This window comes from Petaurus breviceps, unplaced genomic scaffold (assembly GCF_028583685.1).
Source record: "Petaurus breviceps papuanus isolate PSGF00001 unplaced genomic scaffold, PetGlider_PUasm1.0 90416, whole genome shotgun sequence".
NCBI lineage: Eukaryota > Metazoa > Chordata > Mammalia > Diprotodontia > Petauridae > Petaurus > Petaurus breviceps.
In genome coordinates, this window is record NW_027187244.1 from 2,640,373 (window position 1) to 2,712,461 (window position 72,089).

A 72,089-nucleotide genomic window follows, 5' to 3' on the forward strand; every position below is an offset into this window, starting at 1 on the left:
ACTTTTGACCTTTTTGTGTTCTATGGTTGAACAAATGAATGTACTTTACTTATGTTTGTAAACTAATCTCCATTTGAGAAGAGGGGTTTTGTGATGGACTAAATGAAGGTACAGCCTAGGGGTGGAGTAGTATTTAGAACAGGGACTTTGTAATTGATTGAATAAATGTAAGGTCCTGGGGTGGGATAGTCCTTGGAGATTATTTAATCACCCTTAGTAAATGCTGTATTTTGAATGATGTCATGTTTTGACCTTCTCTGTTCTTAATTTGTCACTGAATAAAATGGAGAGCACCTATGCTGGTATTTTGAACCTTGGGAAGTTGCCTTTGCTTGGCATTACATTACATACCCCCACCCCAAAATAGCAAGCCTTTTGAATACCCATTCCCCCAATCTATTCTCTCTTATATCCTCCCCTTTTACCACCTAACTTTCTAGTAGGGCAAGATAGATTTATATGCCCCAATAACTGTGTATCTTATTTCCCAATTGTGTGTAAAGAAAAAAAAACATTTATAAATGTTTTTTTTTTAATTTGGAGCTCCAGATTTTTCCCCCCTTCTTCCCTCTTCACCCACCCCCACTAGGAAGATAAGCAATTCAATATAGGCTGTACATGTGTAGTTACCCAAATCATTTCCATAGTAGTTATGTTGTTAAAGACTAAATGTATTTTCTCCCTCCTATCCCTCCCCCCACTTAATCTATTTTCTCCTTTGACCATTTCCCTTTTCAAAAATGTTTGTTTCTAACAACCCTCTCCCTCAATCTGCCCTCTCTTTTATCATCCCCCCTTTTATCCTCTACTCTCCTATTTTCCTGTAGGTTAAGATACCCAATTAAATGTGTATGTTATTCCCTCCTTAAGCCAAATTCAATGAGAATAACATTGTCCCATTCCCTTTCACCTTCCTGCTCTTCCCCTCCATTTTAACAGTTTTCTCTTGTCCCTTTTATATGAGATAATTTACACTAATCTAACTCGCCCTTTCTCCTTTCCCAATAAATTCCTCTCCCAGCTCTTAATTTTATTTTTTAGATATAATCCCTTCATATTCAACTCATCCTGTGCTATCTGTCTATGTATACATAAACATACATATGCCCACACTCACATATATATTTATATACATATACACACTCCTATACATATATATATATATATGTATGTATGTGTACACACTAACACACACAAACATATATACATATATATATATATATATATATATATATATATATATATATATATTCCCTTCGACTATCCTCATACTGAAAAAAAGACTTATGGGTTAAAATGATCATTTTTCCATGTAGGAATGTAAATTGTTCAACTTTAATAAATTCCTTATGATTTCTTTTTTCCTCTTTACCTTCTCCTACTTCTCTTGATTCTTGTATTTGAAAGTCAAATTTTCTGTTTGGCTCTGTTTTTTTAATCAAGAATGCTGGACAGTTCTCTATTTCACTGAATGAACATATTTCTCCCTTTACCATTATACTCAGTTTTGCTTGGTAGGTGATTATTTCTTTTATTCCTTGCTTCTTTGACCTCTGGCATATCATATTCCAAGCCCTTCAATCCCTTGATTTAGAAGGTTTGATGTTATCCTGATAGTGTTTTGGCAATAGTCAAATTGTTTCTCCTTGGCTGCTTGCAGTATTTTTTCGTTGACCTAGGAACCCTTGTATTTGGCTATAGTATTCCTAGGTATTTTCTCTTTGGGATCCTTTTCAATGGGAAATCAGTGAATTCTTTCAATTACTATTTTGTCCTCTGGTTCTAGAATATCAGCAATTTTTCTTGGTAATTTCTTGAAAGATGGTGTCTAGGTTCTGTTTTTGATCATGGCTTTCAGGTAGTCCAATAATTTTAAAATTATCTCTCCTGAATCTATTTTCCATCTCAGTGGTTTTTCCAATGAGATATTTCACATTGCTTTCCATTTTTTCATTTGTTTGGGTCTCTTTTATGGAATTATGATTTCTCATAAAGTTATTAGCTTCCAATTGCTCCAATCTAATTTTAAAAGAGTTATTCTCTTCATTGAGCTTTTGAGATTCTTTTTTCCATCTGGCAAATTCAGATTTTTCACCTTTTAAGTATCATCCCTTCCTATTCAATTGATCCTGTTCCCTCTTTCTATGTATACCTGTGCACACATATACACATGCTCATATATGTATCCATACACCCATATACCCCCTATATAGATATATAGATATATATACATATGTACACACACACACACATATATATATATATACACACACATTTATATTCCCTTAAACTGTTCTCATACTGAGAAAAATTTCATTAGTTACAATTATTGTTTTTCCATGTATGAATGTAGAGAGTTCAACTTTGGTAAGTTCCTTATGATTTCTTTTCCCTGTTTACCTTCTCATACTTCTCTTTCTTCTTGTATCTGGATGTCAAATTTTCTATTGAACACTGTTTGTTTTTCAAGAAAGCTTGAAAGTCCTCTATTTCATTTAATTACCATATTTTTCCCCTGCAACATTATACTCAGTTTTGCTGGGTAGGTGATTCTTGGTTTTATCCCAGCTCACTTGACCTTTGGAATATCATATTCTAAGTCCTATGTTCCCTCAATGCAAAAAGTTACCAGATACTATATTATCCTGATTGTGTTTCCACAGTATTCAAATTGTTTCTTCTTGACTGCTTTCAATATTTTCTTCTTGACCTGGGACCTCTGGAACCTGGCTATAATATTCCTAGGAGTTTTCTTTTTGGGGATCTTTTTCAAGAGGGGTTCAGTGAATTCTTTCAACCTCTATTTTGCCTTCTGGTTCTAAAATATCAGGCAATTTTCCTTGAGAATTTCTTGAAAGATGATTTCTAGGTTCTTTTTTTTTAAAGCAATTGGGGTTAAGCAACTTGCTTAAGGTTACACGGCCAGTTATTTCTGGGTGTGGTGCTAAGTATCCGAGCCCAGATTTGATCTCCAGGTCATCCTGACCCTGGAGCAGGTGCTCTTACTTGCTGAGCCACCTGGCTGCTCCATAGGTTCTTTTATTAATCATGGCTTTCTGTGGGCCAATAATTTTTAAATTATCTCTCTGGAATTTATTTTCCAGGTCAGTGGTTTTTCCAATGAGATATTTCACATTTCCTTTTTTTTTTTTTTAATTTGTTTGGATCTGGTTAGTAATATCTTGATTTCTTGTAAAGTCTCTAGCTTCCATTTGCTCCAATCTAGTTCTGAAGGAATGATTCACTTCAGTTAGCTTTTGAGATTCTTTTTCCATCAGGCAAATTGGGCTTTTTTTAAATGCATTCTCCTCATTGGCTTTTTGGGCCTCTTTTGCCATTTGAGTTAGTCTATTTTTTAAGGTTTTATTTTATTCAGTCAGGTTGTTGACTCTCTTTTCATGGTTTTCTTGAATCATTTTCATTTCTCTTCCCAATTTTTCCTCCCCTTCCCTTATTTGGTTTTCAAAATCCTTCTTAAGCTCCTCTATGGCCTGTTATCAGTTCATATTATTCTTGGAAGCTTTTGGTGTAGGAGTTCTGACTTCATCATCTTCCTGCCATTCCATGTTTTTATTCTTTTTGTCCCCAAAAAAAGGAATCCAAAGTTGGATTGCTGTGCTAGCTTTGCTTCCTTTGCTTGTTCATGTTGCCACTCAATTACTTGATTTTTGAGCTTTTTGCCTGAATAGAACTCTACTTCCAGAGAGGAGAACTTTGTCCCAAATGCTGGGATTTTCACAGCTGCCAGAGGTATTATTTGGGTGCCCTCTCTGAAGCCTCCACTTGTTCTGGCACTTTGTTACACACACCACGACCTATGTCCAAGATAGTGATCCAGACCAAGCAGGTTAAAGCAAGAGTGATTATTCCTCAGAATTGTTGTTTGGTCCCCCTGCAATCTGCAGCCCAGGAGCTCTAAAGCAGCCATGCTGCTTCTCTACCCAGGGGCAGAGCCTGGACAACACTTTCAGTCCCTCTGTTCCCAAAGTCCACACTCATCTTTTACTTTGCCTTTGCCATTTTGGGGTTCATAATTCTGGAAACCACCACAGCTGCTGTTGGTCCACTCTCTGGAAGTCCCTCCCACCACGGCTGATTGTGGCTACCCTGAGGCTAAAACTTTGGGCTCACATAGGGCTGGACTCTGCTTCCAGCATGCTGTGATGGACCCTTCCTCCTGGCCTGCCAGGCTACCTTCAGCAGGAAATTTGTTTCTCTCTCTCACTTTGTGGGTTCTGTAGCTCTAAAGTTTGTTTTGAGTCATATTTTATGAGTATTTGAAGTGATTATAGGGGGAGTTCAGAGTTTTCCTGCTTCTAAGCAGCCATCTTGGCTCTGAACCCTAAATAATTGAGTTAGTCTATTTTTTAAAGATGTTATTTCCTTTAATTTATTTTTGGGTCTCCTTTTGCAGGCTGTTGACTCTTTTTTCATGATTTTCTTACATCATTCTCATTTGTCTTTCCAATTTTTCCTCCACTTCTCTTACTTGATTTTCAAAATCATTCTTGAACTCCTCCATAGCCTGTAATCAGTTCATATTTTTCTTGGAGGCTTTTGATGCAGGAGTTCTGACTTCACTGTCTTCCTCCTGCTCTATGCTTTGATCCTTTTTGTCGACAAAAAAACGATTCTTTGTTCTATTTGTGCTTCTGTTGCTTGCTCATTTTGCCAGCCTAATACTTGACTTTTGAGCTCTTTACCATGGTAGAACTCTGCTTCCAGAATGGAGAGAGCTTCTTCCCAAATAGCTGGGGTTTTTGCAGCTGCCAGAACTATTTGTAGGGCACCCTCTCTACAGCCCCCAGAATCTCTGGCTCATTGGTCACATACCTCAGGACCACCATGCAAGACTGCGATCCAGATCCAAGCAGGTTGATGCAAGAGCAATTACCCTCTGAATGGTTGTTTGGTTCCCCTATGATCTGCAGGCCAGGTGCTCTGGAAGCAGCCATGTGGCAGTGGCTGCAACTGCTGTTCCTCTGCTGCTTCTCACCCTGGGGGAAGGGGCTGGAACATACTCTTCCACCCACCTCTTTTCCAGCAGTGTTCCACACTGACCTTTTCACTCTGTCTTTTGTGTTTTTGGTTTGAGAACTCTGGACACCAAAACAGCTGCTGGTGATTTACTCTCCTGAAGTCTGCTCTGCCTGTGGCTGGCCAGGGCCACTCTCAGGTCAGAACTGTGGCTCATGCCTGCCTTCACTCGGCTCCCAGCTCAGTGCCATAAATCCTTCCTGTCCTTCTGCTGGCCTTGCTTCAGTGGGATATTTGTTTCTTGCTGTCACCTTGTGGGTTTTGTAGCTCTAAAATTTGTTTAGAATATTTTTAAGTGTATTGGAAGTGATTGGAGTAGGAGCTCACACCAAGTTTGTGTTTCTACTCTGTCATCTTGGCTCCACCCTTATTTCTCTTATTTTTAACAATGGATATTATTTTAAGGATACTTTCAACAGTTGTAGCTCAACACTTTAATTACTATTAACCATATTTGAAGGGTTATTACTATGAGGACTCAAATGTGTCAAAGATCATTCAAATTGTAGCAGCAAGCACCCCAGCATCCCCAGGGTGGCTGCCAACACAGGTTCTTAGATCTGCTTTGCTAAAGGAAAGCAACTAAAAATTGGTTAAGAAGCTCAATTTAATCAGTCAAATATATATCGTTTACCTAGTTCAGAGGAAAAAGGCCAGCACCCTGAACTTCAGAGTATACAGACAGAATTGTCAAGACAGAGAAACAGATCAAGTAGACAGGTTTCCAAACTGTCCAACCACTACATCCATACCAAATCAACATCTGGGTTTTTCAAAGCCAGGGGGCTCTCAACAATGGCTTCCCAGAGTCTCATCTGATCAAATCACAGAACACTTCTCAAAGTGAGCCCCAAAACAAAGCCTCAAATCAGGGTTTATATAGCCTTCTCCTGCCTCAGAGAATGTAACAACCTTCTGGAACAACTGGCCAATCAAAAAGTATCTACTGAAAAGCAAGCCTCCCACCCCAGGCTCCAGGTGCACTTTAGCCTAGGGGCCGGAAAGATCTTACAAATTTACATTCCCATTACACAAACCCACTATGAAAAAGGATCAGGTACTTTTAAGCACAAAGGAAAGTGAAAAATGAATAACATTACATCAAGAACATATAAGGTGTACCTTCAAAATGCCTAGTTGTTCCTCAGAAAATAAGAAAAAGATATGTAGAATTCTCTAGAAGAGGAAGTTATTACTGATTCTTTTAGAGAATAGCATAGTTTTTTTAAGTTGGAAGAATAGTAGTAAGATCGATTTTAATAAAGCTGCTAACTATTGCTAATAAGAAAAAACACAATATGAACAAGACAATATAAACAAAAGAGTATGAAATAATGAACAAAGTCACTTTAAAAAATATTCAAGCTTACATTTTCATTTAAAGCTATACCAAAATCACTATGATTAGTCTAAGTAAACCTACATAATCTGGACATTTTTACCAAATTCTAAAATATTTCTTCCTCCTCCTCATCCTACTACTAAGACTACTACTAATAGTACTGCTACTACTACTACTAGTACTGCTACTACTACTACTACTTCTAGTCAGTCATTCTGGGAGATTTTCCCAACTGTTAAAATTATGGACTCTGATAAATATGTTGATTTTATGTGAAATGGAATTTTTTTCCAGGAATTATAAACATTCCCAAATGAAGATAGAATACAGCAACAAAACATTGCACTATGCTATGCACCACAAACATGTTAAAAAAAAATATGCTTCAGTTCCTAAACCTTTCCTGTGTCATTTGCTAGCCTTCATGTATCATCTGCAGCTTCTGCAGAACTCCCCCATAATTTTCCAATTATGTAACCTGCAATATATCAAAACTGTTATAGGGAAAGTCATGCCATGGAAAGGATGTCTATAACTTCTTTTATGAAACAAAATCCTAATATCTAAATCAGGGAAAAATAAAGGAAAGAAAAGAAATGTAAACTAAAATCATTGATGAATTAAAACATGAGTAAAATCCTAGTAAAAAGACTTGATAATATCTGAAACAAATGATTCAATATGATCAAATTAGGGTAACTAGATATTCCAGGAGATTGAACGTCAGACCCAGAGTCAAAAAGACATCCTCCTGAGTTAAAATCTAGCCTTAGACATGTTCTAGATGTGTGACCCTGTGCAGATTACTTAAACCTATTTTCCTCAGTTTCCTCATCTGTAAAATGAGCTGGACAAGGAGATGACAAACCACTCCAACTTCTTAGCCAAAAAATGTCAAATGGATTCATCTCCTGAGTTGGACATAGCTGAAAAACAATGTGATCAAATTAGATTTATACTAGAGATATAAGAATAGTTCAACACAAGAAAAGTTTATAACATAATCATTAGAAACAAATCCACCAAAAACCTCATTATCATAGAAACAAATGAAGAAAAAAATAACCTTTGACAAAGCACAAAACTCAAGCTAACACCTATACCTTACCCCCCAAAAGATTTGGTTAGCAGAGACTTTTCCCTCCTTTTTTCTTGAGACTTGTGATTTCACTTCTATAGGAAACTCAGGGTGAGCAAACTCCCTCCAGCTTCTCTCTTTTACTTACCATTTTAATAACTTGCCTGGAGCAGCAATAATTTAAATAATTTGCTTGGGGTCACACAACTAATATATGTCAGAGGTATCGCTTGAATTTAGCAGTTCCTGAATCAGAGGCTGTTTGTTTCCTCACACTATATTGTAACTGCTCTAGTTTTGCTATATTTAAAGCTTTATTTGGGAGACAAAAAATTTAATATTGAAAAAATATCCTTTTTAACATCAACCATGATAGTTACAGTTCACAAAATGTTATAGTGTGAATTCATCAGTAAGTCACAATCCATATACCAATGAAACCAAATCATCCTTAAGCTCATCATGTATGATATCATGCATGATAATTTATTCTCTCTAGTTTTGCATTTTATAATCACCAAATAAAGACTTGATTACCAAATACAAGTGATGATGGAAAGACAATATTTTGAGGTCATGTGTTGATTCTGATGACCTCAGAAGTCCCTTTCGTCTCTTAAATCTAACTTTGTAATGATTGTCAAGCTGATTTCCTTTCATGGAGCAGACTGGATAAAGAATTCAAGTAATCAAATCAAAGAACATTTATTAAGTGCATACAATATACAATAGCACTTTGCTAGATTTGAGGATACAAGGCAAAATTAATCAATCTCTGCTCTCTATAAGCTCATTATATTTCATTTTGGGAGACAATATGTATCTGTATAGGTAAATGTGAGAATTATAGGCAGAATATAAATAAAAGAAAGTTAAATACAAGATAATAAGAGAGAGTATTAGCATAAAAGTGGGATTAGGAAAAGCCTAGAAATAAGCCACAAAACAATCTTGACTCAATGCGATTTCCCATGAATACAAGAAAATGCTGACAGGGCATAAGTAAAGGAGAAATAATAAGAGCAGGATAAATATGAAAAAAAAGCATAGGATCCCTCCCTATTGGCCAGCTATATAAACACTTCACTTCAAGATATAGGGCTTGAGTAGAAACTGGACAATTTACTTTCAAATCATCTAGAAATCCCAGTATACAGCTTTGTCTCAAAACACAAAGGAAGACAATAAGCACACCCCTCACATGATCTGTCCTATATCTTGCTCAACACTTTGGGATATTACTATTGGATTGGCTAGTGTGCTATGGTTTCAAGCATGTGACCGCTAGACTTCTCCAATAACTTTCTACTTAACTATGAAAGTTTCTTTTAAACCAGTGGCTAAAAGTTCAAATAGGCTTCAAGGCAGGCAAAATGTTGCACATAGAAAGCACAAATATATTCAACAAAATTTAAAATCCATCCACGTTTGAGAAACCTTATTTGAATTTTTCACTTCTGCTAGCTTGTCAGAAATCCGAGGTAATGAGGAAGCTAAGGAAATCAATTCAGCTGTTGACTGCTCTATGAAGTGTGACCCTGCAGGCTAGCATACCTGCTAGATCCCCATTAGGGGTCCAGGATGTGCCTGTAGCATGAAAATGATATCCCCGCTGCTAACTTCATTTGGTTTGTCACAGCATGACCCCTCGTAGCTTAAATTTTCACATCATCCTTAGGATAACCACAGAGTATTTAAATGACACAATTACTTGGCCCTGGTCTTTATAGCCTTTCTTTCTTGGTGTCAAGAAAATTCCCCAGAAAGCTTAAAGAGCCATAAATGATGCATGGACCATCTTCTTTCCTTCATCTCTTTCATGTACCCAAACATGGATGTTATTTACAAAACCTGAATTCCTCAGCTGTCTTCTTACAACACTTTCCAGATCTGCCTTGACCCATGTCCAGCCATGATTTTGGGCTTCATTACTTACACAGAACAGAAAAGTGTGTAGGGAAACCAAAATTCTTCATGAAGAAAATCAGCATATCTTTTATTGATTTCTGCACAAAGATTTTATCATTTTTGTTTCAGTGGGATCTATTTCAAAATGTTTGAATAACATTGGAATAATGGAATTCATTTATATAATTCCTTTAAATATTTATATTTTCAAGTTATTACCTAGATAACTAAGTGAGAGAATAACAAAGTAGAAAATAAATACCATAGAGACTTAATATTTGCAGTTAGCAAGGTAATAAAATTCACTAGAAGACTTTAACATTCAGAATGCTGAAATGAACTCTGTAAAGCTACTACTCCCAGAGTGTTTTCACAGGGTAAGTGGCATGAAGTATTTTTTTAACTCAATACTTAACATATTCTGTTTCATTCATGTGGAAATCTCATTATATTCTGGTTATGTTGACTTTTTAGAATGATATCATTTTTCTCTATGCATAATCCCCAAATAAGTGGGCACACACACACACACACACACTTCTCCATTATAGATTTGCTTTGTAGGCAAGATTGTAAATCCAATAAATAACATGTACACTTATATGAAGATTAGTGTTTAGAGAGTAAAAGTTAGAAGTAAATATGAGTTATTTAACGTGAGGATAGCACTGATAGGGTGAGATAAAACATGACAGTTGAAAATATCTCTTTATATACATACATACATATGCATGTAATATGTATATATATACACACATGTATATAAATATATACACATATATATGCATATGCATACATACCCAGGCACACACACATTTGTTGTTTGTTCTTCGTTCTCATTATTCTTCACAACCTCTATTGACCTACTATCCTGAAGTAATGCATAGGGACGTTTACAAATTTAATACTACAACCTGATGACTTAAACTCAAAACTATTTTCCATAGGATCACAAATTTCATAGATGTAGAGCTAGAAGGGACCCTCAGAGGTCACCATTCCCTCATTTTTTATTGAAGAAATTGAATCCCAATAAGATAAAGTAACTTTTCCCATGTCATGTTCAGAGAGTAATCAATAAAGCTTATTTTGAATGAAGATCCATTAAATCCACATCCAGTCTTCTTTCCACTGAACCTGGCTGCCTCCCTAAAATGAATAATAATAACAACTGTTTATATGTATAGAGAGTTTTTAATTTGACACATTTTTTCCCTCTTACAATGCTATGAGAGAGTTAGGACACAGCATGAAACTACTGGCCCTATTTTCCACTGGTTCTAAGAAATGAAGTGAACTGGTCAAGCTTAAAGAATTTATAACTGCTGGGGTTGATGCTTAGATCCTATTCCCCCTAATTCCATTTACAGGATGATTTCCATTCTCCAAGCTGTAATCTGTATAAAAGACAAATGTAGATTGTTCTTGGGTACCTTAAGGCCAAGGATGGGGTGGAGGTCAGGGAGGTGGTAGCATGTTGGGAAAAGGAAGAATAGGTCAACAATCACCTTGCTCAAGCAGAGCCTCAGAGGCAATTGGTGATACAGTGGCTAGAGTACTGGGGCCTGAACCCAGGAAGATCTGAGTTCAAATTCACCATCAGAGACTTACTAGCTATATAACTCTTGCAAGTCCCTTAGTTTCAGTTTCCTCAACTGTAAAAATAGGGAAAACAATAACATTTGCCTTGCAGGGTTATTGTGAGGACCAAATGAGATCATATTTGTAAAAACCAAGATAAAACAAAACAAAGCAAACATGTTTATCACACTATTTGAAGCATAATTTTTGTTGTCCAGTTGTTTTCACTTGTGTCTGACTTCTTGTGATCCCACTTGGAGTTTTCTTGGCAAAGATACTGGAGTGGTTTGGCATTTTTTCTCTAATATTTTATATTAATATACATTTGGTCATATATAAATTCTTATTCCCTCCTCATCCTTCTACATATATTAGAGATTCTATTAAAAAACAAAAATGGATGTTGCAAATGCTTCATAAAATATTTCCTTCATAATTAAATATTACAAATAAGTTTTTAGCTCTTCTTGTTCTTTAAGAAAATAGAAGTAAATGTAATCTGCATTTCCATAAGAAATGTGACAATTATCATGGGGGAACACAGGGATTCTAGCCTATAGCTTTTGTGTATTTTTTTATTCAACTACTGTTTGTTAAATGTTTTCTCTAACTGATCAGATTATTTTCCAGTGGCCCCCTAGCCAAATGACACATCTGCAAGGTTGTTACCACCAGTACTTTAACCTAGTTTAAAAATTTACCAACAAAACTTATCTCAATTCTTAAAATTCTCATCTAGAATCTGTATTTCGTACTTCCAAAGCTTGTCCTTACCCTTATAGTGATTTCTACAAAACAAGGGAGCAATCAGGCAGAGTAAGAAATTATAAGTTTATACCAAGACAAGCTGCTTGAATTATTTTTACATGAAGTCAATAGATATATTTGAATTGACCAGTCTTTTTTGTCTTAGGAAGGTACCATTAGTGAATGGTAAATTCAAGAGTCTCTATCCCCCACACACCCCAGGGATGTTTTGTTTTGGGTTTTTTTTTTTTATAAATCCTTCAGCCTTTTCTTCTTGTTTTTTGAGGTAAATAATATCAGTCATGCAACATGAAAACATAATGAAGTGAAAAATTACTTCATAATACAGCAAAGTCTTGCCATAGTCATGTCTATTAAGTTCACAAAGTTTTGAAATATTCCTGTAGTACAATTACAGGAATATCTTTTCTTTTGTGTAAAGTAGTCTGGCATAGTAGAAATTGGATTTTTGCCATACGACAGCATTGTGAACTGTGGTACTGCATCTCCCACTTTAGTCCTCAACTTTGTTTTACACATATATACTACTTCACTTGGTGATTTCAGCAGGTTCCATAAATTCAATCAAAATCTCTATGTTGAAAATTATCAGATCTACTTATCCAGCTCTAATGCCTCTGCTGACTTCTACTCTTGCATCTCCACCTATTAAACATTTCCAACTGGATGTCCTACATCCAACTTCAACTCAACATATTTAAAACTGAATTCATCATCTTTCCTCTAAACCCTTTCCTCTTGCAAGCTTTTCTATTAGTATCAATATGTCACCAATCTCTGATCTCCCAGGTTTTCTCAGAAGCCTAGGTATTATTGTCTATTCCTTATTATATCTCGCCCTTTATAACCAATCTTTTGCCAAGGTCTCTTGATTTCAACTTTATTACAACTTTCTAAAATCTGACCTCCTTCTCTTCTCTGATACTGCCACAACCCTGGTACACCCTTCATCTCCTCATCTTTGGACTCTTGCAATAGCCTGATGGTTGGTCTACCTGCCATAAATTTCTCCCTATTTCTGTCCATCATCCAATCAGTCACCAAGGTGAGTAAAGCATAGCTTTGACCATGTCAACCTTCTACTCAAACTCCAATGGCTTCCTCTTACCTCTAGGATCAAACATAAAATCTTCTGTTTGACATTCAAAACCATTTACAACTAACCCCCACTCTACCTTTGAAGTCTTCTTACACCTTATGCCTTCCTTCTCCCACATACTCCTCCACACCCAGTGACACTGGCCTCTTTTGTGATTCCTCAAATAAGACACTTCATCTCCTGACTCTTATCATTATCAGTGGCTGTTTCCCATACCAGGGATGTCTCCCATGTCATCTCTACTTCCTAGGTTCCCTGGTTTCCTTCAAGTCCCATCTAAAATCCTTCCCATTCATGGAAAACTTTCTCCATTGATTTTTTTCCTATTTAACCTTTCTATAGCTTGTTTGAACATAATTTACATTTGTGAGTTTCTTGAGGGCAGGGACAATCCTTTTGCCTTTTTCCATGTCCTTTGCATTTAGAGGCAGTGCCTGACATATAGTAGACACTCGATAAGTATTTGTTTACTGATTCACAGAAACAAAACTCAGCTTGCACTAGAGGAGATCCCAATTTGTTGGGTATCTTTAACATTTACACAGATAAATAAAAAGAAAGTAATACATATATACCAGTCTCTGAAGAACTAAAGTTGGGGGTGGCTTCCAAAGGGAAATGAAGATATTTACATGCCTATCTATCTATCTCACTATTATAGCCCATTGCAAATTTCTTTATTAGTTATAATTCTATGAACCTATTTTCTAAGATTGATGATAGATCAAGAATTATACAATAGAAATCATGAAGTTTATATCATCATATTATGATCAGAGAAGATGGAGGATCAGTCATGTTTCAAAGCAAGGGATTATGGATTAGGACCCTATCAATCAATCAAGAAGCATTTATTAAAACACATACTATGTTCAATTCACTATGTTAGTCACCAAAGATGTAAAGACAAAAAGAAAATCATCCCAGCCCTGAAGGAGCTTACATCCTACAATATGAGAAAGCATGGATACATGCAAGTAAATCAAAATAATTAAATACAAAAACCATAGGTAATTTTTCTTTCTTGAATGAGAGAAGGCATTGGCAGCTGGAAGGATCAGGACAGTCTTTCTAAAGGACTTACATTTTAAATTGTCTTAAAGGAAATAAGGGATGTTTTGGTATCCATAAATTATTAAGAAAACTAAAGATATATCACCAATGTATTGGTTGGACCTCCTCAGTATGATTTCTAGAAAGACATGGACAGGAGTGAATGAGAAGGCCTGGATAAATTTCATTGAGTCCAGCTGGATATCTACATCTACATCCTACATCTTGTCTGGAACTGTATTTTTTTTTTAAGCAATCGAGGTTAAGTAACTTGCTCAAGGCTACACGGACAGTTATTTCTGGGTGTGGTGCGGAGTGTCTGAGCCCGGGATTCGATCTCCAGGTCATCCTGACACTGGAGCCAGTGCTCTTACTCACTGTGCTACCTGGCTGCCCCCAAGGAACTGTTTTTCTTAAGACAAAATGAAGCTAAACAATTCCTAAAAATAAACTTGACCTAGCAAGATCAATTTCTTAAAAATTTAGAGGTTAAGGGGCAGCCAGGTGGCTCAACGAGTAAGAGCACTGGCTCCAGTGTCAGGATGACCTGGGGATCAAATCCGGGCTCAGATACTTAGCACCACACCCAGAAATAACTGGCCGTGTAACTTTGAACAAGTTACTTAACCCCGATTGCTTTAAAAAAAAAAAATTTAGAGGTTCATGCAACTGGGTCTGCTGCTGTCCTAGATCCAAATTTTTTACCTCCCCTCCTTTTGTATAGCTCCTAGTTTCTACTGCTTTTCTTCCAATTTTTTCTTTAATCCTTTAACTATCAGGGAAGCAATTGTGCACATTCACATTAAATTGAAAACTGAGCACTAAGATCATTCATATAAGTATTGGTTCATACAGACTTGGTTAAGCAGATGTTTGAAAACACTTGGACAATTGATTGACATTCACTTTTCCTCCACCAAGACAACCAAAATTTAATTATGTAAAGATTGGCACTAGTGGCTTTTACAAGTCCCTATATTGCTCAGTTAAAAGACACACTGCCTCACCTTTCATTTCACTCACTTTCTTCTTGAAAACCTTTTACCACCATCTCTCCCCTTTGCATAGGACACTGATTTCAATCAGTCTTAAGGAGAAAGATGAGTTGTAAACTTTGCTTTTCCTATTGTTCTCCCTAACCTCAAAATTTCCTAGGGCATTTTATATGAGTCATTTGCTTCTTTGCAGTGACCACTTCCTGAATTTGAATAGTATTTATCTGTGTAGATGCCATTTCATATTTTGTTTTGTTTTTGGTTTGTTTTTCTGACAATACTAGTGATGGCATCATTAGTAATGCTAGTGATGATGCTATATGTCGGTGAGTCAGAAAATATAACAGTTTTTGAAGAATTAAAGTTGAGAGTCACTGAAAGGACAATGAAGTGGCCCATAGTTGGCATTAAAAGTCTGCAACATATTTCAAGATCCTGAATTGAACAAGAGAAGCAACATAAAGAAGACACATAGAACCTACTTTTTATTGCTGCAAAACTAGCTTATGCAACCAGATAACATGTAAATGGAAAATGTTTTCAAAAAATAAATAATATAGGATAGGAAAGATAAAGTTAAATTTTGATTTTCTTAGTCAACATGCTAGATAGGAATACATTTGAATTTGAGACCACTAGTATAAATGATGTCACCAGAAAAAAATATATGGCCAGAAAAAAAAGATGGGGTTCCATCCAGTAGTAAAGAGGGGTAATGGATGGAAAACTTAGGTAATTGCATCAGACAACTTGTGTGATCCTGTACTATGAAAGGTCAAGAGAACTAGAAGAAGCCAAGTAACATTTTGGATGCAATTGCTATGGAATATTCAAGAAAGGAAATGCACAAGAATGTACATAATGGGTTGGTATTATTAGGATATCATCTGTATTATTTGGGGGAATATCAACCCTGGTGAGGTCATAGGTCCATCAATGCACCAAGTGATAGATTATACCCTTTTTCTCTGCCTAGTACAATGAAAAATCCTTGACGGCAAGACTAGCATAGTCCTTGACACATAGTAGCCACTTAATAAACACTTCTTAAATTGATTTGAATTATTCACTTTTCTTGATACTTCAGCCCTCACTTATATCTTTCTCCTTATAATTCTATCACCCTCATAGTCCTTACAAAACAATTTGGTATTTTCTTCTATTCTGTCTTGCATGTTATTTGTTGATACTTGTATTAGTCTTGTCTCTTTAACTAGACTGAGAATACCTCAAGAGTGGGAGCCATGCCTTATGCTTCTGTGTTATAAACCCAGCACAGTACATTACCTTCTGATTAATTCCATAAAGACTTTATGAAATTATTTTTATCCAGGTGTTGTCAGTTACTTTAACTTCTCACAACTCTGCTCTGGCACTCTTAATGAGGGCCTGAGGTCAGATCATATTCACAAGGTGACAGAGAATCTTCAAAGTGACTCCAATCACTCAAAAGAGGAGCTAGTGTGATTCCCTCCACACTCCAAGGATCCTAATAGGGAAAGAAAGATGCTGGCCATCCCCAGACTTCCTACAGAAGAGACCAACAGTGTGTGAAAATTACCTTCCCCTCAGTGATGCAAAAATTTAAAGTGCCCATTATTTTCTTTACAATATTTTCAAATGACTTTGGTATAGTGATTTCAGAAGTAAGGTAAAAATAAAAAAAAAAGAAATCTTCAGAGTGGATGCAAGTTTATTTTTTTAAAAAGAAAGTCATATGCTTATAAGAAAAGAATGCCAAATAATCACTGTTATATTTTAAATAAGGATCAAGATTTTCTCATGAAGGAGTTTTAAATTTTTTTTCTTATTTGAAGGAGGTTTCAAAGCCTACTTAATTTTAGGCTGTCTCAAAAATAGAGACAATTTTCATAATTTTGTTGTTAAAAGTGTAGATGTGTCAGTCTTCTAGGAACCTTAAGGAAGCAATTTTCTCTAAAAGGTTGCATACCCTTTTTTCCCCATTCCATCATATTTCTCATTTAAAAAAATCACCTATTTTCCAACTCTACACAAATATTTTATGTGTTCTATTTTATTTTATTCCACCTTTTGAATATCAGGAAGAAAGACTTATTTTTATTGTTGATGGCATCAAGATACTGATTATGCATGCTTATTTATATACATATATGTGTATGTATATGGTAATATGTGTGTAATTTGAGGCAACTTTGTATAGCAAATGGACTGCTGGCCTCAAAATCAGTAAAATTTGGGCAAGTCACTTAACCTTTGGGCCTATGGAACTCTCTAATTCAGTTTCAGAGAAGGTGCCACTATGTGTGGGTAAAATGTATGTCTCACTAGGGCAGACTTGTACAGTCTGAAAGCAATTTAAAAGTAAAAGGCTTTATGAATGATGTTTGGTAATAGTAGAAAAGGTCTAGAGTGCTCTCTGTCTCTGTCTCTTTTTCACTCTCTCCTCTCTATGTCTCTCTCTGTCTTTCTCTGTCTCTCTATCTCATTCTCCTTTTTTCTCTCTCTCAACATAGATAGATACACACAAATATATGTGTGGGGGTAGAAGATGTGATCTCTCTAGAGTATAAAGCTCTTACTGACTTTAAAAGCAATGTCTTATAGAAGAAATATCCTAGATCACAGAAAAGAATAGGAATATGGTCAATTAAACAACAAAGATTAATAAAAGATCTACCATGTGAAGATCCTTGTTCAGGATAGAGATAGAACTGGTGAAACTTATTTTTTAGCATTAATTGTTGTAAAAACTCAAAACTAAAGTGCAAAAAAATGACTTTAAGAATGTATTTGAATAGAACTTTTTGTTGTTTTAGGTCAGTTGTATCTGACTCTTGTTGACCTCTTTCAGGGTTTTCTTGGCAAAGGTACTAGAATGGTTTGCAATTTCCTTCTCCAGCTCATTTTACATATAAGGAACTGAGGCAAATAGTATTTAGTGAATTGCCCAGAGTCACACAGCTATTACATGTCTGAGGGCATATTTGAACTCAGGAAGATGAGTCTTCCTTACTTCATGCCTCTGTACTACTTAGGTGCCCAAATCAAACTTACCCACTTGGAATAGTTCAATGGAATGGGAATTTGAAATCTTCTCTGCCCCTTAATGGATGTACCAGGGAGTTTGAATACCTCCCCTGCTTTGACAGTAAATTCTGCCCCCTAATAAGTTGAAGGTAATCACCTGGAGCCTATGATGGAGGGAATTTGCTAAAGGACGGAGCAGAGACCACAGGAATCCTCCCTGCTGTGAAGATTAAACTCTGCTCCATAATAAGCTGAATGTAGTCACATGGAGCCTGTGGTGGGAGGAGTTTATTGAAGGGAAGCAGAGCCCACAGGAAGCTGAGAGCCAAAGCCAGAGAGATAGTGAGAGAGAGAGAGAGAGGGGGGCTCAGGCAAGAAGAGAGAGAGATTTGTGAGTAAATATTGATCTTGTATTGGTTTGTGGGAAGGCTGAAGGACACGGTGGCTCTCAGTGTTATCATGGCTTCTGAATATCTTTGTACTATGATGAAATCAGGTTACTGGTTTTGGGATTCAGTTTTCTGGTGTCTAAATAAATTTTTCAGTTCTGTCCTCTACCTAGAAAATCTGGTATATTTTGTGATCAAACATCATGCGACATTTATACTCATGTTCTTTATCATGATCGTGGACACTGTACAAATTTCATTGACACTACAAATAGTGTTGGATTGCAGTATTTAAGACAGATTCACATAGTCCTGCCAAGGACATGGGGTTTACTACTAATTAAAGTCTAATTACTGGTTTAAGAAATCACTGTAGATGGAATTCAGTAGAAGTCTAATTAGTAGGGGCAGCCAGGTAGCACAGCAAGTAAGAGCACTGGCTCCAGTGTTGGGATGACCTGGAAATCGAATCCTGAATCCCGGGCTCAGACACTTAGCACCCACCCAGAAACACCAGGCTGTGTAACCTTGAGCAAGTTACTTAACCCCAATTGCTTAGGGGCAGCCAGGTGGCTCAACGAATAAGAGCACCAGCTCCAGTGTCTGGATGACCTCGATCAAATCCGGGCTCAGATACTCCGCACCACACTCAGAAATAACTGGCGATGTAACCTTGAGCAAATTACTTAACCCCAATTGATTAAAAAAAAACCAAGTCTAATTAGTAGCTTCTAAACAAAACAATTGATTGGATTTTTTGGTTTCTTGTGTAAGAAATTAATGCATGGGGTTGAGGTTAAGAACAGGTGATATGGGTTGAAAGTAAAAAGCTGTCTGCCTGATGCTTGTTAGAATCTATATTGGGAACAAATAATGTCCCAGTAAAACTGAGTATGACAGAGAGTGAGTGACCAAATGGAAATCAGAAGTGACCTTACCCCACTCATGTAACTGCAATTGAAGTCAGTAGCAATTATGAATGTAGGAGGACTAAAGGACTTCATTTATTAAAAGAGATCAGGAGTTCAGTCAAGAATTGATGATGTCTTTGATGTTCTATGATTAGGTCATGAAAATGAATGGGGGCTAAACATGAAAGAATTCAGACTTCAGAGGAATTCAAAGGAAGAGAAACTAAAAAAAGAGGAGCAGGAGTACAGGAAGCCAACTGAAAATGGAGATTGGGACAGGATCTCTATCTGGCAGGCAGGCAAGCACACAGTCCATTGAATTGATCCTTGAAGTAGTCACTTTTTATAATGGAGACAGCAAGTGCTCTGTTGGAGTGATTGTCTTTCATTAGGTAATTTTCAAATGATGCCAAAAATAACCATATAGTTCAGCCTAATTCTGTGGAGAGAAAAAAAATATATATATCATTTTTAATTGAATTCTTCTATCCAGTTCAAGCAAAATATCCCTTTTGGTTGGCCCTAGGTTTATACAGAAAGTGATAGGAAACACATTTTCTTCCACCATCCACCATTGGGAAGATGACATACTTCTATGCAAACAATACTTGATGAGCAAAGATCACTCCTCTGCACTTATTTGAAGCTTCAACTGAAATGATCAGCAGCATGGTAAGTAAGAAGCGTGTCGTGTCAGATTTTAGGAACCATTTATCAAAAGGGATTAGAAGCAGAGGTGGTCAAGATTGGTTCAGGGTCCTGACAATCTGGATCAGAGAGCACTTTTGTGTTTGAAGGATCAAACTGTCCTTGTATCTTAAGAAAGAGATGTATCTTAAAGGTGCAAATACTAGGTTATCTACAAAAAGTCAACAACCATAGGACTAATTTTAGTACTAGTCTTGTCAAAATAACATTGGACCATTTTCAGAAGGCCTGGAATCTAATCCTAACACTGTGTTGGGTCATAAAAAAGAAATTTAACCTTGTTAAACCTGTTTCCCAATCTGGAAAATGAAAGAATTAGAATAAATAAACTTTCAAGTTCTCTCCCTCTTTTTTTTTTCTACTTCAAGTTTCCATGGTAAAATTTGTAGGAGAAGGAACAGGAAAAGAGAAGGCTTTTGTTGAAAAATAAGAAGGAAGTCATGTGTTAGAGAAGTTTAGAATAGCAAAGTAGGACAGAAGTTGGATTTGAGAAAGGAAAATTTATTAACATTTAGGAAAAGTTGAAGAAAAAAACACTGTCAGACCCATACATTCACACATATTCATACAGGCAACTTGGTAACACAGTGTATAGAATGTAGGTCCTGGAGTCAGGAAGTTCTGAGTTCAAATGTGAACTCAAATCCTTACTATTCGTGTGAACCTGGGCAAGTCAGTTAATGTCTGTTTGCCTTGGTTATGTCATCTCTAAAATGGGGATAATAATAATACTTGCCTCAAAAAGTTGCTAGGAGGATCAAATGATGTAGCATTTGTAAAGAGCTTAGCACAATTCCTGGTATATATGAAGTGCTACAGAAATATTAACTATTTATTATTAGTAGTATTAGTATTATACTTCTGGGTTTTAAGGAAACCAGGATTCAGGACAATTAAGCAGGATTGAAAGCATTAATAAGGATTTAGCAGGACCAAAAAAAAGTAAGGAGTGAAACAAGAAGACTTAGACTCTAGAATGCTAGGGACACTATAAATGGCAAGATGAGTCACGTCAACAAGCATCTACTATGTTCTAAACACCATGCAATGCACTGATTCCAAGAAAGTAAAAACTATACTTATCTTCAGGGATCTCACAATCTAATGGGGGAGAAAAAATGCCAGTAACTGCACAAACAAGATACGGAATACATGCCAAAGGAAGGAAAATGAAACAATTAGAGGATTAAGCAAATGGATATAGTATATTATGTTTAATCCTCCTTTTAGTGAGCAGGATGAATTGGTGAAACAAAAAGATTCCTGTAAGGTTGAAAGGGAGCACCTCACAAAGCACACCAAGATAAGTTTCAATGATCTATATATAAAAGGTCATATAAGAAAATTAAAGAAGTAAGCAAAAAAAATTCCTTGTGACTAAAGGAAGAATCAATGACTAAACTAAGATCACACAAAACAAAGCAGATATTTTTAATTATGTGAAATTTTTCAAAAACAATTTTTCAAATATGCCTTAATCTTATACAAAGTGATGCAAATTAAAATGAAAGAAGAGCCAGGAGATCACTGTTGACAGTAATAGTAATGTTGTAATAATGACCGAATATGAAAGACTTGGCTACTCTGACCATTCCAATGATACAAGACAATTACAAAGGAGTCATGATGAAAAATGTTATCCTCCTCCAGAGAAGCTATATGATGCAGGAGATCAAGTTCCAGGTCTGAAGTCAAGAAGAATCATCTCCCTAACTATAGATCTGGCCTCAGATACTACACTATGTGTGACCCTGAGCAAGTCACTTAACCCTGTTTGTCCCAGTTTCCTCATCTGTAAAATGATCTGGAGAAGAAAATGGCAAACCACTCCAATATCTTTGCCAAGAAAATCCTAAATAGGGTCACCAAGAATCAGACAGACTGAAACAAATGAACAACAACAAAAAGACACCCATCAGAGAAAACTGATGTTTTCTGGGTGCAAACTGAATTCTGGGTGCAAACTGAAGTATAATTTTCTTACTTTGTTTTTCTTCCTTTTTTCATTATGGTTAATATGAAAATGTTTTGCATCATTTCACATGTATAATTGATATCTTGCATTCTCAGTGGGTGGAGGAGGTGGTCAGAGGGAGAGGGACTACTTAGAACTCAAAATTTACAAAGAATTTTAAAAATAAATAAATAATATTCTAAAAAAAGGGATTGTGCAGTAAAATTTTGAAATTTGTTACATTTAAATTTTGACAGCACTGTCATTCCAGCAGCACAGAAACTTTGAAAAAAGAAAAATTACTTAAACTACCAAGCTACCAGATGGCATCCTTCCTCCTTCATCCATCAACACCCCCTACATTGCCCCACCTTTTCTATAACAGATGATCTCTTTGAAGATCTGGCTCTACCCTTCTTCTTAGTGGGAATTTGCAAAAGGGAATTTGCAAACTTTATGTTAGTTCACGTTGGTCAGAGGAATGGTTACATCCCCAAAAGTTGCTAGGAATAATATCTTCCCCCAGGTAAGCTGAAGGTGTATTTAATTTTTGCTATCTTTCCTCAGAAACTCAAACTTCTACTTGTGGCTTGGGGGTTCCTAATTCTCAAGTTGCTATCATTGCATTACAGAAAGAGAAACTGGGGCTAGACTATAGACTCATTTTTAACCTAGTCAACCTGTATCAGGGGACCCTATACAGCTCATAAAATTATTTGTTTTCTTTATTACAAATACCCCTTTGTGGTACAATATATTGAGAACTGGACCTGAGTCAGGAAGACCTGAGTTCAAATCCAGCCTCAGACACTTGTTACTTAAGTGATTCTGGTCGGGTAATTTAACTTCTGTCTGCTTCAGTTTCCTCAAGTATAAAAATGGGTATAGTAATAGTATCTGCCTCCCAGGATTGTTGTAAAATCCAAAGACAAAATAATTATAAAGTACATTGTGCAATACCTGGCACATGCTAATAATTGTTATTATTATTATTTCTGTCAAAAATATGTCTGCTGAAATTCAGCAGGTACATTTCTTCTTGTTGTGAAAATCCTTGACAGTTATATGGCACAGCAGATAGAAGACAAAATTTGATGTCAGGAATACAAATGTACATCAAACTTTAAAGTACAACATAAATGTTGGCTATTAGTATTATTACCTAATATTATTATCCTGAGGAATTCTATATCAAATAGCTCAGCCCTTTATATGAGATTATTCTAAACAATTATGAATACTTTCATCTCCTTCTTACACTAATGTTCTTGGGATTCAACTTAATACATTAAATCTTGATGACCCAAAACAAGGAGTTATTTTTTATGAGGAGTATAGAATTTTGAGCAGAAAGGAAACCTAAAGATCACTACCAAACTTCTCTTGTTTGTCCTTAGTTTTTGAAGAGGAGCAATGACATCACAGGTGATGTCTCAATCTGTGCATGAATTGGATTTAAGTAAGGCAGAGTTGCACAAAGTCATCAGTGTTACTCTCCCTTCCTGAGTCATCTAAGTCTAGTTGCAGGAGAAAAGTCAAGATGACTGGCAAGAGCTGCTTCACCTGCTTTCATGACCATTGGAACAAATTGTTTTCATTCACTCATTCCCCTGGGGAAAGTCTTCACATGCTTGGGGTAGACACTTCATAAGTCACTGACAGATTTGAGGTCTGTCAGTTACCCTTAATACGGTTTGGCTAATCTGCCAAGACAATTTGCCAGGTATGGCCCCTGTGCATGATACAGCTTCTGGGAGCCACAGGTGAGAGTTAGTTGAATCAGGTGGACACCAAAAGTTAATTTGAATTCCTGAAAAGGACTCAGTCAGCCTTCACACCAGAGGTGCTAGTCCTCCTGAAAATCCCGTACAACTCTCTGAACTCTTAATTTTACACTTCAGAAAATTGAATCCTGCATAGGGGAAATTATTTGCTCAAGGTCACATAAAAAATAATGAATAGAAGTAGAATTTAAAACCAGCTTTAGTGAGCCTAAAAGTCATATATTTTCCACTAAATCATGCTGCCTATGATAGTAGGAGTTGAGTGAAGAGAGAGACAACTGAGTAGGCAGAGGAAGTTTCATGAAGAAAATAGTTATTAAACTAGGTCCTATGAATGGTTAGGATTTGAATAGTTAGAAAGAATAGTTATCCAGTTTATGATAATGTCTTGATTATAGAGCCCAAATCCAGTCTCAGACACTAGCTGTGTAACCCTAGGCAAGTCACTTAACCTCTGTTTGCCTTAATTAGTTTAATCCAGGAAAGAGCAAACCACTCCAGAATCCTTACCAAGAAAACCCCATGGACAGTATGTTCCATGGGTTCATGAATAGGCACACGTCACTGAACAAAAATTGAAGTCACATTGTTGTGATTGGCAGGTATGTGTTATAGAGCTGTTTGGAAAGAATTCATAGACTCAGGCAATTTCCAAACCAAAAGCATTTATTGAGAGTTACACTATCAGAAAGAGGGATAAGTTCTTCAGAGAACTAGCAGCTAGCAAAGCAAGAGAAAAATTTATTATAAAGCAAAAGATTTTTTATATAAAAGCAATTATATAACAGAATATATAAATATGCATATAGAATATATTAATATTAAAATATGAGTGGCCTGCTAATATGAGAAGTGGTCCTCATTTTGGTGGAACTGCACATGTGACTACCCAGAATGCATTCAGAAAAGCCCACTGGGTGGTATTAATGTATGACAGTGATTTTATCATAAACCTCTCTGTCATAAGTTCACCTAAAGGACAATTTATGCTATTACTACACAGGTGCTTAATTAGGGAGCATAACTTTCCACTCTTTGTGATCAAACATTCTGCTGAGCATCTTGTAGGTGTTGCTTTCTTATTGGATGGCTATTGTGGTCCTAAGTCTAGATGAGTAATGTGGTTAAGAGTGTGGGAACATCTGTGTTTCCAGTGAGACAATGAGGCATATTAGGAAGTTAAGATATTGGGCCTGGGGGCAGTGACTAGCTAGGGTCAGTAGCTAGGATAATATTAACATGAACAAAATGTTTTAGAAAAATGTTATGTGCATAATGGTTTGAAATTAGGAAGTTAGTAGCCTAGGTATAAAGGATGAGAACCTGAATCAGGATAAGGATCATTGAAATGTTGAGTCAGGTGTGAATCCAAGAATCATTTCAAAGTAAGAATCAACATAATTTATTACATGTTTGAATGTGAGCAGTGAAGGAGAATGTTTAAAATATCACTCAAGAGTTAGAAGCCTGGGGAAGATAATGGAAGTTGAAGGGGGTAGGTGATCAATTTAAGGGGTAAAAGAAATTCCACTTTGGATATGTTGAGTTTGAGGTGACTATGGAACATTCACATGATGATTTCAAATAGAGTTAGAGATTGAAGCCCAGAGCTTGTGAGAGATAAGGAGAATTGTGATCAATAGAGGAGTGACAACATAAAGAAAAAGGAAGCCATGAATGTGGATGAGATCTTTATGTGAGTGACTATAATGGAAGTTATGAGGGAAAGGGGGAGAGGAAAGGAAAGAGAATAAAGTCTAAGAGAATGAGTGAAGTTAGAGATTGAGAGGAAGAAATGAAATAAGGGACATAAAGATGTATAAGGAGAAGGGGAAGACCAACATAATACAAGAAAAGAAAAGAAAAAAGGGAAGGAAAGGGAAGGGAAGGAGTTTCAACAACTCTCATGTCTCATGGTACAAAGAAGACAAGGTAGGAAAGAAGGAAAGGAGCATTTATTAGGCACCTGTCTGGCAGGGTGCTGAGCACTTTAAAAATAATATCTTATTTGATCTTCCCAACCACCCTGGGAGTTAGATGCTATTATTCTCGTTTCACAGTTGAAGACCACCAAGCCAGAAAGATCTTAAGTGACTTGACTGGTGTCACACAGTTAGTAGCTAAGATCTGATCTGAAGACAGGATTTCTTGTCTCTAATCCTAGTACTTCATCACCTAGGTTCCTCTATGTCAGATGGAACTTTAGAAAAGGATATTGTTTTACCAAGAAGGTAATTAATGATGTTGGAAAGAAAAGTTACAGAACAGGAAAGAGGAGGACCATAGAAAAGACAGATCAAAGAGATTTAATGAGGGAACATGAATTGTAGAACATGAGCTCATTGTGGAGAAGGGCTTTTTTCTTGGCATTATATCCTCAGTACAGAGTGCAGTATCTGGGTCTTAATAAATGCTTATTATAATATTATTGTTACAATAATTGACATAATAATATTAATCACTTATAATAAGTGATTAATAAATGCTTATTAACAAATTATAGGAACTAATGCGGAGCCCATATTTCAGGACTAAAATTCAACAATCAGAATTTATTAAGCCAAAATTCCATGCTCTTCCAGAGGGACATAAGGAGCAATCAAGTTTTACTTTATTTTATTTTGTTTGGGAGTAGTATATCTAAGGATATTTGCCAGCAAAATAAAATTTACCTATGGAAAAGGAAGATAGAAGATATATTAACAGAGAGGAGGAGTGATGGGCACACAGTTATGGAAGACAGGAAAAAGGACAGGTCCCCATGCTCTGGTGTTCATCAAAGAAGTCATGGTGGAGAAAGTGAAGGCCATTTTTGCAGGAATTTTTTCTAACAACCATGCTGGTAGTGCCAGAGTTAGGCTATGTTAGTTTCCCAAGAGGAAAAGATTTAAATCTTTTTCTCATCTTCCTGGATTTTCCATGCTGCCACATAAAATCATTGAAGGCTGCTGCAGTCAGCACCACTTCACTCAGTTGCAATAATTAAATGTAAAAGGGTGGGTGCTTGTCACATTTCACAATCCAGAAAAGCCTCCATTATAATGAAGAGGTGTCATGTGGACCACTAATGTATAGTACGGTCATTTGCAAATTACTTTCTAAGACTTAATGGATTCGAATTGATTGGGAAAATATAAATCTCCATGATTTTTTAAGGACAATTACAACTTTTCAGTAATAGCTACTTATTTTCTATAGGAACAGGTCATGTGCTCTTCCACTTGAAGCACTCTCTCCCTGGAATTTACAAAGGGGGTCAAAATACAGGATGGTGGTTGGGCAGATGTGCCATGTCTCAGAACTGGCCAGGGATCCCCCTGTAAGAATATGCCTCACAGGTTATCTCACAAGCGAGCTAGGCAAATAGACCAAGGGCAGTCAGGGAGCCTTTTTGGTGCACCAATTCTAACTCCCCCTCTCACTATGCTGATAGCTTTTGATTTTGAAGTTCATTATCTAGGGCATGGCCAGGGCGACTCGTATATTTTTCTAGGCACTTTGAGCAGTTCCTGATGTATAATCGGTTCTTAATTAAAGCAGGCTGTTGATGACTTGTATGTATTAATCCCTCACCCTTGGAACAGGGGTGGCAAATAAAACTACTTCAATAGCTCCAAGCATGGGCTCTGCTTTGAGAAGGTCCTGCTACATCAAGGCTTCAGGGTATCTTGGAAAGGAAGTTGGCTTTGGAATTAGAAGACAGGTATTTGAATCCAAATGATGCTATTTAGGACTAATATGATTATAGGCAAGGCATATCCTCTTTGTGAGCCTTCATTTCCTCATATATGAAATTCTGCCCTTGGATTCAATGATTCTGTGTGTCTTTATCACTTTAAATTCTTACCACTTTATCTCCACTTCCACTGAATAAGTGTTGGTTACAACACTCTCCTAGTTGTTTTAAGCTGGACTTTGGGATTATCTGTATCATAGAAATACTTAATGTGGAACAAGACTGGTTTACTTTGGGACTGATTACCCAGTTTGTGGATGATAGATTTGAAGGTGCCTCAAACCCCTTGTTTGGGTCTCTGGAGTCAAAGGATTTAAAGCTAAAAATGACTTGGAGATGACCTCTTTCTCCCCCTTTACCCATTTTAAACCTGATTCTTGGCTATCCTTTAGCACAATCACAAGGGAATTAAGAGGAAAACCCACAGACTCACAGGGCTTCAAATCTGTATTGGATCTCAGAGGTGATCTAATCCAACTTGTCATTTTACAAATGAGTAAATAGAGTCCCAGTATAAGTGAGTTGACAAAAGTCATGTATTAGTAGAAATCCCCCAAACTCTCAATCTAGTGATCCTTCCACTGAAGTATGTAGGACTCCTATTAGAATATTTTGTTTCTTTCCAGGAACTCAAGTAAAAGTCAAATGGTCAAGGGGTTAAAGTGTAGCTCAAAGGAGGATTGAAAATTCACTGTATATTTACCATCCCAGCTTCCCCTTAGCAGAGATAAAATTAATATACTGATCTGTAGTATTCCTCAGTTGTCCTGTTAAAGTTATCTACATAAATTTTAGTAATTTATTTCACTTCTTTAGGTCTCAGTTTCCTCAACTGGCAATTGGAGATAATTATAATTGTTCTATTTCTTCAAAAGGAAACATACTGCCTAAACACCAAGCACTCTGGTTCAAGAAATTCATTGAATCATAGATTCAGAGCTGGGATGCAGCCCAAATGTTATCAAATCCAACCTCACCCTTCCCAATTTTAAAAATGAAGAAACTAAGACCCACCCAGAGAAGTTATTATCTAAGGGTCATCTTACCACTAGGTGTCTGAGGCAGGATTTGAACTCTGGACTTCCTTACTCTCAATTCCAGTGTTCTACACAATATGAAATTCTGATCTGAGAACATCTAAAATATTTTTAAAGCCTCTACTTGTTTGTTTAAAGAAATATTAAACTCAGTTTTCACTTCATGGAGGAGGCAGACCTGGTGTTCTTGGCTCATAGTCTATTGCTTGAATATGGTGTTCTTTGCTCTGGGCCATCCTCAGAGTATAACAGCCAAAAACTAAGGGAGGGGTTGCAATCAGGATTTTTCACCTTGGGCAATTGGAATAAAGCACAGCCTAAGTTGGGTAGAGAAGCAGAGACTTTGAATGACTTTTGCAAGGTCACATTTTTCAGCCTTTTGCTACTTCCCAAAAGTTTAGAATGAGTAAAACTATGTCATCTAGTAGCATCATATTTTACCTAACTATTCCTGCTCACCAGGTGCTAAATTTTGCTATTGTTTTTTGTTTTCATTTCTTTTGTTTTACTGCAGAAGAAATTGAAATGCTCTCAGTGTCTTCTTAATTTTGCCCCTTCGGGCAAAGCCCTGATATGACTGCAGAAGGGAGAGTACAAAAGAAATATTGAGAGTAGGGCAGGGGGATCTAGATACTACAAAAGATCCCAGAAGCTTATTCTGGATGTCCGACTTATCTCAATATGTTTAAAACTTCATAAAACTTTTCTCTGGGCCAGAGATTAATGCAACCTTTCAGGCAGCCTTAATCCTTCAAATTCCATTGCTTCTGAGTCTGACTCAGGAATGGAAAATGAGCAGGCATGAAGAAGTAAGCAGCATTTTGCTCAAATTTCCAGCTGACTGAAGTCCCAATTTGAGACAGAATAATTTTTTCATAATTAAATTAGAAGCAAACCCCACCATCTATGAAACCTATTCAGAGGCTGTCATTTTAATTCACATACCATCTTTTTTGATAAGGACTTGTTTCTTTTCTCCAACCAGTCCCATTTATATTCTGCCCTCTAATGAAGATTGATTTTGTGTGAGCTGCAGCAATTACTCCTAAAACAAGTAAAGGCAAAATAAATAGTTCATGTTCTTCCAGAAATCTCCCTATCATTTAATTTCCAGGATGATGAGGTATCCCCTACACTAAAGCCCTTTCAGTGATGACAGACTCATGAAGCGACCATGATGAGCCTTTGGTTTATCACAGAAAGAAAGACTTTGATCCATGGAGCCATTGAAGCAAAACAGCTTGAGAGAATGGGACTTGGTTTGATGCCTTAAAATATAGCAGAACTCTTCAGTCATTCAGAGAAGATTTTTATTGATTTAATTTGAAAAATTACAATAGTCCTTTATACTAGGCTTAAGGAAGTAGTTTGTTTTTCTAACTGGAAATACACAGGGCTTGGGATAGAACTGATTTCTATAAGTTTGTTTTGTTTTAACATTCTATTCTACTTTTAGTTAAAAATTAATGTGGTAAGCCAAAAGTATTTAACATAAAGCAATTTGTAGAAAGTGGTAGGAAATAACTTGGCCAACACCAATAAGCCAGAATATTGGATGATAGCTGTCTCATCTAGCTATATAGGAAGAGCTGGAAGGCAAAGTCATATCATCAGCAACTGAAGATAAACAAAAGGGAATATGCAGAACTGGACAAAGTGATAGAAATTTTACAGATGAAAGATTTTTGGCATCTTTTGAATGGGAACATTAAAAAGCATACATATTCCTCAGCACCAGATGGTACTTTTACTATATAAAATAGACTATGTATTAAAGTACAGAATACATTATAAATACATGTAAAAAAACAGAAATAATATACTCATACTTTTCAAAGGTGTTTGGATTGTTTAATCTTGAAAATATTTTGGGGGGCATTAAGACTCCAAGGATTTTCATGTGAAATAACAATAAATATAAGCATCTAGGTGGAGTAGTAGTTAGAATGCTGAACTTGGAACTGAGAAAACCTGAGTTCAAATCCTGCCCCAGACTACTAACTGTGTGACTCTGAGAAAGTTATTTAATTTTTCTCAGTCTTAGTATCTTCATGCATAAAATGAACATAATAATAGCTCCTATTTCTCAGGGTTGTTATGAAGATCAAATAATATACATAAAGTACTTTGAAAATAGTGGTGTTTTATATAAATACTAGCTATTAGGGTCATTAACATAATAATAAGCTATTAATAATAGTAGATTATTAATGTCCTTAACAGCTAGCATTTATAGCTTTATATTATCTCATTTTATTTGGAAGAGAGATTGAAAAATACAGCAGTATTAGGAGCAGTGGGTGAAAGACATAGAGAGGTATATTTGAGGTCAATGTTCAGGAAGAGCTTCCTTTCAATTGGAGCTATCAAAATTTAGAATAGGTTATCTCTCAGAGACTACTAAGTCTCTCCATCACTAGAGATTACTAAGCAGAGGCTTACTTTAATCAAACAAACACAAAAAGAATTCTCAATGATGTTACAGAGGGGATAACTGCTCAGGTCTATGTTAGAGGAAATGACTTCTGGGGTCCCTTCCAATCTATGGTCTACTTCAGTTCATGGCATGGCAGTTATAAAGGAAGTTGTAAGGATCTCCGTTAGCTAACTAGTAGCTTTGCTGTACTCTTCCTCATTACCAGAAGTATGGCAACTGATTGAGGAATTAATTTGGCCACAGTAACTCAAAAGACTATTAATTTATTTGAGATTTCAACCTATATATGCAGAAATATCCACACAAATAAAATAATGAGTCATTGCATTATATTCTTCTCAGGACATATGCCCAAATACTAGGAATGCAGGTTAAATTCAGGATGAAATACCAGAAACAGAAACAAATATAACAACACACATTGAGCTACAATATATATTAACAAATAAAAACTTGCTAAGCCAAGTAGGACAAAGACCCGAAACCAAAGGAGAACTTACTCACAATCATAAAGAAACTCACGGGAATCATCAAAGATGGGTTACTGCTGAACATAATGCGGAGGAAATAAATAGTATCCAGAATATTTAACACACATATCTTACTGAAAATGAGTATGATAAACCAATGTTCCCAGACCCAAACAACAGATGGCCATGGTCAATGGATGGGATATAATCTGACTGCAAGGAAATAGGGCCCTGGGAATGACAACCTGTGGTTATGGCAATATAGGCTGATCTATCAAAGTCAAGTACTTTTGAGCAGTCACATTGTTATGGTAGACTTACTCTCCCAGCACCTTATAGCTGGGGACATAATTCATTAACAATAAACACCCTCCATCTCTGACACTGACAACCTTTGTGACCTTAGCCAATACACTTCAGTTTCCTCTTCTGTAAAACGGGAGGATTGCAGTGGCTATTCTCTTATGATTTCCTTCATGTCTATTGATCTATTTCTGTGAAAATCACATTACACTATATTTTCCAAAGTCAGGTCCAAATAAAATATAGTTATGTGTTCATACTTTCACTTTCATACATTCACACTTCTTCAAGGTGGTGGTGAGGGGAGGGAGGTGGGAGCGTGTGTGTGTGTGTGTGTGTGTGTGTGTGTGTGTGAGAAAGAGATGATACTGTTCAACAAACTCTGTGCCACTCTCAGATATATCATTTTCAAATAATCTCCCAAGGAATAATGGCTTGAGTTAGAGCAAAACTCCATAAGGAGTAATAGGCTTTTGCACAGACTAATCCTTCTCTAGTTATCTTGAATAAGCACAACATCAACCAAAAGCAGGGGAAAAAATTGAGGAGAAAGACATTATTTACACAACCATTAAGATATTATTCCTTATTCTCACATTCTCTATTTTAGCCAGAACAGAAAAAATCTCATTCGTTCAAAATACAAATAGCCCAGCTATTTGTATATTCCTTGTTGAATATCTTAATAGGAATAAAGAATTCTGTTACTCTTGGCAGGAATGCTAGATTTTTACCACTGCATTTCCTCTTACTTCATAATATACTGAAACTCCTTTACCATTATTCATAAAAAAATTTTAGAGTTTTCACTACCTTGCAAACAAACTGTTTCCACTATATGACACTGCTCTGGTATAGAGATGAGAATACTATATGTAGACTCAGAAGAGCTGGCTTCTAATCCCAGCTCTGAACAGTCCTCTCTCACTTAAATCAAATTCACCTGCATGTGATGTTATCACCCCTCCCCCCCCTGATGTCATAATCCTCTTCAAGAACAAAGGACAAATGTTAGCAGCAGTACTTAATGGCCTTGGGCAAGTGATTCTCTTTTTGTGCTTGCCTTTCCAACTGCAAAATGAGAGCATTTAAGTAGATGATTCTAAAGTCCTTTCTGCTCTAATTCTTAATTCTGCCTCAGTCCCAATCCTCCACTATGGTTCAGGCTTCTGATTCTAGAGATAATATTCAACATCAAAATCATGCCATCTCTTTGGTTCATCACTGAAATTTATAAATAACAACAGTATAAAATTAGAATTTTTTATGCCTTAGTAGATGTGTCCTAGGGCATAGCCTGAAGCACACTGACATTCAGTGATTTGTTTAGGGACATACATCTCCCCAAATTTTCAAGAATAGAAGATTACAGATTAAGAAAAAGCTACCAATTTTAGTATATCAATGATATTTTATGGTACCTTGAGTAGCACAGTAATAGAGATTCTCAGGACTAGTTGCTATGCATCATTTTCAATAAATTCTGATTCAAAATTTAAGGTCCCACAGTGTGTAAGGCATTTTTATAGATACTGTTTATAAAAAGGCAAAAACAAAAGAGCTTTGCTCTAAAAAAATCTCGATTTCTATTCAGTTGATAAGGTACTCCAATACTGCAGTGAAATCTATGATTTCTTCAAGATAAATACTGATATCAGTAATATAGATCACAGCCTACACATCCTAGGTTCTGGGATTCTATGTTCTCTGTTCTATGTGACACTGATGGGGTACCTGGGGTCTAGGTCGGACCAACTTGTGGAGCCAGTCTGTGAAGTTGTGATTTGTCCTTTCCCGACCTTGAGATCTGCCCCTTCCCCCTATCCCACATTCCACCTAGGCAACACTCTTCGACCCCTTTTGTTCTTACTTAATCTCTTGATTAAGTAATCAAGACCAGGCCTGGCCCACACCCTCCTTTATCCTTGCCTTTTATCTCCTTAAGGACCTGGCTCAAATCTTATCTAAACTATCTATTCACATGCTCCTCTTGGTCAGCTCTGACCTTTGTCTATGCATTGAGGCCCCTCCTGTCAGGTCAGTCCTGACAATGGCAGCCCTACCCTTTAAAAGTAAAAGCATTTACCCCTCTCACCCGCAGGTCCCCTAAAGGACTCTTGCCCGCTTCTCATGGAAGTGTAACAATAAACTTCTACAACTCTCACTCCAATTAAGCCTGAGATCTTGAATTCTTTCCAGACAATATTGCAGGTTTTCTGGTCTTGGATAAGATCAGAATATCTGCTGGACCTATTGGGATCCCCTCCCCCATCAGCACCATGGATCGCTCAAAGCCTAAGATTTCAAAAGTTCCTTTTTTCCTAAAAATAAAAAAATAAAATAAAAACTCAATGCCCTCAGGGAAAAAAAGCAGCTAAGGAAGATAAAAATAGATAAAAGTACAAATCAAAAAATCTAAAAAAAAACAACAGTTAAAAAGGAGGTTCACTGGGGTCTCAGGAACTAGGCATCAAACTCTTAAACTTTTTCTTATACTTTTGTTGTTCTAAGGTCCCAAAGATTACAAATCAATCCACCTGAGGCAAAGTTAACCCTAACTTCCCCATGCCTGCACTGCAACCTCCTTGCTTTCAATGATTCTGTTCAGTGTTGTAGGAGTGTGGGAAGTTATTTCACTCCTCTTCAATTCTATTAGTATCCTGTCCCACACCACAACCCAACTTGCCTATTTTGCATGATTCTTGTCCATGTCTACCCACAAATTTACCATAAGGGATTCAGATTCACTCAGTGTTCTGGGAACCTTCTTCAAGTTCTCTTTAAATTGTGTGGATGAGTGAAATATATAGGCTGTCAATCTATCATTCTCCCTATTATTTATCCTTTTTTTCTTAACATATATTCTTTGATGACATCTTTTATACCACTCTGTGTATTTCCCCATTTGATATTTGCATCCTATGAAGCAACCCATTGTTTTGGGGGTAAAATGTAGCAATAAGTAAATACCAGACAAGTTGAGGAAAGAATAAGTATTAACATCTGGGAAACACCCACACTTTGGCATTAATAGATACATAATTATTGAGCAAAAGAAACTGAGAATGAATGATCATATAACTAGTGGAAGAAAGGAGAGAGATCTGTGTCACAATGGAAGAGTAGTCAATGGTAAAAAAAAAAAAAAAACAAAAGAATTAGGATTGGTATGAAACCCTAAGTGTGGGGGGGAGCTAGGTGGCAATCAGTGGAGTGTCAGGACTGGAATCATGAAGGCTTGATTTAAAATCTGACCCCTTAACCTTAATAGCCCTGTGACTTGTAAAGAGAGTTAAAGAAGCAATGGCAAAGCACTCCAGTAGCTTTGCCAAGGGACCCTAAAATGGGGTTGTGAAGCAACAGACATGACTGAAAAAGAACAAAACAATAAAACAAAGTCATCAGAATGATCAATTAATAAATAATTATTAATTTTTAAGAGAATATGAATAGAATGGAAGAGCCAGGTTGTAGGAGGATGAGATATGAATTTGGTGTATAGGTACCATGTAAATGACATTAGAAGTTTTGAAATGAAAAAGAGTAAAGCTTTACCCCACAGAACCAAGGATTATCAGAGTCCTACAACCTATATTAAAGGCTTGGAGTACTTGACCATGATTGTAGGTTTAAGAGTGGAATAGCAAATATGAAGACATTGAAGATGAGAAAGGTAAAAGTAGAGACAGTGAAGCTGACCTCCATGACACCAATAATTTAGATAAAAAGTGCCCCCCTTCCTCATGTACTCAAGCAGAAAAGGAGAAAATGGGTAAAGAGATAGAAGGTTTTGAGTTATGGGTTAGAGAAGATAATAATTTCATTATGCATTATCAATAAAATAGAAAGTAAGGTTATCATCTGAGAGATAGCAGGATGGAGTTGTGTTGAGATCTTGATGAGGAGGTTTGAAATAGCTACTCTGTCACTTGCATGACAGAAAAATGAGGGAGGTAATAAAAATAAGTATTATTTCTCTCATTTGTTAGATTTTTAAGGTTTTCAAACCCCTTTAATTGTTATCTCATCTGATAACACCTACTATGAAGTAGGTACTATTATTATCCACGTTTTAAAGATGAAGAAACTGAGACTGAGAGAAGTTGTTTTTTCTCACAGTCACACACAGGTAGTAAGTGTTTAAAGCAGGATTTGAACTCGTATCTTCCTGAGTCCATATCAAGAAATCAATCTACTTCACTCTCTAGTTCTCTCCAGTAAAATGATTACCATGACACATTAACAACCCATTTGATATTAGATGATGTAACTGTATACTAAACCCAGCTGGCATGGTTTTCTGTCTTCCTTTAGCAACATTCAGTAGTTAAGTGGAGAAGGTTTTATAGTAAGGGTGAAAAAGATTGATGATTTTCAGGGCATATTCAGAAAGGAAAAAAGGGGAGGATAGAATTCAAACAGGATGAAGAGGAGTGTATTATTGAACTAGTTAACACTTAGGCAATAAATATCTAATAAGTGCTTACTATATACCAGGTATTGTGCTAAATGCTAATAATACAAGTAGAAAGATAGTATCTGCCCTCTAGGAGCTTACACTCTAATGCGAGAAGACAACACAGAAAGAATGAAAAGGGGCAATGGGGAGAAAAATCTACCCAGCTCTAGAACATGGCTGAGGAAGCTCAAAGGGCAGCCTGGAGAAGAATAAAATATGAGTGGTCTGGGTGCATTTCTTAAATGGAATTTCTGTGAGGAGCCATCCAATCAGAAGGAGAAACCAAAAAGGGAGACTATACTTCTGATGTGTGAATTTCAGAATTAAAATGAGCTTCCTGGATGAAGAACTGGGACACAATAGAAGTCTAGAACACACCTTGGAGGAGCATGAGATCTTTAACTACAAGGTTAAAACAAGGACAAAAAGAACCTGTGAGGTAATAAGTTGTAACCATGGACATCATTGCCACTTTGCCATTTCCTTTCACACCACTACATATAAATAACATTATGGGAGTGTTTTTTTGTTTTTTTGGTTTTTTTACCATCTCAACTGAGAAATTAGTCATAGAATTTGAATCTAAAGGAGACTTTAGATAACATTAGACCCAGATCTTTTCCTGTATGGATGAAGAAAATGAGGTGCAAAATGACAACTAACTAGTTCAGTGTCACACGTGTAGAATCAAAGTTTTAAATTAAGAATTTCTGACTCCCAAGGTCACTGCTCTTGCAACTAAATCATATTATCACTGACCCTTTTACATCAGTCTTGTTTTTAAATCTATAGCCTATTCCTTTTTAACAACAATGATAAAGAGATGCATACCATAGTATAGTAAAGAGTTCTGGGAGACTAGAGGCTTTGGGTTTGACTTAATCAAATCAACAAACATTTGTTAAGCAACTACTACATACCTGGTGCCATACTAAGTTGGTGTGGATACATAATGAGGCAAACACACACACACACACAGCAATCCCTTTTTTCAAAGCACTCATAGTCTAAGAGGGAGAGACAACATGGAAAGAATTATTCACAAACAACATACATATGGTGTAAAGTGGAAGTAATCATCAGAGGGCACTGGAAGAGGCTTCTTAGAGAAGTTGGATTTTAGCTAGGGCTTGAAAAAAAACAGGGAATCCAGGGGACAGAGATAAGGAGAGAGAATTTTTTTTCAGTCATGAAAAACATCTAGAGAAAATGTCCAGAGCTGAGAGATTGAATGTCTTTTATTGTATGAGGATTTAGCAAGGAGGCCAGTATCAGAGAGCAGAATGTATGCAACTGGGTAACGTAAAACATTTAGTGCATGACTTGTAGTAAGTGTGTCCTTAAGTATAGCACTGATTCTTTCTCCTCCTTTGTAAAAAAGTATTGTCTTAAAGATGTGTTGTGACACCTACATGATATCATGGATGTGAGAAAATTTTGTGAGTATCAAGCCCTAAATATACGTTTTCAAAAAAACATCTGTAATATTATTAGAGTAGGGATATCCTTCATTGATGAAGAGGAAAAATTTTCTGTACTTTTCTATACCTTTGTAGAGGATCTTTTAATGAGTTGTACTTGGCTAAAATAGTTCCCTTCTGATCACCAAGAGAATTAATGAGACCCATCCAATCAAGCTAGGTTGCTGTTTCACGGAAAACATATATAATATGTCCCCTGAATTCACAATGGAAACCTTATTTTAGTGTAGTGGAACTGGATAAAGCTTGTTATATTGGAAGAAGTACCTCTAATGGCCCTAAGAGGAATTACAGTAGGACTTTATTGGAGGAAGCAATTATCAATATAATGAAGAATATTATTAATAGAGAGAAACATTCTAAAGAGTCAAATTTGTTAATAATCCACTTACATATTTCAAACCCAGTCACATCTGAAGTTAGGAAGCTTACCAAAGAGAGTGGCATGTGACCTGCAATGAGCTGAGTGGTGGGAAAGAGCAAAGGTTCCTCAAGGCATATCTTGGAATCACAGAATTTTAGAGTTGGACAGGAATTCATAGCGACCATGTACAATTAATACCACTCTCCCCTCCAAAAAAAATACAAAAAGAATACCCACCACAACTAATCTACAAAATGGTCAGTCACTAATCCTTTATTTATGACATTTAATGAGAAGAAACACGGTTGTCTCCAAAGGTACCAATTTATTTTTAAGGGTTTTTTGTTTCTGTTTTTTGGTTTTCTTGCTTTTTACCTGTACTTAGTAAGCAAGAAAGCACAATGTCTGGAATATAGTAAATTCTTAATAAATGCTTGTTAATGTGATTTTTTCTTAATTTCAGATGTGCCTCAATACTCTCCCACATTACAAATACTTAAATAAAGCATTAATACTCCCCCAACACACACACACACATGCCTCTTTAATTCATTATAAACACCCTTATATTCTGTAATATACCTTCATATAGCATGGACCTTTGTAATAGTAATGGCATTTAAAGATTCCCCTGTATTGGCTTGGTTTTTGGTTTGATTGTGTTAAAACCCAGAGCTTGTTAATCCCACCTGTGGGATGGACTTGTTGACTCGAAAATAGAGTGCTGAACTGGGAGGAACTGGTGAAGTAGATTTGGAGAGACACAAGAGAGAGGCAGAAGAACTTTTTGGAAGCAGCACTTGTGGAGGCAGAGAGAGACTGAGAGGATTGCTGAGGGCCACTTTGAATTGCCCTGGACTTTTGAGACCTGTGCCCGGAGCTGCCAAGGACTGAGGAGACATGGCTGGTTTTTTGTCTTTTTTTTTTTTTTGCTGGTACTTTGTCTGTCTGTTTTGATGTTGTTTTGCCAGATTTGTCCACTGGTGAAAGACAGTCCTGTTGTTGAAGAAGTCCTGGAACCTGGCTGCTGGTTAAGAGCACCTGAGACTGCCCTGCAGACAGAGAGTGAATACTGTCCACTGGTGAAGGACAGTGCTGTTGTTGCAGGGGTCTGGGGACCTTTCTGTTGGTTCAGAAGCCCTGAAGAAGGATTTTCTTGTTGTATGTTTACAGAAATCCTGGGAGAGGGTTTTGCTAATGTTTTCAGGGGTCCCAGGACTGTTCTGCAGACAGAGAATGAATTAATGAAGAGACTGGCAATGTATCTTGTGTCCTTGCTAAGCTTTGTCTCCCCAGGAACTAAGATTGCTGAGAACTTGCCTCATGTCAAGATGAAGAAAAGACCTCCATTTGGGTATTAAGTGCTGTGCTTAAACTTGATGTAACTCTGGGGTAGATTCAATTGTGATCCAGGGGTGGGGAACTTTTGACCTTTTTGTGTTCAATGGTTGAACAAATGAATGTACTTTACTTATGATTGGAAACTAATCTCCATTTGAGAAGAGGGGCTTTGTGATGGACTAAATGAAGGTACAGCCTAGGGGTGGAGTAGTATTTAGAACAGGGACTTTGTAATTGATTGAATGAATGTAAGGTCCTGGGGTGGGGTAGTACTTGGAGATTATTTAATCACCCTTAGTAAATGCTGTATTTTGAATCATGTCATATTTTGATCTTCTCTGTTCTTTGTCACTGAATAAAATGGAGAGCACCTATGCTGGTATTTTGAACCTTGGGAAGTTGCCTTTCCTTGGCATTACATTACAACCTTTCAAAAGCCTGGTTCTCTTTTTAGACTCTCTTTAGCTTATCTATGCCCTTCTTAAATTATGCTGGCTAGAACTAAATATCATACTCTAGATATAGTTTGGCCAGGGCAGAGTCAGAAGGACAATCATCTCTTTATTCATAGAATCAATACCTCTCATAATATACTCCAAATCCCATTAGATTCCTTTTTGGCTGTCATATCATACTGTTGACTCATATTGAGCTTGTAGTCTAATGAAACACCCAGATCTTTCTCCGACAAACTTTTCTCTATCCATCCATGTCTCCACTAACTTACAATCATGAAGTTGATTTATTGAACACAAAACGTAGGGCTTTACATTTATCCCAATTAAATGTAATCATTTTAGATTTAGCTCAGTGGTCTAGTATAGTCCTTCTAGAATTTTTATTGATGCTGATTATCATCATGATATTTACTATCACTTCTCTAGCACTTTTTCAATTAACATCTCCTTTTATCCTCACAATAACCCTGTAAGTAGATGCTATTATTATTCCAATTTTACAGAAGAGAAAACTGAGACAAGAAAAGATTAAGTAACTGAGGCAGGACACACAAATAGTAAGTGTCTGAGGCAGAATTTGAACTGTCTTCCTGAATCCAAGTCTATCCCTCTATCCAACTAGCTGACCAACTAATGGGTGAATTTTCCCTCTCAACTTTATCACAATCAGAAAAACTGAGCTACTTCAATCCAATTCAACATTTATTACAAATTTATTGTTTGCAACACATTGCAAAACATTTGTAAATAGGGATATTTGCAATATCTGCCCTAAATTATAGTGTTGGGTAAAGGCTTTGAAATTCTCAATATAGAAATATTAGCTGTTATTATTATCACATGTATTCTCCCAGATGAACCTCTCAGTTGTCTTTTTCACTTTTGTGTTCCCTGAAATCCAGGGTTAAACAGTAAAAGCAGGAAGAGAGTTATACTAAAGTTATGAATTGTACTCACAAGTGATTTCACACATACATACACAAATGCATACATTTGTACTTGAATCATGAACCATTTGTACACAGGTTATCTGCTGGCTCAACTGACACCAAAGGGAATCTCAAATAATTTGATTGAGGAAAGCAGTGAGCAAAGTGCTGCATGAGAACCTTTCCAAAAGTGGAGGTTCCTGGGGAGAGATGTGTGCTGATCATGAGGTCATTTGTGAGGGTTTTGGGGGACAAAGGCTCAGATTTTTTCATTCTTTTATCTAGTACATAATAATAACTAAATAATTCCTTTTCCAATGAATTCTGGGAGGAATGAATTTGAATGTGAGTATGGTAAGATCTTCTTTGCCTTAAGAGTGGTAGACAGATTGTGAATGAACACCTCAGGCCACTTTTTAGCAGCAGTTGGCAGCTCCTCCATTTGTTTCTCTTGTCTTCTGACTTCAATCATTATGACATTTAAGTACCTACTTTCTGCAACGTAGGAGGGGATTGAGGGGAAGGGATGAGGATGTAAGCTGAGTACAATTTCTAAAATGTTAACCCTGAACAATATCTGCCTTAGGGTAAAAAAAAAAAGGTCAAGGTTCACTTAGGGATCAATTTCTTGGTGGAAAACTCCCTCCAAAATACACACATACTCTACTTTCTCACACCACAGGTCCAGGTTTAAACAGTTCTTAGTCCTTTTGTGATGGAACACACCTTAATCCTATTCTCTTTGGATAGGGGACATTTTGTCTTCTACTTGGATCCTAACCAAAGTCTTATGTTCCAAGTCCATGTTGCAAAGAAAGAAATGGGTCAAACTCCATGAGAAGTGTTTCTTTTCCCTAGCACCTGCTCATTTGGGGCACAGGTTCCATTTTCCTTTCCATGGTTCCAATCAGTGACAACCATGTCAAGTCCTTGCACTAGCTCTAAAAATACTTCTAGTGAAGAAATCAGCCTATATTTACTAAGTTAGTATAGGAAATGAAGTGCTTCCATATTAGAACAAAGGTTCATAGATTTAGATATAGATGGGACTTTGTGAATGCCTAATTCAACTCCCTTATTTTAAAAATAAAGGAAACCAAGTCCTAGAGCATTTAATGGACTTGCCCATTCTTATACAGAAAAAATAAAGGGCAAAACTTGGCTTTGTACCCAGGGCAACAACTCCAAATCTGACATTCTACCTCCCTCATCACCTAATACTGATAGTAACTTTGTAAGGTAGGCAGTGATCATTATCCCCATAAAACAGATGAGGAAATGAATCGGAGAGGCTAAATTGTTTGCCTGTGATCAAACAGCCTGCAGCTGAACTGGTTCTCAAAGTTAAGCCGTCTAATGCCAACTTCTGATTGGCACACTAGGCTGCTCCTCAGTATGGTGAAAGGGTATGTAAAGAACAGGGGTTGAATGAAATTCTGGGTAGTTTTCTTTTCTAATATTGTAGAATGTGAGCTAACATCTGGCAGGGGGTCCAAAAACAGCAACAGTGAAGAGAGCTCTTGTGCTTCATATTAGGCTTTTAGGTCCTTAAAAAGCACTTTACAGCACTGACAATGCACTGGTAATAATTCATCCTCTTATTTATGCTAATAATAACAATAATAATTATAACTCACCTTTCTATGGTGATTTGTAGTTACAAAACACTATGAATATATGATTTCACTTGAACCTCACAATGCCTTCTTGCAGAAGGCAAAGTTGACTTTTATTCCCATTATATAGATGAGGATTTCGAGTTTTAGTGAGAAATAGGCTCAGACTTCTGACTTTTGGTCTACAAGTCCAGTGTTTGCACTGAATCACTCTTTTATTCCATACCTTAGTATCAGGTTTTAGATTTCAAATCAGGAATGAAAAGAGACAGTGTCTATAAAAGGGTGGGAATATATGAATTGAAGTAACTAACTCCTCTACCTACTCCAATGTCTTTCCTTGAGACATATTGTACTTTTATCTCAAAACCCCAGGGGTTAAGGGGTTAAGATGTGTGTGTGTACATAGGTAGATAGATAGATAGATAGATAGATAGATAGATAGATAGATAGATAGATAGATATAGATACACATATTGATAGAGCTAGATATGAATATGTATGTATATTTGCATTATGTATGTATATGTGTGCATGCACACACATGTGTAAAATATCTATATGTATGTGTGTATATATGTATATATACATATACATGTGTGTACATATATGTGGAGAGGGTGAGAGAGAAAGAGGGCAAGAGAGAGAGAGAGAGAGAGAGAGAGAGAGAGAGAGAGAGAGAGAGAGAGAGAGAGAGAGAGAGCAAAAGCTGATTTTAAAATACTTGGTAAAGGGGCTGCTGTTTCCAACCCAAAGCTGCTCCTGGTTACAGCTTCCTATAATCCATATGTTTAGCCAAGTGTCAATCTTTATGATGAGCTGAAACCCAGACTTCAGGATGGATGGAAAAATAATAATAAAAAAGTTACTAAAATAACACATGGCTTAACAGCAGATCACTCTACCAAGCTCTGGGTGTCCTGAATAGAAGGAATTCTTGTCTTTGTCAGATACTTTATTTGCTGAAAAGAACTCCTGACTGTGGCTTCCATTCAGCATATGACACATGGACTACAGTACACTTATTTAAAACAATTTTAGCACAATAAAGGCGGTAATTATATAACAATGCCCATAATGTCGATGACAGACTGCTAATTTTCTGCAAGCAGAAGTTACTTATTTTGGAAGCTCTCCCTTTGATTCTCCTCAGAGGGAGGAAAAAGGAATGTGTTTAGGACCCAGTAAAACAAGAGGCAGCATGTCCCAATTTTCTTAAATCTAACATATAAGAACAGAAGCATATTGCTTTAAAAATATTCTGCCTATGCATATAATTAGAATTCAATAACAAATAGTTGTAAGAAACAGAAAGTTTCTATTTAGTCCTAGCTACCTTATAGGTATGTATGGAGAATGAATTATATTTTAAAAAAATTTTTTTAAGATTACATAACATGATTTTTTGTTACTTTGAAGAGTTTTTTGAGCACTTTATAATTCAGTACAATGTGAATGTGAATATAGGAATTTGTTGTTCCTAACTGATTATAACTGACATTTTATATAGCACCTTATAGTTTACATTATCTCATTTTTCCCACTGAAAACAATACCGAGTAAAGTAGCACAAGTATTATATGCACTTTACAAATGAGGAAACAGAGAAACAGAGATGTGAAGAAACCTTTCCAAGGTCACCTATACATACCTAAGTAACAGAAGTCAGTGTTACTACAATCAATACAGTCCTAACTGGTCCCTATGTTGTGGTTGTAAGATTTATTATATTGATGAGAGAAAAGAAATAACCACTTATTAAGCACCTAATATGTAGTAGGCAGTATGCTAAATACATTATAAATATTTCATTTGATCTTCACAGTAACCCAGTGAAGTTGGTGCTATTATCTCTATTTTACAGTTGAGGAAACTGAAGTTAATGACTTATCCAGGTTCACATAACAAGTAAGTGTCTGAAGGTAGATTTGAACCCAGGTCTTCCTGACCTCAGGTTCAGCATGCTAGCCACTGCCCCAGCTAGCTGCCTCCAGAGAGTCAGACAAGAGCTGCTCTGTGTGACAAAACAATGCGACTCTGGGGAGTCTAGTTATCTGATTGCTGCCCCTGTGTGCTTGTATGTTCATTCTCCACGCATGTATGGGTCACAGAATAACATTTTTGTATGTGAGGATGGGCTGATAGTTGCCTGAATTCTTAGGTACAGAAAACAGTGAATGGTTTTATATAACAAAGTGATGACTATTTCTCTGACAATATCTTTTAAACTCTTCCTTGTTATCTGAATTTTACCTGTTCTGGAGATTATCGGATTTTGATATGCAAGATTCTCAATTTGGCTTCTATTACTCCAAATCCAACATTCATCCCTCTGCCACACTGCTTCCAATTATATGGGTACGTATGCATCTATAGGTATACATGGATATATATATGGATATATACATATGTGTATAAAAGCATGTGTATGTATGTATATATGCACACACATATGCATGTATGTATATCATAGTGGTTAATTCATAATGCCTTGTCAATGCTCTCTCTCTTACAGCATGTAGCCCTATTAAAAAATAAATCGCATGACACAGACTCCTACTAATCTTAGAGCTCTGATATCCCTTCCCTCTAATCTATTAAGGAGACCACTGCCAAGTCCATCTATCTAGACACTACTTTCATTCTTTCATTTCTTCACTCAAAAACCTTTAGTGGGGATGGCTAGGTGGCACAGTGAACAGAACATCGACTTTGGAGTCAGGAGGATCTGAGTTCAAATCCGGTCTCAGACACTTAACATGTATTAACCATGTGACCTTGGCCAAGTCACTTAACTTCAATTGCCCTAACTCCCTCCAAAAAATGCAAAAAAAAAAAAAAAGGAAGAAAGAAAAAAAGAAAAACCCTTTGGTGGATTCCTTTTTATTTATTGCATTTGACTTGTTTTCTACCTTTGTCCTCTTTCGGGACTCAACCTAACTTTGCATAATCTCTCTCTGGCACCCACTTTTTGCTTTCTCATGGTTGGTCTTTAATAATCAATAAAAGGTTTGTGCATATTCCCATTTCCATGTTTTCTTACCTATTGTTAAATTCATGGATTTTAGATGCTATAGATAGATTATATTTAGAGATCTCAAACACAAACATTGTCTCCTCTTTGCCCAAATCAAATGTTATTTCCTCCAAGAAGAAATTCATATTTTTTTTTTGGTCATTAGTGAATTTTCCCAGGAGAAGGGGGATATAAAATAGCTTTGTGCGTCTTTTGTGTATTTATTACACAATTCACATTATATTGTTATTAATGTTGGTATCTTATACTACACACTAAGGTCCAAAAGAACAAAGTTCATATTTTATCTGAACTTTACAGCATACCAGCACTTAACACTACTGTGTTCAAACCAAATAAATGCTCAATGCATTTGTGTTGACTGAATAAATGAACTTAGTCCCTCTATAACAAAAGCTCTTGAACCTTTTTGCATCTTACAGGCTTTTGGAAGTCAGCTGAAGATTATGAACTTTATGTTCATTATGGTTTTTTTAACGCATTAAATAAAATCTACAAGGTAACAATGGAAACCAATTATATTGGAATAGAGTTTTCAACTTTTTTCTTTATTTTTTGTTTAGCATTTTATTTGCCTCAATTACAAGTAAAATAATTTTTTGCATTCATTTTAAAAATTTTGAGCTCCAAATCCTCTCCTTTCCTTCCTGCCCAAGCCCCTCATTGCAAAGGCAACCAATTCAATATAGTTTATACCTTTGTAGTCTTCCAAAAAATATTACCATTTTAGTCATGTTGTAAAAGAGAACATAAACCAAAAAACAGAAACTGAAACAAATGAAGCAAGTAAAAGAAAGTATACTTCAATCTGTATTCAGACACCATCAATTCTTTCTCCAGGAATAGATAACATTTTTCTGCATAAGCCTTCAGAGTTGTCTTGGATCATTGTATTGCTGAAAATAGATGTCATTCATAAATGATCATCTTACAATATTGCTATTACTTTGTACACAGTACATGTCACTTTGCAGCAGCTCATGTAAGTCTTTCCAGGGTTTGCTGAGAGCATTTTGCTCGTAATTTCTTATAGCATGATAATATTCCACCACAATCATATAATAGTTAGTTCAACCATTCCCCAATTGATGTGTATCCCCTTAACTTCCAATTCTTTGCCACAGAAAAGTTTCTATAAAAATTTTATGCATATAGGTCCTTTTCATTTTTCAAAAATCTCTTTTGGTATAGAACTAGATGTGATATTGCTAGGTCAAAGCATGTACATCATTTTATAGCCTTTTGGCCATAGATTCAAATTGCTATATAAAATAGTTTAATCAGATTATAAGTCCTGTAGCAGCAAGCACCCCAGTGTCCCCAGGTTGGCTTCCAAAACAGGTTCTTAGATCTGCTTTTCTAAAGGAACATAACTCAAAATGGGTTAACAATCTTGCTTTAATCAATCAAACAAATCATTTACCTAGTTCAGGGGGAAAAGGTCCGCACCCTGAACTTCAGAGTATACAGACAGAAACATTTTAAGCTGACAGGCCTCCAACTATCCAACCATTACATCCATATCAAATCACAGTTACCAGAGAGGGAAGCATCAACATCTGGGTTTTTCAAAGCCAGGATCTCGACAATAGCTGCCCAGAGTCCTGTCTGGTGAAGTCACAAAACACTTCTCAAAGTGAGCCCCAAAACAAAGTCTCACATCAGGGTTTACATAGCCTTTTCCTGGCTCAGAGAATGTAACAACCCTCTTGACACTGCCCAATCACAATGTATCTCTTGAAAAACAAGGCACCCACCATAGCCTGCAGGTGTACTTAAGCCTAGGGGCAGGGAAGATCTTAAAAATTTATATTCATATAACATTTGGCCCCATGATCTTTATGCCCACAGCACAGGTAATTTACATTTGAATTAGCATTAACATCTCTTAAGTCACATTTGCAAGATACTTAACTAAAGTTACCAAAGTGGCCACAGGGCTTTAAACAAACACAAAACACATTCAGGTGCATCTCTTCAATCCAAAACAAAAATGTCCAAATAAAGTTTTCTTGGGGGGAACAGGGTGTCCTTCCCCTCTCACTGCTCCAGCGCCTGCTTGCAAGTCCTGAGGGGTGGTAAAAAAAACAGCAGGGTGGGGTCATTGGGGGTCCATGGCCCTTCACCCCACCCACCATAGACACAAGTCCATCCTCCCCTTGGGTCCCAAACGGTGGGATGCAGCAAGAAAACACATTCAGTGCCCCTGCTTTGCCTCACAGTCCTTATCTTGTCCTGTGGCTGAATTCTGAACTCCTGGGTTCCTTCTCCTCACACAGTAGGCAGCTGATCCTGGCATCTCCTCCAGTCCCAATGCAGGCAGCTCACCATTCCTACTCTCAGCTCAGAGAAGTCAGCATACAGGCCATTCTTCTGTCCTGTTCTATGGCTCCACAGAGTCACAACTACCACACCTGGGAAACAAACAATTATCCCAGTCCCCATACTTTCCTTTTACTCTGCAGATCCTGTTTGTGGTGCCATTTGTAGCAGCAAACACACCAGTGTCCCCAGGGTGGCTGCCAACACAGGTTCTTAGATCTGGTTTTCTAAAGAAAAACAACTCAAAATGGGTTAACAATCCTGCTTTAATCAATCAAACAAATCATTTACCTAGTTCAGGGGAAAAAGGTCAGCACCCTGAATTTCTGAGTATACAGACAGAAACATTTCAAGCACACATGCCTCCAACTGTCCAACCATTACATCCATACCAAATCACAGTTACCAGAGAGAGAAGCATCAACATCTGGGTTTTTCAAAGCCAGGGGGGATCGACAATGGCTGCCCAGAGTCTCGCGGCTCAAGTCACACAACACTTCTCAAAGTGAGCCTCCCCAAAAAAGTCTGAAATCAGGTTTTATATAGACTTCTTCTGGCTCAGAGAATGTAACAACCCTCTTGACCCACTGCCCAATCACAAAGTATCTCTTGAAAAACAAGGCGCTCACCACAGCCTGCAGGTGCACTTAAGCCTAGGGGTAGGGAAGATCTTAAAAATTTACATTCCTATAACAACTCCACAAATAATGCATTAATGTCTCATTTTCCCCACATCCCCTCCAACATTTGTAATTTTCATTTTCTGTCCAAAGAGCAATACCAATAGGTATAAGACAGTACACGAGAATTGTTTTAATTTGCATTTCTCTGAGCCATAGTGAGTTAGAACCTTTTTTTCATATGACTATAGATAACTTCAAGTACTTCATCTGAAAACTGTTCAAATCTTTTGATCATTAATCACTTGAAGAGTGGCTCTTTTTTATCAATTTGACTCAGTTCTCTTTTTGTTTGAGAAATAAGGCCTTTATGACAGAAACTTGCTTCTAAATTTTCGGTTATGATTACTAACTATATTTCCCTCTATCATATTTCCCTCTCTGTTTTTCTCTTCTCTCTACTTTCCCTCCTCCAAAATGTTTTGCTTGTTACCACCACCTCCCCCAATCTGCCTTCCCATCTATTATCCCTCATTCTCTTATCCCATCCCTTCCTACATTCCTGTAGAATAAGATAATTTTTAAACACAATGAATATGTTATTCCTTTTTTGAGTAAATTTCAATGACAGTAAGGTTCAGTCATTCCCTCTCACCTTCCCCATCTTCCCCTCCACTATCGAAACTTTTTCTTGGGGCAGCTAGGTGGTGCAGTGAATAGAGCACCGGCCCTGGAGTCAGGAGTACCTGAGATCAAATCTGGCCTCAGACACTTAACACAAAACCTAGGCGTGTGACCTTGGGCAAGTTACTTAACTCCAATTGCCTTCCAAAAAGCAAAAAAAAAATAAAAAAAGAAGTTTTTTCTTGCCACTTTTATGTGAAATAAATTGCCCGATTCTGCCTTGTGACCAATGTGACCAATGCCTTTCCCTTTCTTGCAGTGCATTCCTCTCTTACCTCTTAATTTTATTTTCTTAGATATCATCCTTTTATATTCAGCTCCCATTTCCATCCTCCATCTATATATACTCCTTCTAACTGCCCTAATAATGATAAAGTTCTTATGAGTTACAACTGTTATCTTCACATGGAGGCAGGTAAAGGGTTTAACCTTTAAATTCCCTAATTATTTCTCTTTCTTGATTATCTTTTGATGCTTCTCTTGAGTATTGCATTTCAAAGTCAAATATTCCATTCAGTGCTGGTCTTTTCATCAAGAGTACATGGAAGTCCTGTATTTCACTGAATGTCTATTTTTCTTCCTGAATAATTATATTCCATTTTGCTGGGTAGGTGATTCTTGGTTGTAATCCTAGCTTCTTTGTGCTCCAGAATATTATGTTCCAAGCCCTTGAATCCTTTAATGTAGAAGCTACTAAGTCCTGTATTATCCTGATCCACAATTCTATAATACTGGAGTAGTTTCTTTATGGTTTCTTTCAATATTTTCTCCTTGAGCTAGGAGATCTGGAATTTGGCTATAGGAATTTTCAATCTGTAATATCTTTCAGGAGGTTATTGGTAGATACTTACAATTTTTGTTTAACCATCTGGTTTTAGAATATCAGGAGAGATTTATTTGACAATTTCTGAAAAGAAAATGTCTAGGAGTACAACTAGCAGAGCCATGATGGGGGAGTAAAAGCACAAACTTGGCATGGGATCCTGATCCAATCAATTCCAATACATATTAAAAAAAAATGACTCTAAACAAACTTTAGAGCTACAGAACCCACAAAGAAACAAAGAGAAATAAATCTCCCCCTGAAGGCAGTCCAGCAGGTGGACATGAAGGGTCTATCAGGCCAAGCTGGGAGCTGAGTGAAGGCTCACGTGAGCCATGCCTGGGTTTTAGCCCCAGGGAGTCTCTGACCAGTGGCACAGACTGGCCAGAGAAGATTTCAGGAGAGTGAATAATCAGTAGCTATGGCAGTTTTCAGATTTCTGAACCCATGAACTCCAAAGATAATGTAAAAGTTCAGTGTGGAAGTCTATTGTAATGGGGGGGACTGAAGAGTAAAGTCCAGATTCTGCCCTCAAGGCAAGAAGCGGAAGATGCATGGAGGCCATGCAGGCACTGTTGTGTGGCTGCTTCAGAGCTCCAGGCATGCAGATCATAGGGAGACCAAGACCTACATTCTGAGGTGTAATCATTCTTGCTTTAACCTCCTTGGATCTGCATTGCAGTCTTGGGGGGTGGTGCTGGGGTATGTGACCAATGAGCCAAAGCTTGTGGGGCCTGACGGGAGGGTGCCCAACTTATACCTCTGGCAGCTGCTGAAACTCTAGCGATTTGGGACATAGCTCTCCATTCTGGCAGTAGAGTTCTACCATGGCAAAGTGCTGAAAAGTCAAGTAATTGGCTGGCAATATAAGCAAAAACGGATCATAGAATCCTTTTGGGGGGACAAAAAGGATCAAGGCATAGATAGTGAGGAAGACAGCAAAGTCAGAACTCCTGCATCAAAAGGCTCCAAGAAAAATATGAATTGGTTACAGGCCATGGAGGAGCTCAAGAAGGATTTTGAAAATCGAGTAAGAGAAGTGGAGGAAAAATTGGGAAGAGAAATGAGAATGATGCAAGGAAATTATGAAAAGAGGGTAAACAGCCTGCTAAAGGAGACCCAAAAATACACTGAAGAAAATAACACCTTAAAAAAATTCAAAGACTAATTCAAATGGCAAAAGATGCCCAAAAAGCCAATAAGGAGAAGATTGCCTTAAAAAGCTGAATTTGACAGATGGAAAAAGGACTTCAAAAACTCACTGAAGAGAATAACTACTTCAAAATTAGATTGCAGCAATTGGAAACTAATGATTTCATTAGAAACCAAGTTACTATAAAACAGATGCAATCAAATGAAAAAAAATAGAAGGCAATGTGAAATATCTCATTGGAAAAAACACTGACTGCAAAATAGATCCAGGAGAGATAATTTAAAAAATATAGGACTACCTGAAAGTCATGATCAAAAAAAGTGACTAGACACCATCTTTCAAGAAAATATCAAACAAAATTGCCCCACAGGAAAATATGGAGGAATAAGGGATAAGGGGGGGAGATGATAGAAGGGAGGGCAGAATGGGGGAGAGTCTAGTTAGAAGCAACCTTTTTGAAAAGGGATAGGGTCAAAGAAGAAAATAGAATAAATGGGGGTGGGATAGGAGGGAGGGAAATATAGTTATTCTTTCACAATATAACTACTATGGAAAAGATTTGGGTAACTACACATGTACAACCTATATTGAATTGCTTATCTTCCCAGTGGGGGTGTTTGAGGAGGGAAGAAGGAAAACATCTGGAACTCAAAGTATTAAAAACATCATTTGTTTTTCTACATGCAACTGGGAAATAAGATATACAGGTACTCGAGTATAGAAACCCATCTTGCCCTACTAGAAATTTGGGGAGGGGTGATGGGGGAGAATATAAGAGAGATTCAGGGAAGAGGTATTCAGTAGGCTTGCTATTTTGGGGTGGTTTTTTTTTTTCCCTACAGTGATTTTTGTGTGACTCTTTTTTATTTCACAATTCTGCTTTTCAATTCATTCTTCTCATTGCTTTTTTATACCTCTTTTTAGTATTTGGCCTAGTCTGTTTTATAAGGTATCATTTTCTTCAGTATTATTTTTGTCTCTTTTACCAAGCTGTCCATGTTTTCTTTTTTTTCTTAATTTTCTTGCATCACTCTCATTTCCCTTTCCAAATTTTACTATACTTCACTTATTTGATTTTCAAAATCTTTTTGAGCTCTTCCATGTCCTAAGACTAATTCAAATTTTTCTTGGAGGCTTTGGACTTAGGAGCTTTAACTTTGTTATCATAACATTTTTAAGTGTGTGTTTTGATCTTCCTTGTCACCATAGTAACTTTCTGCGAAGATAATTTTTTCCCTATTATTAGCTCATTTTCTATCCTATTTTTTGACTTTTAAATGTTTGTTAAAGTGGTGTTCTGCTTCTGGGGTGGAATATGCCTTGTCCCAAGCTTCATAGGTTTTGTGTAGCTGTTTACAGAGATAGTTCAGAGCAATTATAAATTTTTATTTCTTCCAATGTGGTATTATTTAAGGAGAAGTGTTTAGTAGTCTCCTGACCTGTGCTGCAGTCTGTGGGAAACAAAAAGCAAACTCTGGTGTGCCAGTGCTCCTCTTTGCCCTGGGACTGACAGCCAAGACTGTGACCAAGATCTGAGTGCAAACAAAGAGAGCCCTGTAATCTTCTTATCAATTATTCAACCATCTTACTGTCTAAGGGCTAACTCCAGAAGCAACTGCTGCTGCTGAAAATTCAATGGCTTACAAGGCCTGCTCCTGGTTTCCTGGGGCCTGGTCTGTGCTGATGCAGTCTGTGCTGGACTCTACTTCACTCTTGCCCTGGTGTGACAGACCTTTCCTGCCAACCTTTTCCATTGTCTTTGGCTAGAAAATTATTTTGCCCTCTCCTTTTGTGGGTTCTGCCACTCCAGGAATTTTTATGGCATTAATTTAAAGGTGTTCAGAGAGGTTTTACGGAGAGTTCAGGTGAATCAGTGCCTTTTCTCCACCATCTTGGCTCCACTTCTTATCAACTTTTAAAAAAAACAAGTAAATGGACTTTGTTAAGAACTCAAAAAGATAATGTGATTTGCCCCTAGGACAATCAGAAAATTAATAACAAATTTTGACAGTAGGTCCCTAGTAGTTAAAAGTCCCACCAATACTCTTCTCAGTGTAGTAGAATACTAAGATACCATCAGAGGTAGTTAGTGCCAGAACAAGTAGAGCACTGAGCCTAGAATCAATAAACCTAGAGTTGAAATCCAGCTTCAGATACCAATTAGTTGTATGATCTGGAAAAATTACTAAATCTGTGTGCCTCGTTTTCTTCATTTGAAAAAAAAATGTATAATAGCACCTATCTCCCAGCATTATTTTCAATAAAAATGATATATATTTGTTAAATGCATTGCAAAACCTAAAGCATTATAGAAATGCTTACAAAGTTAATTTCATTATTCAAAGGCTTTCTGTTGGATTACCAAAAATTCCCAAGTTTTCTGAAATATTTGTCTTACAAAGAATTGGCACCTACCTGTCTGTTCACACTCAGCCTATAAAGCTGCCATATAAAGGGAAGTTCTTATAAGTATATGAAATTATCATGTTATACAATCTATTTCTTTCTCATTAAAATAAATTCCCTTTTAAATTAACCCTGTCCCCAAAACAAAACCTGAGGAAATACATCCTACAGGAAAATGTCATCATTTGTTATCCATATTCATAATGGAATACAAACTTTACTATCATTATAAATTAGAAGCAGAAATTTTGATTCAAAGAGAAATGAAAATAAAAAAAACATTTTATTCCAATTAGAAGAAAATCCAGCTTTCAAAAGTATATATTAGTATGTAATTTTTAAATAATTAACCTATCTCTTCTTCCTGAAACATACTTTCCCTTATATTTTTCCCCATCCTCACTTTTTATCACCTTTTCATCAAAGCTACCAGCAATTAGAGTACAGGTTGTTTGATATGTAGTAGCTTATTAAGTTCTTTGTAGAATTTCTCTACCATTCAGTCACAGCAACTAATTTTGGTGCATAATTTACAATTGCTTTCATGCAGATCTTTTTATGAATACTTATTAATACTGTAATATATGATGACTAAATAGCCTTGAAATAATGTACTTTATTGACTGGGGGTATATGATAAAATACATTTCATTAACCCTTCTCTTTGCCTCTTAAAGGAATACCTGTAAATTCCTTCTTTCTTCTAATCCTAGCTAGAATAAAAAGATTGCTTTTATATAGCCTTTTTAGGAATACACCCACTTATAGACTGTAGTGAAAAAGTGTGAGAAAGAAGAATTATTAGACTGCATACAAAATCAAAAGTCTATAGAACTGTTTTGTTGAGCTCATTGTTTTATGTCTATCAAACTTGGGCAATATATAAATGCCATGTCAGAAAAATGAATCACTTCCATTTGAATTGTTTTACGAGGATACTGGAGATAACCTGGAAAGATAATGTCCTGGACACTGAGGTCCTTTCTTGTGCTGAATTGCCAAGCACTCAAACTCTACTGCAGAGAGTGCAACTCTAATGGACTGGCCACATTATCCATATGCCAAAATCATATTTACTAAAGGATTATTTTAAAGACAACTCACAAAAGGCAAGCACTCACAAGAAAGTCAAAAGAAGCAATAAAAGGGCACTGTCAAGGTCTTTCTGAAGAGTTTTAGAATGGATTGTGAAACATGCATGACACTGGTGCATAAGCACCAAGCATGGTATGCTTGCATCAAAGAAGTTGCTATACTCTATGAACAAAGCAGAATTTAGTAGCTCAAAAGAAATGTGAGATGCAAAAATTTAGAAACATTTTCTCCCTAAATGTTTATATGGACCATTTGTACCTAACCTGTGGAAAAGTCTTCTAAGCTCATATTAGTCTGATTAGCTACAGTCATACATACTGTGCCTTGACCCCAAAATAGTGATGTCATTTTCTTCAGCTTCAAGAATGAAGGAGACAGATGGTGTCATAGAAGCAGGAAAACTCCCTGAGCTCCCCCAATAACAACCTCAAATACCTATAAAATATGACTCTAAACAAACTTTAGAGCTACAGAACCCACAAAGTTACAGAGAAAAACAGATCTCCTGCAGAAGGCAGCCCAGGAGGCTCACAGGAAGGACCGATCACAGTACACTGGGAGCAGAGCCAGCCTGGTGTGAGCCTGGGTTTTAGCCATAGGGCAGCCCCAATCAGTGGCTGGAGCAGATTAAGGAGAGTGCATTACTACCAGCTGTGGTGGTTTCCAGAATTATCAAGCCATAAATTCCAAAGGCAAAGTAAAACATCAGTGTGGACTTTGGGAAGAAGGGAACAGAAATTGTGGTCCAGCCTCTGCCCCTAGAGGGAGAAGTGACTGGTGGCTGCTGCAGAGGTCCTAGCCTGCAGATCGTAGAGGGAACAAGCAATCAGTCTGAGGGGTAATCACTCTTGCTCTACCCTGCTTGAATCTGGATCACTGTCTTGTGTGGAGGCCCTGGGATGTGTGACCAGGTTCCAGAGCAAGTGGAGGCTTCAGAGAGGACTGCCAACGAGTAGCTCTGGAAGCTGCGAAATTCCCAGTGATTTGGGACAAAGGTCTCCTCTCTGGAGGCAGACTTCTACTGTAGCAAAAGTCAAGTAATTGTGTGGCAACATGAACAAGCAAAGGAAACAAAGCAACACAGCAATCCAACTTTGGATTCCTTGGTTGGTCACAAAAAGGATCAAAGTGTGGAGTGGCAGGAAGACAACAAAGTCAGAACTCCTGCACCAAAACTTCCAAGAAAAATATGAGCTGACTACAGGACATAGAGGAGATTAAGAAGGATTTTGAAAACCAAATAAGAGAAGTGGAGGAAAAATTGGGAAGAGAAATGAGAACGATGTGAGAAAATTACGAAATGAGAGTCAACAGCCTGACTGAGGAAAATAATACCTTAAAAAAAGACTAACTCAAATGGCAAAAGAGGGTCAAAAAGCCAATGAGGAGAAGAATGGCTTAAAAAGTCAAATTTGCCAGATGGAAATAGAATTTCAAAAGCTCACTGAAGACAATCATTCTTTCAGAATTAGATAGGAGCAAATGGAAACTAATGACTTGATAAGAAATCAAGATACTATTAAACAGATCCAAACAAATGAAAAAAATAGATGGCAATGTGAAATATCTCATTGGGAAAACCACTGACCTGGAAAATAGATCCAGGGATCAAGGAGAAATAATTTAAAAATTATTGTACTACATGAAAGTCATGATCAAAAAAAGAAACTAGAAAACATTCTTCAAGAAATTCTCAAGGAAAATTGCCCTGATGTTTTAGAACTAGAGGGTAAAATAGAGTTTGAAAGAATCCAACAATCACCTCTTGAAAAAGATCCCCCCCAAAACTCCTAGGAATATTATAGCCAAGTTCTGGATTTCCCAGATAAAAAAAATATTACACGCAGCCAAGAAGAAACAATTTGAATATTGTGTAAACACAATCAGGATAACACGGCATCTGACTGCTTCTATATTGAGGAATCAAAGGGATTGTTATATGATATTCTGGAGATCAAAGGTGCTGTGACTGAAACCAAGAATCACCTACCCAGCAAAATGAGTATAATGTTTCAGGGGAAAATATGGTCATTCAATGAAATAGAGGAATTTCAAGTTTTCTTTTGTTTTCAAGTGCTTTATTAACTTCTGCTTTACATCATTCATTTCTGCCAGAATTTGAGTTACAAATTTTCTTCCCTTTTTTCCTCTACCCACCACCCCAAAATATCAGTCCCACAGGATATCCCCTCCTCCAAACTGCTCTCTCCCATGTCTTCTCCCACAGCCCGTTCAACTTTTCCAATAGGGCATGGTGGATGTCTATGCCCCAGTGCCTGAATATTTTATTTCCCCATTACATGTAAAATGGTAACAATAATAGTATATGTGTATTTTTAAACATTTGATTTAAAACTTGAATTCCAGATTCATTTCCTTCCTCCCTTGTCACCCACCCTTACTGGGAAGATAAGCAATTCATTATAGGTTGTACATGTGTAGCTATGCAAAACATTACCATAGTAGATATATTGTAAAAGACTGACTATATTTCCCTCCCTCCTATCCCACCTCCCACTCATTCTATTCTATACTTTGATCCTGTCCCTTTTCAAAAGTGGGTGCTTCCAACTTCCATGCCCCCCAGCCTGCCCTCCCTTCCATCATCCCCTCTCTTATCTCCTTCCCCCCTACTCTCTTGTAGGGTGAGATACACTATATAGTGTGTATGTATTCAGTGACAATAAGCTTTTGCCTTTTTGACTTCCTGTTCTTCCCCTCCCTTGTAGCCATTTTCCCTTGCCTCTTTTATATGAGATAGTTTACCACATTCTGTCTCTCCCCATTTCCTCTCATTATATTCCTCTCTCACCTCTTAATTTCACCTTTTAAGTATCATTCCTTCCTAATAAATTGGTCCTGTGCCCTCTATCTGTGTTTACCTGTAAACATATATACATATATTCACATATGTATTCATATGCCCATATACCCACCTATCTATCTGTCTGTCTGTCTGTCTATATATTTCTATTCCCTTCAACTATTTTCATACTGAGAAAAGTTTCATCAGTTACATTTATCATTTTTCCATGTAAGAATGTAAATAGTTCAATATTGATAAGTTCCTTATGTTTGCTTTTCCCTGTTTCCTTCTTATGCTTCTTTTGCTTCCTGTATCTGAATGTCAAATTTTCTATTCAACTCTGTTTTTTTCACCAAGAATGCTTAAAAGTCCTCTATTATACTGAATGACCATATCTTCCCTTGAAACATGATACACAGTTTTGCTGGGTAGGTCATTCTTGGTTTTAATCCCAGCTCCTTTGACCTCCGAAATATCACATTCCAAGCCCTTTGAACCCTCAGTGTACAAGCTGCCAAATCCTGTGTTATCCTGATTGTGTTTCTATAATATTAAAATTGTTTTTCCTGGATGCTTGTAATATTCTCTCCTTGATCTGGGAATTTCAGAACCTGCCTATAATATTCCTAGGAGTTTTCTTTTTGGGATCTTTTTTCAGGAGGTAATTGGTGGATTCTTTCAACCTCTATTTTGCCATCTGGTTCTAAAACATCAGGGTATTTTTCCTTGAGAATTTCTTGGAGAATGATTTCTAGGTTCTTTCTTTGATCATGGCTTTCAGGTAGTCCAATATTTTTCAAATTATCTCTCCTGGATCTACTTTCCTGTTCAGTAGTTTTTCCAATGAGATATTTCGCATTGTCTTCTATTATTTCATTTGTTTGGATCTGTTTAACAGCATCTTGATTTCTCATAAAGTCACTAGCTTCCATTTGCTCCAATTTAATTCTGATGGAATGATTCTCCTCAGTGAGCTTTTGAGCTTCTTTTTCCATCTGGCATATTCGGTTTTTAAGGCATTCTTCTCCTCATTGCCTTTTTGAACCTCTTTTGCCATTTGAGTTAGTCTATTTTTTAAGTTGTTATTTTTCTCAGTCAGGCTGTTGACTGTCATTTCATAATTTTCTTGCATCTTTCTCATTTTTCTTCCCAATTTTTCTTCCTTTTCTCTTATCTGCTTCTTAAGATCCTCTATGGCTTGTAACCAGCTCCTATTTTCCTTTGAAGCTTTTGGTGCAGGAGTTCTGACATCACAGTCTTTCTCCTCTTCCATGTTTTGATCCTTTTTGTCCCCAAAATAGGAGTCTAATGTTGGATTCTTCTGTTTGCTTTGCTTACTTTGCCTTGTCATGTTGCCACTCAATTACTTGAATTTTGGGCTTTTTGCCACAGTGGGATTCTGCTGCCAGACAGGGGAACTTCATTCCAAATGCTGTTGTTTTCTCAGCTGCCAGAGCTATTAGTTGGGTGCCCTCTCTGAGTCCTCCACACACTCTGCCAAGCTGGTCACACACCTCAGGACCTCCACCCTAGACCGCAATTCAGATCCAAGCAGGTTAAAGCAAGAATGAATACCCCTCAGACTGATCACTTGGTCCCCCTACAGTCTGCAGGCCTGGGGCTGAAGCTGCCACATGGCGGTGGATGTGCCACAGTTCTCAATGGCTTCTCCTTCCAGGGGATAAAGGCCAAAGCACTCCCAACTGCTGGATCCCAAAATCCACACTGCACTGACCTCTCACTTTGTTCTTCCCATCTATGTGTTGATAATTCTGAAAACCTCCACTGCTGCTGGTGATCTGAAGTCCCTCCAGCCAGTGCTTGGTCAGGCCTGCCCTGGGATAACACCTCTGTTGCCCAGAGCTAGGGTCAGCTCCCAGAGTGCTGTGCTGGCTGATTCCTGTTGGCCTGCCATGCTGTCTTCAGTAGGAAGTTAGCTTCTCTGTGTCGTTTTGTGGTTTCTGTACCTCCAAAGTTTGTTCAGAGTCCCCTTTTTCATGAATTGGGGAGGTAGAAGTCAGAGCCCCAGAGAAATCTTGTTTCTACTCCCAAGCTTTCTTAATTAAAAAAAATGAGTTGAATAGAAAATTTGACATTTACATACAAGAAGCAAGAGAATATGAGAAGGTAAACAGGGATAAGAAATCATAAGGAACTTATCAAAATTGAACTATTTATATTCCTACATGGAAAAAATGATAAATGTAACTTATGAAATTTTTCTCAGTATGAATATAGGTGAAGGGAATATAAATGTGTATATAGATAAAGATATATGTGTGTGTGTATACATACATATATATGTCTTTATAGGAGGGTGGGCATATGAATACATACGTGAGTGTGTGTATATATGTGTGTATATGTATACATAGACAGAGGTCACAGGACAATCGAATAGGAAGGGATATTTAAAAGGTAAAATGGAGAGGTGAGAGAGGAATATAATGAGAGGATATGGGGAGAGACAGAATTGGGTAAATTATCTCATATAGAAGAGGCAAAGGAAAATTGTTACAATGGAAGGGTAGAACAGGAAGGCAAAAGGGAATGGATCAACTTTACTCTCACTGATTTTGGCTTAAGGAGGGAATGATATACACCCTATATAGGTATCTCACCCTACAGGAGAGTAGAGGGGAAGAAGAGAGGGAAGATGATGGAGGGGAGGGCAGATTGGGGGGGAGGGTAGTTAGAAGCACACACTTTTGAAAATGGACAGGGTCAAAGTAGAGAATAGAACAAGTGGGCATTGGGATAGGATGGAGGGAAATATAATCAGTCTATCACAATATATCCACTACGGAATTATATTGCATATCTACACATATACAACCTCTGTTAAATTGTTTATCTTCCCAGTAAGGGTGGGTGATGAGGGAGGAAGGGTAAGAATCTGAAATTCAAAGTTTTAAAATATATTGTTTTATAAAAATACATATGTTTAAAATATATTATTATTATTATTGTTATTTTTACATGCAACTGGGAAATAAGATATAAAGGAATTGGAGGATGGAGATCCATCTTACCCTACTGGAAAGTCAGAAGTGGGATTGATGGGGTGCTTGGAATCCATGTTTGTAAAATCTATTTGTAAACTCAGTTTGTAATACCAATTTGTAACATCAGAAATGATGGGGTGCTTGGGATCTATATTTGTAACATCAGTCTGTAAAACTTTGTAACATCAATTTGTAAAACCAGTTTGTAAAATCACACTCCATTCCCCCCCCCACCCCTGCCCCCTGTCTCAGAGCATTAACTCTGTCCCTTCTCACCGTCCCTAGCTTCAAAGCATTAATTGTGCCCAGCAAGAACTCATGGATTGTTTATCTCAGCCTTGAAACACTAGCAAGCTACACTTATCAATTCTTCACAAAAGTGTCTAAAAACATTCCAGCTTACGCAAGTATTATCTCCCCCTTGCATAGTGTCTCATTGCTCCCATGAATTCTTTGGTACCCTGTCTCTAGGTTGACTCCTTGGCTGCCTCAATGAATCCTTCAGGGCCCTATCTCTGGGTTAATTCCTTTGCCTATTATCCACTGAGTCTCTGGCTAACCTTGGTTCCCAGACATTAATTGTTCCTAGACATTAATCTTGTCAAATATGACACCGATGGGTGGCAGACTGGGCACTTCTCCATCAGCCCTTGGCTGCTCATTGACTTAGTGACGTTTTTAAGCCTAAAACCACTCCTCTAGGTAGCTCCCCTTGGGATTTTCCCCAGTGAATCATGGGCAATATGCCTGCCCAGTTACATTGCACTGGCCCCACCTTAACTCCTCCCTAATCCCACCCTTAATCACCTAATTAGCATAATTGGTACAGGTTCTTCTATGAATGATTCTATATGAATCCTAATTCTCCCCCTTTAAGGTTGCAGGTCCCCTAAGGATCCTTGCTTGCTGTAAAGCATATAATAAACTTTTACAACTCTGACTCCAAGTTTGCCTGGGCCAACTGAATTCTTTCAAGACTGAATCGAAGGTTCTGGTCTTAGATAAGATCAAAGTTCCTGCTGAACCTATTGGGAGCAATCCCTCATCAGGATGGGAGAGGATATAAGAGAGAGCAGATTGGGAGAGGAGATTACTATTTTGGGGTGGTGAGTAGGGGAAAGACAGGGAGAAAATGTTTAACTCAAAATCTTGTGGAAATGAATGATATAAACTAAAAATAAACTTAAAATTTAATTTAAGAAAAATAATGAAGGATAACAACCAATCAAGAGCATTTTTTCCACATATACAGTGCCAATAGACAAATCAAAGTTTATCTGACATTTAAGAACTGATTTTCAGACTCCTCTGTTCCCTTTCCTATCATTTGGACCCTTTCAAAACTGAAGAGGCCAGGGACCACACTTGAGTGAAGTCCATTAATTCTTTTTTTTCTTTTTCTCATATGTTATCATAACCACAAATTGGAAATATACACAAACAAATAAAGAAACAAACACACACACACACACACACACTGAAATACTGAGAGGTAAAGTCACTAGATATCAGGTCTCCTTGACTATAACATTTTTCTTCAAATAAAAAATACATTCAATTTCAAGATTTAATCCAAACTGAATATAGTGTGAAAAGTGAATTATAATAAGCAATCATCATTTTATTTATTAAAGTCATTTAACTGAAACAATGAACTATTTAAGAAGCATTGGGTTTCCTGAATTTTCGCCTCTTATACTAGGTCTCTGCTTCCAACTCCACCAACTGTCCACTCTGTAATAATGACAGAACAGGTCCTCTTCTTCAATAAGTACTTCTGTTATTTCTAAGACTAATGAGGCCCACCTCAAGAGAATCATTTCTTTCTCTTCTATGCTTTTGTCTTAGGAAAGTGAATATTTGAGAAAGTCAAGCAAAACCTTATCTCCCATTGCTCTAGTTCTGCCCTTGGGGGCCACAAAGAAAAACTAGCCATTTTTTTCTCCCACATAAAAGTCCATAAATACTCAAAAACAGCTATTATATCCAATTTGAACCTTCTTTAAAAACGTATAGGGTCCAACATCATTAGTCACTACACTGGATCTTCATATAGAGGATTCTAGTAGGCAGAGATGATAGCCATTTATTTTCACAGATTGTATACCAAATGAGTCCTTCAAATTAGTCTTAAAGTAATCTTGTTACCTCTTCTATTTAAGTCTTCTTTTCCTCTTCAGCACATTAAAGAAGACATGAAAAAGCCAAATGATAGAGAGGATGAGTCCATATCTTCCATGATTTCATGCTATTACCTGCCTTTTGAACTTAAATTATGTACTTCTTCTATCATGTTACAATGAAGTGATACTACTGTATGGCATTAGATTATGTACTACAAAATGAGGGGGTAAAAGAGAAAGAAAACAAAGAAAGTTGTGACATAAACTGTCAAAAAACTAGGGACTTCAATTTTGCTTCCTCTCAGTTCAGTTGCCATGAATCATCACTATTCCATGGCAACCATGGAATACCCTTGGAATGTGGCATTTAGGGACAAGCCTGTTTAAAAGGTTTATAAATTAAATTTGTGAGAGTCCTTAGAAACCACAGAGTGCAAACCTACTCATTTTACAAGTGGGGAAAAAGAGGGCTGGAAAAAGGAACCTATTTAATCTAGATCAGAGAGCTGGGATTTATGAAAATTATAATAGAAACCTGGATTTTGTAAGTAAATCCATTGTACTTTTTACTATCCCAGTTGTCCTTAAATAAAAGACCATTTTTTCTGCAATCAACAATTTGATTAAAGGAGATTGAAGACCTTAGAGACCATCTTATCCAATATTTTAGGAAGTTAGGGGCTTTATTGGATAAGGAGTTGAACTTGGAGTCAGACAGAACTAAGATAAAATATTTTCTCATCCACTTACAAGCTAGGTGACTTTGGGCAAGTTCCTTAATCTATCCCAGCCTCAGTTTCCTCCTTTGTAAAAAATGAGGCCCACAATAGCACCAAACTCACAATTTGGTCTCTGTATAAAAGCTAGCAATTGTATACCCTGCAAGAAGGGTGTAAAAACAGAACTTATCAGGCCACCAGGTGACAGAGCTAGAATGCAAGGATTCTTGCAGAGGTTGAGACCCAGGACTGGTCACCCCATCCAGGATCAAATGGAGTTTAATCAATGCATCCAAGATTACTGGAGTATGCAAGAGAAAGAGTTACATTTATGGAAGAAGGAGGTGGGAAGACAAAGAATCACTTGAAACTTACTTCAAAACTACATAAAGGAAGGTTGAACATACACAGAAAGATTCAAGAGAGAATATTGTGGAGTCATGCAGAGGTCAAAATTGTTGTTAAGAGGGACGGAAGAACTGGATGGAAGGCTTTCGATTTCCATGAGCCAAAGAAACTCCAAATCACAGGGTAGAGCAAGGCATTCATAATGAAGAGAAAGTTGGAAAAAAAGTGAAAAACCCTGTGACAGAGTCTGGCAAAAAGAATAAAAGAGGGGTCAGAGAATTAAAGATCATTTGAAATATAGTCCATTATTGTCAAGCAGTCTCCTGTTTCATTTCCTTCTTCACTGTAAGAGTTGTGAGAGAAAAGAAAAAGAAAAGAAAGTATAATACAGACAATTAACAATCATAATTGTGCATGTGATTAGGCTGAACTCACAATAAAATAGAAAAGTATAATAGAAAGAATTAGAAAGAAGAATTCAGTAATATGTTGTTTATTAAAAACAAAGATGCTTGTCATTAAAAGAGAAGGCTATTATGAAATCTATTAGGCTTCAGCTTGATGATCTTAGACACAGCAACAGGAAGAAAATAGGCATGATCAAAAGAGATAATCAGGGAAATTTCATTTTCCTTAAAAGTACTATAAATAAGTAATGAATAATACACACACACACAGAGTTCCAAGTTGCATACCATCTAAATTATTTGAGGGAATGTCACTTAAAATATAGGGAAAATAGGTAATATAATAGTGGGGTACCTTACCAGATTTATACAAATCTAACAAAAATACTAGGGATACATTAAGGGCATGAATACAATTTTTTAAAAAAGTTATACATGCACACACACTATATATGTATATTTGTGTGTATATGTATATATACATATATATACCTCACAAATGAAAAAAAGCGGAAACATTAAAGAAATTTTACTTGCAAAAAGGCAAAAATATATTCATCAAATTATAGTTGAAAAAAGGATTACGTTAATTAGAAGCTAAGCAATATAACCCTAAATAGTTTTGTTAAATAATAAATAATATCAATGATAGGAAATTTCATCGAAGAAAATGACAATGTTACAATAAACCAGAACTTTTTCAATATAGCCGAAGTAGTTCTGGGTGGAAAATTAATCTCTATACTCTCTTACCAAAAAAAGATAAAAAAAAGAAAATACCAATAAGTTAATTATACAGCTAAAGAACCTAGAAGTAATAAATCAAAAATACTCACTAAATATCATATTGGTATCTATGTGAATCAATGAAGAACTTACAAAATTGAAAGGAAAAAAATGAATTGATAAAATTGGGAGCTGTTTCTTAAAACAACTTTAAAAATACTTTCAAAAATACTATGATTTTTATTTTTTGTTGTTCACTAAATTTATATTTAATTATCAATTTTTTTTTACTTTTTTGGTATTTATTAATTTGTTCTTTTACTTTTAGTTTATAAAATTCTGTTCCACAGTTCTTTGAGTTTCAAATTTTCTTCCCCTTCATCCCATCCTCCCCCCTGTGGCATACAATCAAGTATAGGATCTACAGATATTTTCACATTAGACATTAGTCAGGTTATAAAGAAGGGTTGTATCAGATGGAATGAACAATGGGGAAGAGGGGAAAAAAAACCAAAGAAGAAAAAGAAAGAAAGCAGGTAATTTGCTTCAATCTGCATTCAAACTCTGTTCTTTCTAGTTCTTTCTCTGAATGTAGACATCTCTCTCCGTCATGAGTCTTTTGGAGTTCATTTATTAGCCGTTCATTGCTGAGAAGAGTCCAATCTACCAAACGTGTTTGTCACAAATATGTTGTGTCAGTAATTGTGTTCAAATTTCTCCTGTTTCTGCTCTTCTCAATCAGCATCAGTTTGTATAAGCTTCTCCAGGTAAATATGAAGTCCCTCTGCTCCTCATTTCTTATGGTACAATAGTATTCCATTACATTTAAATACCATACGTTGTTTAGTCATTCCCCAATTGATGGGCATCCCTTAATTTCTGATTCTTTGTGACTACAAAGAGCTGCTATCAATATTTTTGTACCTATGGATCTTTTTCCCACTTTTATAATCTCTTTGGGATACAAACCTAGAAGTGGTATTGCTGGGTCAAAGGGTATGAAATTACTTATAGTACTTTGGGCATAGTTCCAGATTGCTCTCCAGAATTGTTTTATAATGCTCTCTAATTCTTGTTTGGTCATGAAATCTTCCCCTCTCCATAAATCTGACAGGTAAACTATTCTTTGCTTTCACAGATTGCTTACAGTACCATCGTTTATACCTAGATCATGCAGCCATTTAGACTTAATTTTGGTATACAGTGTTAGATAATGGTCTATGCCCAGTTTGTACCATACTATATTCCAGTTTTTGCCAAATAGTGAATTCTTATCCCCAAAACTGAGGTCTTTGGGTTTATCAGAGTAGATTATTATAGTCATTGACTGCTGAGTCTCATGTACCCAATCTATTCCATTGATCCACTGCTCTATTCCTCAGGCAGTACCAAGTAGTTTTGATGACTGCTGCTTTATATTATATATTAAAATCTGGTATAGCTGAGTCACCTTCCCTCACATTTCTTTTCATTAATTCCCTTGATTTTCTGGACCTTTTGTTCTTCCAAATGAATTTTGTTACTATTTTTTTCTAGTTCTATAATGTAATTTTTTTGTTAAATTGATTGGTATGGCACTAAATATGTAGTTTAATTTAGGTACAATTGTCATTTTTATTATATTAGCTCAACCCAGGCACAAGGAATTGATGTTTTTCCAATTACTTATATTTGACTTTATTTGTGCGAAAAAAAAATGTTTTGTAGTTGTGTTCATATAGGTCCTTGGTTTGCTTTGGTAGGTAGATTCCAAAATATTTTATAATGTCTACACTAACTGTAAATGTGATTTCTCTTTCTGTCTGTTACTGTTTGATTTCATTAGAAATATACAGGAATGCTGAGGATTTATGTGGGTTTATTTTATATCCTGCAACTTTGCCAAATTTATTGTCTCAAGTAGTTTTTTACTTGATTCTCTAGGAATCTCTAAGTTAATATCATCATATCATCTGCAAAGAGTGTTAACTTGTTTTCTTCTTTACCTAATTTGATTCCTTTGATTTCTTTTTCTTCTCTAATTGCTACTGCTAACATTTCTAGTACCAGATTGAATAAGAGGGGTGATAGTGGACACCCTTGCTTCACCCCTGATCTTATTGGAAATGCTTCTAGCTTTTCCCCATTACATATAATACTTGCTTATGGCTTCAAATAGATGCTACTTATTATTTTAAGTAAGGCTCCATTTATTCCTATTCTCTCTAGTGTTTTTAAGAGGAATGGATGTTGTACTTTGTCAAAAGCCTTTTCTTCATCTATTGAGAAAATCATGTGGTTTCTGCTAGTTTTATTGTTGATATAATCAATTATACTCATGGTTTTCCTAATATTAAACCATTCTTGCATTTCTGGAATAAATCACACCTGATCAATATGTGTTATTCTTGTGATTAATTGCTGTAGTCTTTTTGCTAATATTTTATTTAACATTTTCCATCTATGTTCATGAGGGAAATGGGTCTATAACTTTCTTTCTCCATTTTGTCTCTTCCTGATTTAGGTATCAATACCATTTTTGTTCCTTCTGCAGTACAATGTGCTTTGCATGCAGTATGTGTCTTAATGAATCTTTCATCATCATAATTATTATTATCGTTATTTATTGCATCACAGTGTTGTTGTGAGGATCAAATAAGGTAACACATGTATGGAGTTTTGTAAGCCTCAAAGCACTATCGAAATGTTTGGAGTTATTATTGTTCATTTGTTAATTAATTAAATTGAAATGAATGATTTGACAAATTGTGGTAGAAGACATGAGTTGTCCAGAGTCATCAGATCAGAGGTTCAGAGCTACAAAATACTATCTAGAACATTTCCCTAATTTTATATATGAAGAAATTGAGGCTGAGTGAAGTTAAGTGACTTAATCAAAATTATACAGTAACTTCCAGAACTGGGATTTGAATTCAGATCTTGGAAGTCCAAGTTTAATCAGAATTTCAGTACTTTTTATATCCTAGCACAGTATCTACCTCACACAATGGTCTAAACATGGCAGCAAAAAATCCAGACCATGGGAAAGTTGTGATAGATATGAGGCCAGACAGAGACTCCTTCAATTAGCAAATATTGATTCAATGCCAGGCACTGTGCTAGGCTGTAGGGATACAAAAGAAATAATCAATAGGGGGAGTGGTCAGCAATTCGGGTCCTGACCTTCCTTCATTCTTCAGGTTTCTTTCTACTATAAGCTGCACTCCTGCCTCTTCTGCATTTTCTCTTCTATGTCCCTGCTTTGTGCACCTTGATTCCCACCTACAACTCCTTTTTAGCTTCCTTTTATATACTATCTTCATGAAAACATAAGTTCTTTGAGGGCAAGGATTGTTCTGATTTCTGCTTTTATTACATACCTACAAAGAAAACAATGACTGGCATGCAGTAAGTGTTTAATAAATACTTGTAGCCTTCAAGTATAAAGATCAAAGCAAGGTTAGGAATAAGACTAACATTGCCCAGATGCTGAACTATTGGCCTCAGGCTCTTTATAGGCTCCATGACTGGACAGATTGGTTGGAGAGCCTGGAGGAAGACCCAGTTCACAAGTAAAGGATTAGGTGATTCCCTTTCTGTAAGGAAAAGAAGTTAACAGTTGAAGAAGTTTATTAGCTTCCTTGTGTTTGATTTTCTTAGGTGATAAAAGAAGAATAATGGTAGGAAACCCCTCAAAGGGCTGTTGAGAAAGTTGCATGCTTGTTAGAGTTGTTTACTAAATCTCCAATGCAACAGTTCCCATCCTGGTATCCTGAAGAATTTCAAAGTCTTGTTTCATGCTTTATAAGCTGATGACATACATCTCCTCTTCCAATAACAGCAATTGTCCCACACTCCAAATTATAATTCCACTAATTATTCAGAGTAGAGTTGAACCTGAATTAAAATTCACACCTGTTGCAAGATTATGTCCTTCTGATAATTAGGCCTGAGAGATTACACTGAGTTTTTGTTAGTTGTATTTTAAAATTGTACCTTAGGGGCTGATGTGACAATTGGTAAACTCAGACACTCATATATATTTCTACTAGGAATGTGTTGAATTAATCTAATGCCATGAACTTTATTGACTTCTTCATAATTGCCTTTTGATTATTACAGTGCTGTGATAATGAGCTGGATTTTAATTTACCACACCCCGGGAGTTTCTATTTAAAAGAAATAATGTAGCTACATCCAAGGCCTTTCAAACAACTTGCCAGCCCTATCTCATCATAGTCATCTGTCAAGGAGCAACAGGGGTTCTAGAGATGGGGAAGGATGCTGAGGAGCTACAGGAGGCAGGAGCCATGCAGAGAAAGAAATGTCATTAAAAAATGGCCACTATGGGATTGGTCAACATTTTGGGAAGTCTTATTGGGAAGCTGTGAAACCCACCATGTTTTGTCACAGAAGAAATATGCCCTTTATCCATGGGGGAGGAATATGATACCTGTGGGATTCCATTTTCTCCATATATATGAAGGGATATTATCCCCCTCCTCTGTTCTTATCAGACTAAGACTGTCTAAGAGGCTAAGGAGTTTATATCAGTCATTTCAATAATGCTTGACCCCTGGCAAAACAATAGTCAACCAAGTGTATGGCTAACTATTCTCTTCCTCTTCTTTAGTTCTCTTTAATCCCTTGATACCCTTTCCTGTTCTAGGAATTGATATAGCATCTAATTCTTTCAGGACTGTCTTTTTCTTATCTCTATCTCAGATTCATTATTAAGGTATTAGAATTGTAATTTTAAGGAGTGATCCTCCCAGGACTAACTGCATTTACTAGAGTCTTGGCAAATGATAAATACCCAAAGCATAATGTGTTGTAAACAGAATAAGAACACTGGACTAGGGTAAAAAGACAGGTTCAAGATTCATTTATGGTACTCATCAGCTTGATGACCCTGGGTTAATCACTTCCATTTTCTAAGACTCAGTTTCTTCATAAGTAAACTGGGGAGAATAATTCCTGTACTATCTGCCTCATATAGCTATTATGAGGAAAGGATTTTTTAAGTCATGGTCTAAAAATGTGAGCTACTATTATCCCAGTAATAGTATTTCTGACATTGTAATAAGTAGTAGGGAAGATAAAGTTGACCAAAATATTCTGCTTAGTGCCAACAAAAGAATGCTAGTCATCTATTTATAATAGTGACCAGTCTTCTGAAACTAATCAGAATTTTGAAAACTGACAACTAGTACTAGTCATAATATAAAATGTACTATCTATTTAGATAAACAATCTATCTAGGGGGCAGGTAGGTGGCACAGTGGATAGGGTGCCAGGTCTGGAGTCAAGAGTTCAAATCTGACTTCAGATACTTACTAGCTGTGTGACCCTGGGCAAATCACTTAACCCTGTTTTCCTCTATAAAAATTAACTGGAGAAGGAAATGGTACATCGTACCAGTATTTTTGCCAAGAAATCCTTAAATGGGGTCATGAAGAGTTGGACACAACCAAAATAACTGAACAACAACAACAATCTGTCAAGACACATTTAGTAAGAGCTTATTATATACGAAACACTGTGCTAAGTGTGGAAGACAAAAACAGAAACGATCACTGTCCTCAATGAGCTCATATTCTAGTGGATAAGATGATTTGGAAATAACTAGATACATAAGTGATATTTTCCAGAGTAGATGGAAGGATGTCTCAGAGACAAAGGCACTACTCAGTGGGGAGACTGGGAAAAGAAGATCTTCCATGTTAATTGAGATTTGAGCAAAGTTATAAAGTAAGCCAAAGGAGCTAAGAGACAGAGGTGAGAAGGGAGGGAGAATATTGCAATCATAGTAGACAGCCAGTATAGAGGGAGACAGGGAGGAAGTACTCTACCTAAGCAGTAGAAAATTCTTATCTGATCTTCAAAAAAGTGAGGAGGGCAGACTGAGAATGTTCAGTTGATTCCTGATAAAATTCTATAACTTACTATTAATGAAATGGTTTGTGAATGTGTGGAAAGTGAAGTGATGACTATTAAATCCCATTAATGTTTTGTCAAGAACAGCTTAAACTAAACCCATCACATTTTTTTTTTTTTGCCATAGTAGCTAGACTAATAGATCAGAGAATGCTGTGGAAAGGGTATTCCTAGATTTCAGTAAGTCATTTGTTAAAAGTACTACATGCTGTTCTTAAGGACAAAAAAGACAGATGTGGTCAAGATAAAAATACAGTTAGATAATTTTAAAATGATCAAATAACTCCAGGCCTGGCTCAAAGGATTAATGTGTAGATAACAACCTAATAAGTATATATCAGTATGGAAATAAGTTCTACTATAGACTATCTAAAGTATCTTTACTTAGATCTGAGATAAACAATATTTTTTTCAGTAATGTAGATGGAATCCTTGCTAAATATACAGATCACATTAAAATTGGTAGAGTAGTTTATGAAATCATTGATTTAGAGCTCCAAAGGACTTCAGAAGTCATCTAACCTAACCCCTCAGTTTCAAAGATGATGAAAATGAGATCCAAAAAAACTAATTAAATGATTTTTCAAAGGTTACTCTGAGAATAAATGGAAAAGCTAGTATATAAACTTATGTCCTCTGATTCCAAATTCAGCACATTTTTATAGCCCAATAGAGAGTAAGAGACCAAAAGGATCTTGACATTGGGTCAGTTTTATTGTAATAGAGACAAATATAAAGTCCTTCAAATTTGTTTAAAATTCTCTTTCATAGGGGTGGCCAGGTAGCACAGCTAGTAAGAGCACCGGCTCCGGTGTTGGGATTACCTGGGGATCAAATCCAGGCTCAGATAGTTAACACCCACCCAGAAACACCTGGCCATGTAACCTTGAGCAAGTTACTTAACCCCAATTACTTAAAAAAAAAAAAATTATCTTTCACAAGTACATGATGAGAAGGTGTGGCTAGACAAAAATAACATGAAAACAATCTGAAGATTACAGTGGACTGAAATTCAGTTGTATGATATAGCAGGGAGTCAAAATATCAAATGCTATATAATGGATTTGAAGAAAAAGGTAAAGTGTATCCAAGAAAAGGCAAGTGATAAGGGGCGGCTAGGTGGCACGGTGAGTAAAGCGCTCGCCCCGAGTCAGGAGGACCTGAGTTCGGATGTGGCTTCAGACACTTCACACACACACACACACACACACAACTAGCCATGTAACCTTGGGCAAGTTACTTAACCCCAATTGCCCTCCAAAAGTCCAAAAAAAAAAAGGCAAGTAATAGTGTCACCATCAGTTGTAATATTCAGGCAATATCTACATTCCTTTGTTCAATTCTAGATTCCACCTTTTAGGAAGGTCACTGACAAGTTGTAGTGCATCTGTTTTGGAACCAGATGGTGACACAATTGAAGATTTTGCCATGTGAAAATCATTTGGATAAGCTAAAGATATAACCTGGAGGAAAAAAAAAGATTTAGGTGATTTATGATGGCTGTCTTCAAGAATATGGAGAGATTTCATATGGAAGGGGCATTCAAATTGTTCTGCTCCACCCCAAAATATAAAATTAAGATTATACTGGCTCCAAGAGTTAGAAAAGCATATTTTGCCTTGACACAAGAAAACAATTTCCTAGAAACTAGA